Source organism: Mirounga leonina, unplaced genomic scaffold (assembly GCF_011800145.1).
Source record: "Mirounga leonina isolate KUSES-001 unplaced genomic scaffold, KU_Mleo_1.0 Mir_129, whole genome shotgun sequence".
Lineage (NCBI taxonomy): Eukaryota > Metazoa > Chordata > Mammalia > Carnivora > Phocidae > Mirounga > Mirounga leonina.
This window is the reverse complement of record NW_023270323.1, coordinates 10,039,149-10,111,237: the sequence shown is the minus strand read 5'-3', so window position 1 is coordinate 10,111,237 and position 72,089 is coordinate 10,039,149. Positions and strand designations below refer to the sequence as shown.

The 72,089-nt window shown below is 39.0% G+C and overlaps 2 protein-coding genes across 6 annotated transcripts in view; both read left to right on the top strand.

The window, feature by feature from the left end:
- Positions 1-27,886: 27,886 nt before the first annotated feature.
- SPP1 (secreted phosphoprotein 1) lies at positions 27,887-35,798 on the top strand. 3 transcript variants are annotated; one of them, XM_035004548.1, is made up of 7 exons: positions 27,888-28,020; positions 29,147-29,211; positions 29,324-29,362; positions 32,330-32,410; positions 32,702-32,743; positions 33,807-34,085; positions 34,971-35,798. In XM_035004548.1, exons 2-7 carry the CDS (start codon positions 29,158-29,160, stop codon positions 35,373-35,375), a joined length of 900 nt encoding a protein of 299 aa, XP_034860439.1. In that variant the 5' UTR covers positions 27,888-28,020; positions 29,147-29,157; the 3' UTR covers positions 35,376-35,798. The 3 variants fall into 3 exon arrangements, with proteins under 3 accessions (XP_034860440.1, XP_034860439.1, XP_034860441.1); XM_035004549.1 differs by lacking the exon at positions 32,702-32,743 and having other exon boundaries at positions 27,887-28,020; XM_035004550.1 differs by lacking the exon at positions 32,330-32,410.
- Positions 35,799-56,630: 20,832 nt separating this feature from the next.
- The window catches only part of PKD2 (polycystin 2, transient receptor potential cation channel), a 53,535-nt gene continuing 38,076 nt past the window's right edge, over positions 56,631-72,089 (top strand). For 2 of the 3 annotated variants that reach the window (XM_035004546.1, XM_035004545.1), the window contains exons 1-2: positions 56,631-57,318; positions 64,710-64,823. In XM_035004546.1, coding sequence (XP_034860437.1) covers positions 56,718-57,318; positions 64,710-64,823 — 715 coding nt within the window. In that variant the 5' untranslated portion in view covers positions 56,631-56,717. The remainder of the gene's footprint in view (positions 57,319-64,709; positions 64,824-72,089) is intronic. The other variant, XM_035004547.1, reaches the window with a different exon arrangement.

The window sequence follows — 72,089 nt, the reverse complement described above, 5'->3', positions numbered from 1 at the left end:
AAAAACATTCCATGCTCATGGATTGGAAGAACAAATATTGTTAAAATGTCTATACTACCCAAAGCAACCTATACACTTAATGCAATCTCTATTAAAATACCACCAGTGTTTTTCACAGAACAGAACAAACAATCCTAAAATTTGTATGGAACCACAAAAGACCCCAAATAGCCAAACTGATCCTGAAAGAAAAAAAAAAAAAAAAAAGCAAAGCTGGAGGCATCACAATTCCGGACTTACAAGTTATACTACAAAGTTGTAATCATCAAGTCAGTATGGTACTGGCACAAAAACAGACACCCAGATCAATGGAACATTGAAAACCCAGAAATGGACCCACAACTATATAGTCAACTAATCTTCAACAAAGCAGAAAAGACTATCCAATGGAAAAAAGACAGTCTCTTCAACAAATGGTGTTGGGAAAACTGGACAGCTACATGCAAAACAATGAAACTGGACCACTTTCTTACACCAGACACAAAAATAAATTCAAAATGGATGAAAGACCTAAATGTCAGGCTCAAAACCATCAAAATCCTACAGGAGAACACAGGTGGTAATCTCTTTGACCTTGGCCATAGAAACTTCTTACTAGATACATCCCTGGAGACAAGAGAAAACAAAAGCAGAAACGAACTATTGGTACTTCATCAAGATAAAAATCTTCACAGTGAAGGAAACAATCAACAAAACTAAGTTAAAAATAGGACTACCCTACAACCCAGCAATTGTGCTACTAAGTATTTACCCAAACGATACAAAAATACTTATTCAAAGGGGCACATGCACCCCAATGTTTATAGCAGCATTATCAACAATAGCCAAATTATGGAAAGAGCCCAAATGTCAATGGACAAGAAGTTGTGGTTTATATATACAATGGAATATTATTCAGCTATCAAAAAGAATGAAATCTTGCCATTTGCAACAATGTGGATGGAGCTAGATTACGTTATACTAAGCGAAATAAGTCAGTCAGAGAAAGAAAAATACCATATGATTTCACTCATATGTGGAATTTAAGAAACAAAATAGATGAACATAGGGGAAGGGAGGAAAAAAAAGAGAGGGAGGCAAACCATGAGAGACTTTTTAAAAACAGATTTTTATTTATTTATTTATTTATTTGACAGAGAGAGAGAGAGAGTGAGAGAGGGAACACAAGCAAGAGGAGTGGAAGAGGGAGAAGCAGGCTTCCCACTGAGCAGGGAGCCCAATGTGGGGTTCGAACCCAGGACCCTGGGATCATGACCTGAGCCAAAGGCAGATGCTTAATGACTGAGCCACCCAGGCACCCCAAGAGACTCTTAACTATAGAGAACAAACTGAGGGTTGCTGGAGAGGAGATGGGTGAGGAATGGGCTAAATGGGTGTTGGGCATTAAGGAAATCACTTGTTGTGATGAGCACGGTGCGTTATATGTAAGTGATGAATCACTAACTTCTACTCCTACAACAAGTATTACACTATATGTTAACTAACTAGAATTTAAATACAGACTTAAAAAAATTAACTTGAATGGAACACCCCAGCCCTGTGGAGTGAGAATGTCTTTAAAACTTGGGGGGTTTTGGTAAAAGAAAAATCAGGATAAATCCTTTTTCATGTATTACTTTTAGTGTCTGGGTAATGAGAACAGTATCAAGGGTAATGTTAATGTGAGAGCACAGAGGTAATGTTTACACAAGCACCAAGTTGTGGGATGATTCATAGAAGATACGGCATCCCATTAGCAGAACTCTCCCTGATCTTCATCCAAGAAGAAATCATTGGATCCTCATTTGTTTATACTATATTGTTATTTTATCGCTTAACACACTGCATAGTAATCAATTCAAATCCTTGCTATGCCACTTACTCATTGTGTAAACATGAGAAAGTTACTCAGCCTTCCTTTGCCTCCATCGTCTCATCTGTGCAATGAAAATAATACGTTTCTGTCATAGAGGTGTTAGGATGATTTAAGCATGCAATAAAAATTTATTACTGATTATGTTTGTGTCTCTCTTCCCCATCATGACTTTAGAAAAAAAGAAATTCAGAAGAACCACAGACTACTCACCAAGCAGTTACCTTAAATATCTGTAACACAATAACTTTTTATTACAGAGAGGTAGATCTAAAATTCCAGTCCCAGTCCCATTTTAACTGGCCTTAATGATATAGCTAAGAAATGCATACAGGATAATATCAACACAATCAAAGGTTTTGTTCCTGAACCACCCTACAACCTATGTTTATTTCCTTTGGCCCTTGGCCATCTTGTTTTAGTTTCTTGCCTCTCCTGGGTTTTTCTTCTTGATTCACCTTTTGAACTATTTCTTGGTTCACGAAGTTGCATTTATTTCCCAAAACTTTCACCAGCTTTCCGCTTCCTGGAACTATGTCTCAATAATTTACTCTCTTTTGGCCTTGACCCAGGACTCCTTCCCTTCAGTGCCTCCCACCAACTGATATGTACCTCCTCCTGCTGTGTATGACCTTGAGTGGCATGACTCAATTCTCTCCTTGCCTTGTATCATATGACCTCACTGATATGAGGAATTCTTAATCTCAGGAAACAAACCAAGGGTTGCTGGAGTGGTGGGGGGTGGGAGGGATGGGGTGGCTGGGTGATAAACATTGGGGAGGGTATGTGCTATGGTGAGTGCTGTGAATTGTGTAAGACTGTTGAATCACAGACCTGTACTTCTGAAACAAATAATACATTTTATGTTTAAATAAATAAATAAATAAATAAATAAATAAATAAATAAATAAATAAATAAATAAAAGAAGATAGCAGGAAGGGAAGAATGAAGGGCAGGAAATTGGAGGGGGAGATGAACCATGAGAGACTATGGACTCTGAGAAACAAACTGAGGGTTCTAGAGGGGAAGAGGGTAGGGGGATGGGTTAGCCTGGTGATGGGTATTAAAGAGGGCACATACCGCATGGGTGTTATACGCAAACAATGAATCATGGAACACTACATCAAAAACTAATGATGTAATGTATGGTGATTAACATAACATAATAAAAAAATAAATAAATAAAACAATTCTCTCCTTGCCTAAACCAGGAAGGGCTGGCTAAGGAGACTTGCCAATATGTTAATTGATGTCAATCAGGATAGGAAGGTAAAATGTAAAATTAATGAGAGTAATCTTAGGGGATTATGAAATTAGGGAAAATCTCCCCCCAAAATTTCTTTATTTTTTAAAAGGGAGGGAGAGGGCTATAAACAGGGATAGACCTTACGGTATCCAAATATTCAAAGACAGGACTATGAATGTTGAGAATTCCAAAATCTTACGACAGTTTCAGAAACAGAAGTTTCTTATATCTCCTCTTCTTGTGCAGTAAAAAGAGCAGGGACATTAGGACTTGGCAGACATAGGTCAAATTCATATTCTGTCAATAAATAGCATGAAACTAAGATGCTGCATGAGGCCTTGACCTATAACCTCTCATCTATTTAATATGTTTAAAATGGCTACCTTACAAAAATATCTAAAAGATTAAAGACAATATAGACCAATTGCTTATAAAGATTTCTTAGAATGAATGAGTGCTGAGTGTGTGCTTGAATTGAAAAAGTAGTCCCCAAAATGATGGAATTGAAGGAGGGGCTGTCAGGACAGGAGAGACTGGGGAAGGAGAGGTATGGAGAGTCAGGTCCATTCCTTTGACTTATTAATGTAAGGTTAACAGTTATGCACTGGATACCTTTTGTTTGAAAAAAGTCTTGAGGCTGATATATTAGCAGCTGACAAGATATTTCCTCTGAATTAATATATCTACAAGTTCTTACTGTAAGTCAAGTGAGTAAACTCAAGAGAAAATACATGAGTTCAAAAAGGAAAACCAGGCATCTCAGCCAACTCCCCCCATCCAGTGGCCCTGATGGAACTTCACGACAAGGAGAATGAATCATGGTATTTGTCCCTCGTAAGCATAAATATTGATGGAATCAGACCATGGAACTTGTCTATAATATAGGAGAAACTGAAATCTTAAAACTTTCACCTGAGCTATATTGCTTAAAAAAAATGAAGTCCAAAAGTAGATAGCATTTTGTTTGGAACATACAGAGTATTTAATAGAAAACAAGGTTGCTGTGCTTTAGAAATGGAACTGAGGGGCACCTGGGCGGCTCAGTCAGTTAAGCATCTGACTCTTGATTTTGGCTCAGGTCATGATCTCAGGGTCACGAGATCAAGACCCATGTTGGGCTCTGCACTGGGCATGGAGTCTGCTTAATATTCTCCCCCTCTCCCTCTGCCCCTCCCCCTCTGTTCTCTCTCTCTCTCTTAAAAAAAAAATGGAACTGAAATTTAAGGATTGGAGGCTGGCAATGAAATAGAAGAAGAAAAAATACTTGGGAGATGTTATGCACTGAATTGTGTCCTCCCTGAAATTCCTGTGTTGAAACCTTAAACCCTAGTATCTCAGAATATGACTGCATTCAAGATACAACTTTGAAGAGGTAATTAAGTTAAAATGAAGCTGCTAGGGTGGGCCTTAATCTATTCAGACTGGTGTCAATATAAGAGGAAATTCAGACACAGGAGAGGTACCAGGGCTGCCATGCATGCATAGAGGAAAGGCCATGTGAGGACACAGGGAGAACACAGCCATCTGCAAGCCAAGGAGAGAGGCCTCAGGAGAAATCAAACCGGCCAGCACTGTAGTCTTGGACTTCCAGCCTCCAGAACTGGGAGACAATAAATTTCTATTATTTAAGCTCCCTGGTCTGTGGTATTTTGTTATGGCAGCCCAAGCAAACTAATCCAACAGATTTCAGGGAAAGGGCAGGAGAGAGGGTGAGACTCTAACCAGAAGTGAAGACAACAAGCCTAAGGAGAAACAACCAGTAACAAAAAGGAAAACTAGGATGAATGGCCAATGGAGGCCATGGTAGAAGCATGATAACTACTATTAAAATTTAACGTTTGGCTTGTCATCAATAATATTGCATGTAACGCCACTGTACAACTCCAAACTTCAGCCCAGTTTGCTAAATACAAATGCCTTGTGTTTTTGGTCAATGAAGACAAGTCAGGGCAGTGTTCACAGTAGAGCAGAGTGATTTAGAAAAAGGATAGCAGTTGCAAGAATCAAGAGGAAGGTTAAAAACTAAAAATTCAATAGATACAGATACCAGAGCAAGAGGAGACTTTGGAGACTTGAAGATATCCAAAGAGTTGCACCTAATGTAAGCAGACAGCCTTAAACCAATGCCTTGTGTGGTGTGGTGTCTGCCCTTAAGGGCCCAGAGAGATTTTGAGGTTCCTGGAAAGTGAATCTTAAGTAGATAGAAGAAAAGGAATATTTTTAATAGATAGTTATCACTTGACGTATTAGTTTACACTGAATCTCACCTTAAGGCAAGACAGTTACATAGACCCACCAAGACTGAGCACAGATTCCTTCTGAAAAGGTCCAATGAAGGAAATAGTCAATATTGTGCTGATTTAACATCAGCAGAAAACAGGAGCTTGGGTGGTATGTGTTGCACCTGTGCTCCTAAATTTAATGGCAAGTAATCCTGATTAGACTAGTGTCTCAATACTCATCTTTGTCTTGGGGCGCCTGGGTGGCTCAGTCGTTAAGCGTCTGCCTTCCGCTCAGGTCATGATCCCAGGGTCCTGGGATCGAGCCCCCCCATTGGGCTCTCTGCTCAGCAGCAAGCCTGCTTCTCCCTCTCCCACTCCCCCTGCTTGTGTTCCCTCTCTCACTGTGTCTCTGTCAAATAAATAAATAAAATCTTAAAAAAAAAATGCTCATCTTTGTCTTGATAGATTGCCAAATAACCAAGAATAAATACCCTGGGAAATTAATGTGAAAGATACTAGAAAGAATGAAAGTAGACAGAAAAGTTTTTTCTTGGATATTCTAAATACCTCAGTACCTCTAAAGTCCTTACCTAACATGAAAAACAAACTACTATGGAACAGGACTACTTATTTTAGTACTTTACTTTTCCAGCTAGCCAAAGAAGGATTTCTATGTAACAGCAATATAATTTTCCATCTGGTGACCAGTTTTTGAAGAACAAATTCTAAAAATATTATTGAATTTTGTTTCTAGTAATTACTATTCTAAACAATTGACTTTTGGGGTCTCAAATACTAATCTTTTTTATAATTAGTCTTTTGTCAGTTTCAGTTAGGTTTTCCAGTGTAATTCCCAACTTTTAGACTGGGATTTGGATTGTGCAACTTTTGGTCAATTCAGCAAAACATACACATGTGCTGTGGTGAGGGTTTCATCTTCCTAAGGCTATGCTTATGGCAGGAGAAAAACAAAGTTCTCCAATGAATAAACTGTCATTATCGTTTGGTCATAGTCGACTTTTCTAGACTTCTGTTTTACTACTTAAACAGGAAGTTAAAGAGACAAGAGCTTTCTTCACAAACCCAACTTTGCATATTGGAAAGAAACTGCAGAAACTAAAACCAAAAATAACTGCTTGATACCTTCTTTTTTAGCTCCAAGTTACCTTCCAAATTATTCCTTATAATAGGAAGCAAACTCTGTTGATTGTATTTACAAAGGAGCATGTTCCATGATTTTCTGAAGAGGCAAAAACAAAAGATTTCATAATAGACATATTTGAATGTAAGTATTTTGGTAATCAATGCTATGAACATAATCTATTATTTTAATACATTTATCATTATATGGTGTTATATTATATATTTATTTGTTAATTTATGTATAGTTAGCCTTGCCATTGGAATTCAAACCCCTTGAAGGCAGGAGCTTTGTTTGGTTCACTGCAGTTTTGTTAATTGAATAAATTCCTGATAGTTACCAGCACATGCTTTTGTATCATATTTGTTTTGTTCTAGAAAAATAATTAAATTAATTGCACCATGATATTAAGATACAAAATAAAATATTTCTGCCACTTCATAATTGAAAACCTTAGCAGAGTTAATAAAAAAATATTTTGTGACTACTTTGGGTAGTACATTACTTACTACTTTTCTCTCTAGCTTTGGTTTTCCATGATTTTCAGATACAAGAGTGAAATATGGAAGGCACAGTATTAAAGATACTTGGCAAGATCACATTTCCCTCAAGGTGATGGGATAACAAAAAGATGCATGTTTCAAAAACAGTGATTGTCTTATATTGGGTTTTAAGTATGTTTTAAACGTAAATGCACTCATAAATTTTCATACATATTATGAACAAAACCAAAGTTTAAGTAGAAATATCTTTAGTTGACAATTACCTTTTATGATTCAAGCTTTCCAGTAATTAAGTAAAAAATAATTACTACATTTTGTGCATTGGACAGAGTATGCCAAATTATATGGGTAAATCTACTGTGTCTGATCAAGCAATATATTCCACAAAAAAATGATTTTTAAAAACCACTTTGACCAATGAAATTAGATGTACTAGTCAGGCTCTCTTTTTTTCTTTTCTTTTTCTGGGGGAGGGGGTGTGGTGGCCAATGGTTTTGTTGGATAGTCAGGGACTTAGAAGAAACATGATTGGAAAGTTGGAGACAAAGATATTTGGGGAATAGGTTTGTGGACAGACCTATCTGAATGGGCAAAAACTGAGAAGATATTTATGTCCCATGTGAATGCTTACCAAAGGGCAATGCCAGAAGAAGAGAATCCTAATAATTAAGTGGACAGTCTCATTCCCCAACCATGCCTGTCATTGCCCAATGGGCTCACGAACAGAATGACCATGGTGGTGGGGATGGAGGTCATGCATGGGCTCAGCAAGGCCAATGTGACTATGGCCACTGCCGAGTGCCTGATGTGCCAGCAGCAGAGACCAATACTGAGCTCCCACATGGCACCATTCCCCAGGTGATCAGCTAGTTATGTGGTGGCCAGTTTATTACATTTGATACCACTTCCATCATGGAAAGGGCAGCGTTTTTTCCTTACTGGAATAGACATTCTGCATATGGATTTGCCTTCTCTAAGGCTGTCTTCTGCTATAGAATGTTCACTGAGTTCCAGTCAAACGGGCCTACATTCAGCTCCCTCGGTACACACCCCAGGTCCTTTCTTTTCTTGGGGCCTTTGCACATGTTGTTCTGTCTCTCTGGAATATTCTTTTGCCTGCTATTATAGCCAGTTCCTGCTCATTCTTTAGGTCTCAGCTTATCTATCACCTCCTCAAAGAGCCTTTCCTTGACCTCACTATCAAAATAATTTGTTATTATCAAATCTGCTTATCTAGATTCATTTTTGTATTATTTTTTTCCTTTTCTTCCAGTCTCATCCAACTGAGAGGGAGATGAGATGTTAATTACCATGCAAAGGAACACATTTAAAGTTCTAAGGTAATTTGGAAAAGAGAGGTCATACTTCTTTTGGGATGACCTGGGGAAATTTTGCAGAAGAGATGCTGTTCCTCCCATTATAGTAGAAGAGATGGCATTCCTTCTTGTATAGGCAGCTCATGCGACTGGAACATTCAGGAAAAAAGGAATAGTTGTCCCATTTGAGTCCAACTTCCCATCCTCTATAAGCTTTGTGCTATTTGCTGCCCATTTGTCAAACTTCACTGCTTTTACTATGTTTTGCCTCTCTGCTCATAACTAGCAATTTTTTTTTTTTAAAGATTTTACTTTTAAGTAATCTCTACACCCAATGTGGGGCTCAAACGCACAACCCTGAGATCAAAAGTTGTATGCTCCACCAACTGAAACAGCCAGGTGCCCCCATAAACTAGTGATTAAGAAGTTGTGGTTAATCGTATTTGCCTCAGCTGCTCTGGGCCCTTCATCCTTCTGAGTGTTTCCAAAATGGTAGAGTCTCATGGTAGGAGGGAGTCCTGCGGCAGTGATGTGGTAGCAATTCCACAGAATATACAAATAAAACTAGGACAGAGACAGCAAGCTGGGCTTTGGAGCCTCTCATTCATCTTCCTTCAGGACGCGGCACACAGTAACCATTCTCTTACTCACAGCCATGTGCTCTTATTACTAGTTCTGTAAATGGTGCTGTAAGGTCATCTTTAATAAATGTTCTGAGCTACCATTGCATGCTTGAGTAGGTGAGGACATTACACTATTCAAAACCCATAGATGTTTCCAAATTCTAAAGTGGAGGGATTGGTGTCAAAACACAGCATATGTTTAGCACAAACTGCCACAGGTAGGTCAATGGATTCACTATGAAGAAGAATTGCTCAATGCTGATGAACTCAAAATCACACCAATATGCTCCTATCATTTCCTAAAAGTATCATGTGGCCATCCTCACACTGGCATGTAAACTTGTTCCAGCCAGATGAGTTGGGTGAGGCGGAACACCAACTTATCTGAGTCAACAAGTGTTAACTTTGTTCTGGAGGGGAAGAGGATGATCATAAGTTCCCTGAAACTATATGCATGATCATTTACACTTTCCTAAACCTGACTGCACTTATAAGTAGTGCTACTTAAGTATTTTGTTTCCAGAGTTCTCATACGGAAAATCCTACATGGCCCCTATCAACCATTAAAGTCATTATAACAGGACTTGATCAGAGCCTGCTATAAAACTGGTGTCCCAACAGTGATAGTGACAAAACGATGTCCATTCAAAAATGCAGCTGGTAGTCTTTATTGCTGGGTTGATATTTGTTAATATGAAGACTGGGACCATTATCCATCAGAAGGAAGGAAGAGAGAAAGAGAGAGGAAGGGAGAAAGGGAGCAGGACAGAGTGGGAGAGAAAAAGTTGTTTTCTCTCAGTTGTTTTCTATCTAAACTATTTTTTGAAGTTTCGTTTACATTTATGGAAAAGGTGATGTTGCCCATTAAGACATGTGCTTTTTTCCCTAAACAGCTCATAAATTTCCATCTGTCAAAAAATGTCATTTGACTTCAGTAAGCTAAAAACCGTCAGGAAACAAAGGGTACATAAGCTGAATGGTAACAATGTCAGACCTGTTTGGTAATATGTTGTCCATCTAAATGCAGTGACTTTATTCTGCTGCAGATTTCCCAACCCCAACTATTCTGCTGTTTTTCCTACTATAACATACAGTCACGTATCTCTTCAACATGTATGTGCAGAATATGCCTGAAGAAAGAAATTCCAATGTTAAATGTTTTACTATTGCTTCCTGTTTGTCAAATCTCCCTGCTGTCACCACGGGTTTTGTTTTTGTTTTCTGTTTTTTAGTCTTCTTGTAAGATGGAACAAGTTATAAACCAACAGGATTTCTTACATTTAATATGGTATATGACTTCATGCATTTCTCTAAAATGTAGTTCCCATACTTTGAATTTAACACAAGCTCTAAAATCACAGGTACCACCTCTGGCAATAATAATATTTCAGCTTTATCCAGGGCTTCCTAAGTTCCAGGTACTGGTCTAAGTTTTACGAGTGAGTCGAATCCTCACAACAACATTATGTAGGAGGTGCTCTTTCTGTCCGTATTTTACAGAAGAGGCCCAGAGAGGTTAACGAGCCCAAGATGCCTCAGTTAGGAAATGAGCACGGCAGCATTTGAACTGAGGCAGCCTGACTGCAAAGCCCTCGCTCTGAAGGGTGGTGTTATCCTGCACCGCAGCAATGCCTTGGAACATTTAAGAAAGGCCTTGTCTTCCTCAGAGTTGATGCCAGAGAACAGGGAGACCTATGATATACACAAATCCTACTTCCTGGTTTGGTCTTTTTTAACAAGTCAGCTAACAAGGCCCTTCGCTCACCAGATTAGAAGTAAATAGTCTGGAGCAAGGCATTTTACACCTACATAATAAAGCAAGGACATGTGATTGCCTCCTCCCCCGCATCGGGTTTCTGCTACTGCCGCCCATTTGTCAAGCGCACTGCTTTCACTATGAAATATTTTCCTTTCCTTTGCTGGCCCACAAAGTTCACTGAGAGGCTGAGATTACTGCTATTTACAATGTAGATAGTCAACATCATTTCCTATATTTACTATGGTTTATGGGTTCACACAAACATCTGCAATGTGTTAATGAGTTTCAGGGTTCAGAGTAACATTTTTGAGAAAATAGATTTCTTAATCCCCTTTTAATCAAGGTATTGACCTTCTCCAAGAAAAGAGTTGTATTACCTGATTCCATATCATCTTCCTATTTGCTCTCCCTTATCTCAGAACTCCTTTTTTTGTTCCATTTCATTCTTCCTTCCTTTAACCTCCTTTTCCCTTACATATTCATTTTAAGAATTCTTTTTTTTTTTTTTAGATTTTATTTATTTATTTATTTGAGACAGAGAGAATGAGAGAGAGAGAGCATGAGAGGGGGGAGGGTCAGAGGCAGAAGCAGGCTCCCTGCCGAGCAGGGAGCCTGATGCAGGACTCGATCCCGGGACTCCAGGATCATGACCTGAGCCGAAGGCAGTTGCTTAACCAGCTGAGCCACCCAGGCGCCCCATTTTAAGAATTCTTGATCTAGAAATGATACCAACTCCCTTCTATTAAAAAAAAAAAAAGGAAACTGTGTGTGTTCACAAAATAAAGAAGACGTGGTTGGAGGCAAAGCACAGATTCATGCTCTACTAGCTAAAAGTTCTCCAGAGTCCTCAGCCCCAGAAGACCCTGAGCAATCTCTGATCCTTGAAACACAGAAAGCAGTAGTGGTAAAGGAACAGCTGTTCATTGTTTGTTTGAAACTCCCTGAAGATGATGTCAAGGAGTGAGAAATATGGGTCCTTGATTTCCGGATATTCTCCTAAAAACGCCCATGTTCCCAAAATCTACCTGGAAAACTAGAAACCATTTCAAGTACGTAACAGAAAGAGTTTAACTCAGGGAATTGGTACATTGGAAGATGGAGGACTTGAGAAACCGAATAGGCTCCATGAGACAACATCAGCTAGCCACCGCCCTCCCTAGACCAGGGGAGGGAAAGGGAATGGCAGAGCACAGGGCCTGGGGGCACCAGGTGAAAGCTGGGGTCCTGGGGAAGGCACAGGCATTGTCAGAGAGGCTGCTGGATGCAGACAGAGAATGGGAGAAAACCAACCAACCAACCAACCCTGGCTTTTCCCTTCTTCCTGCCTGTCTCTATCCTGTCACTGCCATCCATTGACTAAAACTAGCCAAAGGTGAGCTGACATGAGGGCTTGGTAATGCAGCCTACAGGGCCATTCCCTCTGATCTACAGCCAGGAAGGAGGACATGAGGACTGGATCTGACAGCAGTCAGGCCTTGGACGGCACGCTCCAATTCTCTCTTCCACTTTTCTGTGGCTACACAGTCATCCTTCCCCGACCAGAGGGCTGTTACTCAATCTAAAAATACGGAACTTTAGAACTCATGCAGTAACTAACTAGTCAGCCATCCAACTATGTTACATCACTGGGATAAACTTCAGGGAATAATGTACTTAAAACAGCAAAAAAAAAAAAAATCTACCAAATCAACGTACAAAGGACTTGACACAAAGCTCTATCTCTGGGATGTTTATTAAAATTTAGTTGCAGATTATTTCCTTATTGAGTTTTGCTTTTCTGTTTTCCTGGAATATAGTCATAAAGTCAAATTTAGCAAACTTATATTGGTAAATCACATTCTGCAAAATTATATTACTTCTTTATACTTCCACAGAGATATTTCAGTGACTATTTCAGAAGAATAAAAATGATGATGAAGACTCAAAGAAAACAAAACCCTTTAAAACTATTTTTTTAATTTCTCAATTTTCAAAAATATTCTTGTCATAAGCACCCATTATAGTGTATAATTTTAAAAGCCTTAAGGTGTGTTAAAACCATCCAAAAAATACTAAATTTTGAGAGTTAAGAGACACAACATATTGATCTGCCTTTATCAGATTTGGTGTATTCTTACCTTTAGTAATCTCCCCCCACCCTGACCCCCCCCCCTCCCCGGGAAATATCCTGTAACAAGTATCAGTCAAAAAAGGCTCTGAGTTTCTTGAGGGCAAGAATGGAAGCTTGTTTGATTTTGTGTCCCCACTAGCAGGTGCAGCGTCTCATACCTAGCAGGGGTTCATAAATGTTTGTTTAAAGGATTAGTCCTTGGCTCAGAAAGAGAAGAATAAGGAGCTTGGGGTATCAGAGACACTAATGAAGTAGGGAGTGATCCTTTTAAAATTCTATTTTACTATGTAATCCTTCTGCTCAAGAACCTACACTGCTTTTCTCATTGCCCATAGGATAGAGTTCCAGATAGAATACAGGACATCCAGTTAAATGTGAATTTCAGATAAACAATGAGCAATTTTGTAGTGTATGTCCAAATATTGTACATATAAAAATATGTGCATATTTGAGACTTATACTAAAACACTCTTCATTATGTATCTGAAATTCAAATTTAATTGGGCATCCTATATTTTCATTTGCTAGATCTGGCAACCCTACCATAGGATTAAATACAAATTTCTATTTTATCATGGTTTAAAAATGGCTTAATCACCAGAAATATTTAGTAGAGATGGCTACCCAATGCAGTTAGCCAGGCATCACCAAAGGAACAAATACTCATAATTCTTATAAGTAGTTTTTTAAATTTTTAAAGTAATTTTTCTGAGCAAAAAAGATTAGTTTTGAAGTAAATAAATAATCCAATAAATAAATAGGAAAAAAAACTTTGATGTTCAGAACTATTTTGAATCCTGATCCTGCAATTAAGTTACCATATACCGTTGGAAAGCCGGTTATCCACTTCAACTTTATGAAATGATTCTACTTACTTTCCTGTCATGTTGAGAAGAAAACAAAGAACTAGATTAAACTATAAAAGTTCCTTTATATCCATTTCTTCTCATTTCTCCACAGAAGTAATCATTGTTAACTGCTATAGTTTGAACGTTTGTGTCCCTTCAAAATTCATGTGTTGAAACAAAATCCCCAAAGTTATGGCATTAGGAGTTAGGGCCTTTGGGGAGGTGCTTAGGTCATAAGGGTGGAGCCCTCATGAATGGGATTAGTGCCTTTGTAAGAGATCCCAGAGAGCTCCCTCACCCCTGTCACCATGTGAGGACATAGCAAGAAAATGGCTGTGTGTGAAATAGAAAGTGGGTGCTCACCGGACATCAGATTTGCCAATGCCTTGATCTTGGACTTCCCAGCAACCAGAACTGTGAGAAATAAATATTTGTTATTCATGGAGTGTGCTTGTTGTGACAAGCACAAAGTATTGTATGTAAATGTTGAATCACTAAACTGTATACCCAAAACTAATATTACAGTGTATGTTAACAAACTGGAATTTAAATTAAAACTTTAAAAAAATATTTATCACTCATAAACCGTCCATCCACTCTATGGTATTCTATTACAGCAGCCTGAACGGATAAAGACACTAACCACTTGATTTGTATCATTCCTATCATTTTGTATGCATTTATACACACATATATATGCACATGCTATTTCTTATTTACAAAATGAATCATATTTCACCTATTACACTGAGACTTTCATTTTCATTTAGTCTTGGATGTCTACACACACTTTTATTTGTTTAATTTCACTAAATAGGTAATACACACGCATATTGTAGCAGGCAGACTCTAAAATGTACCCGCTATGATCTCCAACTCCTGATACTCATGCCCTTGTGTAATATCCTCCCTTGAACTGTGGGATGGCCTAAAGACTTGTTCTAACAAACAGAATAGGACAAAAGTGATATGATGTCACTTTCATGATGAGGTTACATAAAATTTGACTTCCATTTTGCTAGCAGACTTTTATTGCCTTTTCGGCTTTCTGGCTTTGATGAAGCTAGCTGTCATGTTGGAGAGGAACTGGGGAGCCCTCCAGCCAACAAACAACTAGGAACTGAGGTTCTCAGCCCAACGGTCCTCAAGGAACTGAATCCTGACAATAACCATGTAGCTTGGAAGCAGATTCTTCCCCAATCAAGCCTTTAGGGGAGACTCCAGCCTTGGCCAACACCTCACTTACAGCTGTATGAAGATTCTGATGCAGAGGACCCAGCCAACCATGCCTGGATCCCTGACCCACAGAAACTCTGAGTCAACAAATGTGTGTTGTTTTAGGCTGCTAAAGTTTTTGGTAACCCTGCTCTACAGTAATAGATAACAAATGCATACATGATGCAAAATTTAAAAGCCAATAAATTTAAGTCTCCTTCCCATCCTTATCTCTAGCCAATCAGATCCCTTTCCCAGAGGAAAACAGTGTTACAAGTATCAATTAAGATCATCAATCTCAAAGCACTTTAAATGCTTAAAAGATATAAATAAAAGGTATTAGTATCACTATTCATACTAAAATTCCCAGATTTACAAATGACTCCTCAAAAGATCTTTGAGGAAGGTGAGAACAATAGGAATAATTAGAGAATTCTCTCACAGGGGACTAAATGGAATACTGTTCATCACACCGCAAAAATGACTTGATATAGCCAGAAATGACAGAGTGGGAACTAGGGTGAGAGCCTGACTCATATGCTTGAGTTAAAGAATAGACCAAAATAAGAAAGATCTTTCATCTGGAACAGGTGTGGGCCCTTTTCTGTAAATGGGCCAAATAATAAATATTCTAGGCTCTTCAGGCTATATGGTCTCTGACCCAGCAACTCAACTCTAGTGTTGTAGCACTATATAAATAAATGGGCAAGGCCATGTTCTTTTTTTTTTTTTTAAGATTTTATTTATTTATTTGACAGAGAGAGAGAGAGCAAAAGCAAGGAGAGGAGCAGGCAGAGGAAGAGGGGGGTAGGGAGAAGCAGGCTCCCTACGGAGCAGGGAGCCCGATGTGGAGCTCGATGTGGAGCTCCATCCCAGGACCCTGGGATCATGACCTGAGCTGAAGGCAGACGCTAAACTGACTGAGCCACCCAGGCGCCCCAAGGCCATGTTCTAATAAGACTTTATTTACAAAAATAAACTTTGGATGGGTTTGGTCCAAGAGCTTACTGACCCCTTGTCTAGAAAATTAAAACAAAGGATATCCAAGACAGCAGTTTGGCACTCGATTAAAAGACCCAAGAAGAAATCCCCTAGCTCATAATGCCAATTCCGGTGCTGCTTTCTGAATACACTGATTTGACTACTATTGAAGACATTGATTTTTTTTATGTTATGTTAATCACCATACATTACATCATTAGTTTTTGATGTAGTGTTCCATGATTCATTGTTTGCATATAACACCCAGTGCTCCATGCAGAACGTGCCCTCTTTCATATCCATCACCAGGCTAACATCCTGAAGACATTGATTTTTATTTGAACCAAAACTTCTGCTCTGATCTCCAGTCTTACTGATTTTCTGCCCTGAGTTGCCTTAGAGCTAAAATAAAACCCAGTTCAAGAACACCCCTCCTTTTCTCCATGCCTGTCTTCTTACTATCTCTCCTCCAGGTTCTTGGGACATTCTAGAACTAAAACAATAGTACCAAATTGGGAAATGTCATCCTTAATAGCCAACCAGATACATACAATTTATATTTTTAATTATATTGACTGAAATTAATGTTTTTAAGCATTTGATACTAAATTATGTTGTTTCAAAGCAACTAAATTAACATTTATAAGCCAATGTATAGAAGTAGGCATTTTATAGTTTATTCTAAATTTATCCCAACACTTAATAAATTTTATTGATTTCTTAGCATTCTTCCCCAAGTGTCTCAACTATTTATTATATACCTTTGTGTTTCATGGATTTTTGTTAAAAAAACAAACAAAACAAAGAAAAACCTCAAATCTTTGTGTGAGAAAAAGATCTACATACAGCTAGCCATGTGTTCACACATACCTGGCATGATGGGGTAAAAGTTTAACAGATTTTATGTCCCAGTTCTTATCCGGCCCCCATGGATAAAACTTGGGATAGAAGATAGAACCCCAAGAAAGAAATCAATTGTCCAATTTTATACAAATACTATGAAAATAAAATGTTTTAGGAAAATTAACTTCCTGTGTATGGGATTCTTATCCTTCTTCTTAAAAAGAAAAATAAAACATTTTTCAGTAATTTACACTCCCAAACAGTCAGATTGGGAGATTTAAATGAAAGTTTGTCAGTTTTATCCTTCTAAATTCAGACTACCATCACCTCTGAGATACAAATTTCATTCTTAAAAGACCAACCTTGATGAAGCAAGATGTGTTTGAAACCTTACTAGAGGTTAAGACACTGCAATTTTACTTGTGTCTGAACCAACTCCACATGAACAAAAATAAAATGAAACCCCAGTCTGAGATGCTTTGCCACGGTCTAAAAGCAGAAAAAGGTCCCTTGCCTGACCCCAGCCTCCACTTCCTCCCCAACCCAGACGAGTGGGTGGACCAGCTCTGCTGATATGTCATACGTGACCTCTTTACTTCACTAAGAACTCTGCTCACCCCCTGGCCAAGCTACGACCCACAGACCAAAAGACCACCACAGGTTGGGGAAAGTGAAATATACAGGATTTCACTGATAGTGAAATATGCAAGACAGGGTCAAAACTCCAGCTCCCCACCATAAACAGTTTGTAATGTAATCTACCTTTCCTCTGATTATGGTCATCTCCATATTAGGAACCAAGGTAGAAAGCTTAAAAATTCTTCAAGTGCCTCAGAATTTACCATCCTCAACATCTGAGCTGGTAAAAGTCACCTGAGAGTAAAATTAATCTATAAACACATTCCTTCCACGAAACAAAAGTCATCCAAAACCTGCAGAGAACATGACTTTAAGTATTCAGATGTAACAAGATAGGTTGATTTTAACTTTATCTCTACCTTCCCCTGTCTGGCCCCTGGTGAAAGGCAAAAGGTGCCCCAAAAACCAAGTGGCCTAATTAAGAGATAAAGTAAATGATGCTGTGTGAATAATGAGAAGTTGCAAGATGTGTTTATTATTTATTGGGAGATGGCTTAGCCTCTCTCTTCTCAGAGGCAAGCTAATTTGACAATATTTAGTGGAGTTTGTAGTAGAGTCAAGATAAAGTCAGGCTCCCTGATTTCCAGCATTAGACACTGTCCACAAAAACCTGTACCAAGGTTAATTCTCTTCCGGTAAAAGTGAGAAAAACAAAAACAGAGGACCAAGAGTAACCTGCTATCCTAAGTATTTAAAATACCTACTGCTACTCCTTTTGGAATTAAATGAGATGATACACCATCTCCTTTTGGAGTTAAATGAGTCACATACTTATTGTATAAAACAATCAACTACAATTTTAACATATTAGTAATTTCACATGGACTAATTCAGGGTTTTAGGAATGAGGAAGCAAAAATGAATAGAAAATTCTCTATCTAGGTAGAAACTATAATACAGAAATTTTAAGTTATGGGACCATAATGTAAATCCAGTCTCATGAGTTTAGAATCTGGAGCCTACTTGCTAACATTCAAAAATTATGGATTGAACATGTAATGTAATGTCAGGGGTTGCCTTCATTAAGGTAACAGCAGCTATTTTTTTTTTTAAAGATTTTATTTATTTATTTGAGACAGAGAGAATGAGAGAGAAAGCACATGAGAGGGGGGAGGGTCAGAGGGAGAAGCAGACTCCCCGCCGAGCAGGGAGACCGATGCGGGACTCGATCCCGGGACTCCAGGATCATGACCTGAGCCAAAGGCAGTCGCTTAACCGACTGAGCCACCCAGGCGCCCTAACAGCAGCTATTGTAAGAGCTATCATGGACTTGAAGCCACAGAGCACAGCTCTGGTTCATATAATATTCAATACCAGGGCTCCTAGTCAGCAGACAGCTCAAGCTCTCCTCCTTGGGACTTTGCCCTCCAAAAATGCTTCATAGTCCTCTTCATTCAGCCAACGGATGAGAAATAAGACTATGGAGGAGGGGGCGCCTGGGTGGCTCAGTCGGTTAAGCGACTGCCTAAGGCTCAGGTCATGATCCTGGAGTCCCGGGATCGAGTCCCTGGATCGAGTCCCTGGATCGAGTCCCGCATCAGGCTCCCTGCTCGGCAGGGAGTCTGCTTCTCCCTCTGACCCTCCCCCCTCTCATGTGCTCTCTCTCATTCTCTCTCTCTCAAATAAATAAATAAAATCTTAAAAAAAAAAATGGGGGCGCCTGGGTGGCTCAGTTGGTTAAGCGACTGCCTAAGGCTCAGGTCATGATCCTGGAGTCCCTGGATCGAGTCCCGCATCGGGCTCCCTGCTCGGCGGGGAGTCTGCTTCTCCCTCTCCTGCTCCTCCCTCTTGTGCTCTCTCTCTCTCTGACTCTCTCTCTCAAATAAATAAATAAAATCTTTAAAAAATAAAAAAAAAAGACTATGGAGGAGGCACAATTAATGTTTTAGGCACTATCGCCTGGAAGTAAAAACACATCACTTTGTTTATATTCTGTTGGCAAGAATTAGTCACATGGCCATGCCCAGATGTAAAAAAAAAAAAAAAGCTGGAAAATGTAGTTTCAGCTAGTAACGCCTGTCACAATTATTATGGTAGGTGTTATAATAAATCCAAATGTAGCAAGACATAAGGCTAACTATGAATTTGTGCCTTTGAATTGTTCTTTTCTCTAGGTATACAATGACTGTTAAAATATGACAAGCAATTCACTCAAAGCTCAGCTAATCAAGACAACTAATATTTTAGGTCATTGTATGTATTAAGCATGAAGCTAATGATATTAACCCACAATCACTAATCTGTGTATATTGAATCGGTGATTCATTGCAGCATAAGATTAGCAAAAATGTATTAACACTCTCTGACACTGTGTGGCTCATAATCATAGCATGACATTACCTGCGTGGCATGTGGATAAATAAAGCTCTGCATTTTGATTAGATTTGAGCCTATGAGAAACAAAACTATTCACTCTCAACAAAATTTCTCACCAATTTCATTGTCACTTACAGCTTTTTTTGTATGCTTGTTTGTTTTCAACCAAGTTTGGTCAAAGTTGGATGCTTATTCTTTCAATTCACATCTTAGAGGTTAGTCTCTAAAAACCAGTTCCTCCTCTGTATTGCATTTAGAAAGTTTTTCTAGACAGGTGGAACCAGTCACTCCCTTCTCTGGGCCTCTACTGACCCTGTAAATATATACTCAAAGGTTTTTGCAAGGAGTGAATAAAATCATGTGTACAGACATGACTGCACAGGAAATGGCTTCCATTTAATTACCTGAAAAATTGAGATCCTAATACTGAATTAATGTAGTTGTTAGGAATATAAGATATAATGTATATTTTTAAATCTAGAATATTATAGGTTTTCCATGAAAATGTATAACTACTATTGTTATTAGTAGTATCATTATCATTATTATTTTGAATATCTCTCCTTTTAACAGTAAAGGCAGAAGTTCTGGGTTCACTCTTTGTTACCATAGAAAAGGTAAAGGCAGAGGTCATAATAGTTATGAGGAAGTGTTTGGGTTTTTTTTAAGATTTTATTTATTTATTTGAGAGAGAGAGAGAGAGAGCATGAGAGCTGGGTGAGGGGCAGAAGGAGATGCAGGCTCCCCGCTCAGTGGGGAGTCCGATGTAGGGCTCGATCCCAGGACTCTAGGATCATGATCTGAGCCAAAGGCAGATGCTTAAGTGACTGAGCCACCCAGGCGCCCCTTGAGGAAGTGTTTCTTGGGGAAAAAACAAGCAGTAGAAATTTGTTACACATGAATGGGTAAAAAGAGAACAGAATTTTATCACAAACTTTGATTTTAGATAACTCTTGAATGATTTCATCTCATACAAAGTGAAATTAATAGGTTGCCTAGACCAGTCACATCTGCAGATGCTTGGAAATAAAGAGGATGTGAATACGGGAAAGAAAAATCTAAAAACATCTCCAGATTATGGAGAAGCCTGATATTCTTGATCTCTTTGGCAACGAAATTGCCTCCTAAAAACCACAGGCAGCATTTTCCAGGAAAGAAACAAGCCAACCTCTTCAGTCACTTTCTCTTCAATCTCCCACTCTTGGTATAACAGAATCCAAAAGAAATTCATGTGACCCAGGGTGAGAAACACCTCTAGAAAACCCATGTTTGGGGAGGTAAGGATAAAAAATTCTCAGAACCTTTAAGATTGACTCATTAGAGTTTTATGTTGGAAGTGATTCGTCTCTTAAAAAAAAAAGTTTTATTTTTACTAATATTATTATAATAATATTCATTTTTTATCTATGATTTAAAATATAGAAAAAAAAAACACATGATAGTTTACTTTGAAACATCTTAAAGACTCTTCAACTCTTACCTGACTGCCAGCCTATTAGAGAATTTTTGCGTCAAAATCTTCCCTTTCTGGTTTTTAATCTGAACTTCTCTTTTCTCTTACAATCTCAATGCCATCTCTATTTCTATAACTTGCTTGCTCTTCCTATTGCAATGTCAATATTTTACTCCTCGTGAATTTTAAAAAGAAACATAAAATCACAGAATTTTAGAGCCAAAAGTGACCTTAAAAATAATCCAGATTAACTCTATTAAGAAACATGAGACCCAGACAAGCTAAAGGGCTTCCCAGAACCCCACAGACAAGGGGGAAATATGCTGGCTCTTCAGATTCTGCAACGGCATTTTTAAAATGTGTATACAGTCCCTCCCTTATCTGAAGAATACACTCCAAGACCCCCAGGGGATGCCTAAAACTACGGATAGTACTGAACCCTATAGACATACTATTTTTTTCCTATACTTACATACCTATGACAAAGTTTAACTTATAAATTAGGCATTGTAGGAAAGTTATAATAATAAAATGGAGGGGCGCCTGGGTGGCTCAGTCGGTTAAGCGACTGCCTTCAGCTCAGGTCATGATCCTGGAGTCCCTGGATCGAGTCCCGCGTCGGGCTCCCTGCTCGGCGGGGAGCCTGCTTCTCCCTCTGACCCTCCCCCCCTCATGCTCTCTCTCTCTCAAATAAATAAATAAAATCTTAAAAAAAAAAAAAAGAATTAGAAATAGGGGCGCCTGGGTGGCTCAGTCGGTTAAGCGACTGCCTTCGGCTCGGGTCATGATCCTGGAGTCCTGGGATCGAGTCCCGCATCGGGCTCCCTGCTCGGCGGGGGGTCTGCTTCTCCCTCTGACCCTCCCCCCCTCATGCTCTCTCTCATTCTCTCTCTCTCAAATAAATAAATAAATAAATAAAAATAAATAAATAAAATGGAACCATTATAACAAATAAAAGCTACATGAATTGGTCTCTCTCAAAGCATCTTGAACTGTACTCACCCTTCTTATGATGGGAAATGACAAAACGCCTATGTGAGGAGATGACGTGAGGAGAATGACGCAGCATTAGGACGTAGAGTTAGGCTGCTATTGACCGTCTGACGATTCAGCAAAAGGATTATCTGCGTGCGGACGCAACTGTTGGCCGGTAAACGAAACTGCGGAAAGGGAAACTGCAGATAAGCGGGGGATTACTGTTCCAGTTATTCTGAGAACCCAGCAGTTAGTTGTTCTCACTCCCTGGAGCGGATGCTAAATGCTGGTGTTATATGTAGCATCCACAGGATTAAGCATTCATAAAGGTGTGCCCTTCACTCACTTGTCCCTCAAACATTTACTGATTTGCTACCAGGAAGTGGTTAAGACCGAGTCCCTGCCTGGAGGGAGTTTACTTGTCAGTGTAAGGAGACAAGTATGTAATGGCAATAAAGTATCAGAGGTGGGCTAAATCATGGGCAGGGTGCACTAGGCCTACAAAAAGTGGAAATGGCTCTTTCTATTTAGGTCAAAAAAGGCTTTATAAGCGATGCCTTGACGCTTAATGTGAATTAAGTCTGGAAAGAAAATATTTCACAGGCAGGTGTGGATGGGACTGGAGGGATAGTCTAGGCACGAGTGTCACGCGGTGTGAGCAAAGGCGTGGAGACTTCAACTAGCATGGCACTTTGGGGAGCTTCAATTGGCTCCGTGTACCTGTTGCATGGACTACAAGAAAGGAAATCAGTGAAAGATAAGGCTGTAGAGACAGGAGAATGTCAGACCTCAGAGGACCTCATGTTCTGCAAAAAATAGCATTCACCTGGCCAGCCCTCTCTGGACGCAGGAATCTTGCCTAAAGTTCTCAGGTGTAATCCATTCTGCCTGATAGTGACTTCTAATAGGAACCAGGAGATGGTCAATTGGAGACTTTAAGAAAGCATCAGAAAATAATCAGAAATGACTCAATTTACATAAGAATTATATACATTTTGCAATAGAGTTAATTTTTTTCATTCACTGCATAAATATTTGTTGACACATAAACTATGGGATGAGCATATCATGGGCTTTCTTTTTATTAAAAAATTCAAACAAGGGGCACCTGGGTGGCTCAGTTGTTAAGCGTCTGCCTTTGGCTCAGGTCATGATCCCAGGGTCCTGGGATCGAGCCCCGCATCGGGCTCTCTGCTCGGCAGGAAGCCTGCTTCTCCCTCTTCCATTCCCCCCTGCTTGTGTTCCCTCTCTCGCTGTCTCTCTCTCTCTGTCAAAATAAATAAATAAAATCTTTAAAAAAAAAAAATTCAAACATTAAAGGACTCAAATTTTAATTACTAATTATTTAATTATATTTTTTAAAACATAAATGTTATTCCGTGGAATAGAAACATTAATGTGAGTTCTTCCTTAATAGGAACTGGCAAAACAAACAAAACAAAAAAACCTTAGCCAAATGTGGCTAGAAAAATAATGGATTTAGCTGCTGCTTTTGTTGTCCAGTTTTTGTCCCCTTTCTTCAGATTTTCTTCTGTTCTGTATTGAAGTGGTCACTTTTTCATATTAACCTTATAACGGATTTTCTACCAAAAATTATTCAAACATCAGATTTTTTTTAAAGATTTTATTTATTTATTTGAGAGAGAGAGAGAGAGCACAGAGGGAGAGTAAGAGAGAGAAGCAGACTCCCTGCTGAGCAGGGAGCCCAATGCAGGGGCTCAATCCCAGGACCCTGGGATCATGACCCAAGCCGAAGGCAGAAGCTCAACCAACTGAGCCCCGCAGGCGTCCCTCAAACATGAGATTTTAAATAAGAATTCTCATAATCCAGTTTCGAAGAATGCTTTTCTCCCCTCAAATACATTCTGCAGAATGCTGATCACTGATTGCTTATTGTGGCAAAATGCCTTTTCTGTATTGACAGGGGCCTGAGCTGCTAGACTTTCTATTTGTACATTTCTGCAGCTTTGCCCCCCCCCCCCAATCCCCTTCGGGTCCTCTGATGACAAGCTTCTGTATTGTTCCCCATACTGCTGCAGGTATAGGATTCTATGCTGCTGTGATTGATGTTGGGTGGAAAAAGAGACTTCCTGTCTGAGCCCAATCCCAAAATACCCACCCTACTCCAGTGTAGACACAGGGTCTCCACCATATGCCTCTCCCTATCCATAGTCCCACTGAGTTTACTATTTAACTGCACCCCCTTAACCTCATTGGCTATACAAGTTCCAAATTTCTTATGGTTGATTTTCATGAATAAAAGTCTCCATGAGATTCCATGAGGGTCAGAATGGTGTCCTTTTAAGAAAAAAAATTAATAAGTCCACTTTAAAGAATCTATCACTTAAAGAGTGTTAGAATGCCCTCAGAGTTGGTAATAATACTTTAATAGAAAAACACTATCTGATTCTTGAGTACCAGCAAATATTAGATATCCACATATGATACACTATGAATTCAAGCCTAATGTATTGAATTGATAAGCACAAACTATGTGCTCAAAATTTATTAAGGATGGAGAGTTGAGTGGTTAATCACTAACAACTTATTGAATATTTATTTACTCTATAACAATTCTATGTGTCTAAAATGAAACTTTTCTCTTTTGTTTTAAGTGGAAGTAATGTTTACCAATAGTAAGGCCACTTTTTTCAGGAGCTGAATTTCATTATTTAAGTTATTGAGCAATAGGATAAAAGTTTTACGGTGTTTGTTTTTTCTATTTCTGAAATGTTCTAATTTCATGTCTGAACTTAAAAATAGCACCCTCTTACCTTCCACCCTTGTTTCCTTTCCTCTAATAAATAATGCCCCTCTTCCAGACTACAAATGATGAATACTGTGGTAGGTTTCTGCTTAGTTACAGTTCCAACTCCTCTATGACAGATTAGTACCAAGATATCAGATTTTTATCTGAACATTGTTTCAGGTGAAAAAAATAATTATTTGCAGAGCTGAAAAAGTTTAAGTAGTTGATTGTACCTTACTAAGAGTATAACTAGAAATATCCAAATAAACTGGAAGTTGGTATTAAAAAACTCCACAAAACAGGGACATTTGGACACTTCAATTTTTCCATTATATGAGAATTTTTATGTCATTCAAGAAAAAAATACAGTGCTTTCTATATATCCCCATATGTCCTCTTATAGTGTCTCTATTTTACAATCACAAATCCCTCTTTGCTTTCCAGCTTAACAACTAAACTTCCTTTCCACATACAAGATTTACAAGGAATTGGATCGATGTGACATTTTGACTCTTAACAACCAAGTGTTAGCCTAAACAAGAATGGAAACAGATCAAGCCTCTCTGACCTCAATCATTTAACACGTTAATTCTGACAACTGAAAAATCTTATTCAGAAAAAGAAAAGCGTCAGCAGCATGCTTAATTACAAAGAGCAAGAAGAACGAGCCTCTTCAAAAGTCAGAATGAACACATTATCCATTTCATTCTTTGCACAGCTGCCTCCATTACAAATCACTTTATCTTCTCATCTCTGAAACATCCCAGACACATTCTTTAACTGTGAATTCACAAGTCTTTCCCCTGAGCGAGATCTCGGAATCAGTAACCTTTTGAGTCAATGTGGGAAGTGGGGAAGGAGACAATAGTGTCTACCTGGGACTGCGGAAAGCTATGACAGAGCAGAACAGGAATGCTTTAGTTCTCTTGGCCTCTGTGTTCCTTGTTACTGTGTAGCGGAGCATTGTTGGGAAATATTTTCTCACCTGGCATTCCAAGAAATGGAAGGCCCCACAGCTGTTTTACAGTTCTGTCATTAAATATGTGAAATGTCCTATCCTTCCCCGAGTGAGAAAACAAGAGAAACCAGACTTGTGGTCTGAAATCCTTTTCAGAAATGCTGCCATCGTGTGGCACTTTGGAGCTATGACCGGAAGAGTCCTGTGGTGGGGCATACGGTTCATCTCAACATGGCTCCACTCCAGCGAAACCTATTCCTATAACTATCTAAGTTTGCATTAAATCATTCCCGTGGGCACAGAGTAAACCATAGTGAGTCCTGTGGAAATCTTGTTTTTAGAATTTGTGAACTTCCCCCCCCCCGCTAAATGGACAACATGACAAATTTATGTGGGTAATACGTTTAAAGGGAAAAAACAATTTTTAAAAGCAGAACTAAGAAATCTATTTTGAAAGTTTATAACCTGTGTGCTTTATGTTTTATAGAGATAGCTGCCATCTGTATTATTAAAATGTGTGATTAGATCCCACAAATCAATAATATCAACTCATTTGGAATGCATCCAAAATAGACATACCCTCCCCCCCTCCAAATGTCCACAAAACCTATGGATTATAGTTATAGAATAACACTGCAAGAAATTATTTAATCCATATTTCTATTAAAAGCAGCATTTAGTAAATAGGAGCCAACACCTTAGATAGAATTAATAATAAATAAGATCATTTACCTTTAATCTCACACATAATTCTTATAATGGAGATGTGAGGTAAATGAATAGTGCAATCCCCATTTCACAACTGAGAAAAGTAGATGAAGAAGTTTAGTAATCTCAAAACAATATTAAATATTTAAAATGGACTCAGAGCTTTGTTACCCCTAATTTCTGTTCCAATATTCAAAATTCATCTGTAATTTTCTTTCATTTAAATACCTTTTAAATACCCAGTAAAGTTTTTTTAATATAGAAAAAATGTTTTCAATTTTATTTAAGTAACAAATTTTATATATCCTGTGAGAAAAACTAGAAAAAAGATGATTCATAAATCAATCCATTCCTGTAGAGATGTGCAAATTACCCTCTTGATGTATGCAGTTTAAAGATCTTACATCTAGCCTCATTCTAATAACCTATTCCACTTAAAGACACTACGAATGATGACTACATGCTCTTCCTAAAAATTTCAGGAATAGTTAAGACACACAGTGCTTAAAATATACACATAATATGTGCCAAGCATTGTTAGTTTTACACATACTAATTCATTTAAAACTTCTCACAACCCCCATGAGCTAGGTAATAGCATGTGCATTTGACAGATGAAGAAACAAATACAGGCAGGCTAAGTGATCTGCCCAAGGTCACACAGCTAATGGATGTCAGTGTGGGACTCAGAGCCACACTCTGGCCCCAGAAGCAGCCTTCTCAAGCAGTTACCTCTCCCAGTGAGAAGCTGCTTTACTTCTGCAGCATATAGAGTAAATTACCATTCTTCCGTCTTATATAGCAGATTATCTGATTCACCACCTCCAAACAATTTAAACGGTGCGACAAAAATTCGTGTCCTTGAACGGTCATTGTAAATCCAACTTAAGGGGCATAAACATGGAACTTAGTGTTAGTAATGTCATTTGTCTAAATGACAAGCTGCTACATACTTGAAATCACAGCACTGAGCCTGAGTAGCAAAGGATGGAGGGGGCCTCTTCCCACACCTGAACAATAGCCTTGCAGCTGTTAAACGAGTATAATTGTGAGGCAAATTTGGTTGCATATATTACCTTAATCTGTTATTTAACCCTAAAGAAACAAAAATCTATTCCATTTCCTTTTATTTAAGATGGATTTATATTAGCATTTTTTCTTCTAATTCAGACATTATCAATTCTCTAAAAGAACCAGTCATTCCTCCCCACTTTTTACAGGACCCCTAGATGCCCTTCCATGATGCCGAATGCCAGTCCCATAAATGAAAAAGCTAGTTAATGATATTGTACATCAGTAACGTTTTAACTGTAGAGTAGTTTTTGTGTGTTTGTTTCTTTGTTTTTTAACCACAAAAACCAGAGGGGGAAGTGTGGGAGCAAGTGGGTTGGGCAGTGGCAAAAAACCTCATGACACATTTCTCCGCCTCCCTGTGTTGGTGGAGACTGTCTGGAGCATCATTTAAATTCTGGGAGGTCCTGATTGTCAACAGCAGGAAGAGAAGGCGAGCAGTGCAGCCTCATCCGGGACTGGGCTCTCTTCTCAGACAGCCACAGAGCAAGGTAAGCCCGCACTTCGCTGTCCTATGCGTTCAACTTCATTGCTGTCCTAGGCATTCAGCTTCATTTCAGGGGGGAGGGCAAGTTGTAAGGAAAAGAGTTGAACTGTAAAGCTGTTAAGCAGACTTACACTGTTCTAGTCTTTTAATTGAGCATGCCAGATACATTGCAGATTTCCTGGAAGAAAGGTAACTGGTTATTTCGAAAGCCAGTCATTTATAGAACTCAAAAATTCTTGGAGTCCTCAAAAGAACTGAATCTATTTCTTCCAATCAGAAAAAAAAAAGAAAAATTCTATGCCCCTTTCAAATGACTATATATACATTATTTTTAATGGGTAGATGGCTGTGGAAGCATTTAAGCAGAAAAGGATCTTTAGTGGTAATGTAAGCTAATAATTATGCTATGTTTTAATGTTTAATGTATCCATCCTATTTTCAAGGGGAAAAAAAACTCTTTCTGAATATTTCACTTCTGTATTTAGCTGTTAAATTCTTCACCAAGATACCTGTATGACACTATGCAGACTTATTATCATGAATAGAAAAGCCATTGACTATTTTCAATGTTTTGGTTTTTGTTTCAAATTTCTAGAATGCCTTTCTTAAATAACTTGAGTTTTGAGACAGCCTCATTTTGCCTAAGTAGTACCTTTTTAATAATTTAGTTAAAAATCACACTTAAAATGCATGCTGGAAAAATGAAGAAAGCAAGCTTCTTTCTATGGTTTTATTTTCTCTCTGTGTTTTTCTTCCCTGAGAAATAAATATTCCAACAGTAGCTTATTATTTTAATTAAATTACTAATGATCTGTTTTTAGGTTGAGATAACTGGAGATATCAGGTAGTAATGATATAATCCCTGGAACTCTAAATTTTGAAGTCGAATATAGTCTTAAGAAATTCCTCTCTCCCTTGCCTAATAGTGAGAGATGGAGTAAAGAGGAGGCATTACAAATAGTAACTCAAAAGACCATAGTGATTGAAACAAAAGTTTTCTCCAAAAGGTAGAAAATATTCTACAGAAAATATATTTATTTGTAAATATTTTGTAATGTGGTAGCATAAAGAGGTATCACTGTTTTACAGTGATCAAAGAAATCAAATATTCCTTACAAAATATCTTGCAGGAAAAATCACCATGAGACTTGCAGTGATTTGCTTTTGCCTTTTAGGCATTGCCTACGCCATTCCGGTGAGTACAGCTGAATCTTAAAGGAAATTTCTCAAAATAAATGAATTGTGTGCTCCCCTGTGCTAGGAACACATTCACATTGTAATCTTGCTTCATCTTTTCTGTTTTGAAGATTAAGCAGGCCGATTCTGGGAGCTCTGAGGAAAAGCAGGTAAGCATCTTTTAGGTTTATCATGTAGTTAAATTATTTATGCAGCTGCACGAGAGTCACCACAAACATATTTGTTGCCATTTTACTTATCATCATAGTCAAGCCGTTAATTGATAAGTATTTATTGACTGTCCGCTTTCAGCCTAGGCCAGTACTAAGTACAGTTACAGATGGTCTCTGACTTACGATGGTTCCATTTACAATTTTTCAACTTTACGGTGGTGGGAAAGCCATACGCATTTAGTAGAAACCATACTTCAGATTTTGAATTTTGACCTTTTCCTGGGCTAGCGATGCACGGTACAATACTCTTGTGAGGCTGAGCAGCGGTAGTGAGTCACAGACCCAGTCAGCCACGCCATCCCGACCGTCAACACCGATATGCTTTCAACCATTCTCTACCCATACAACCGTTCTGTTTTTCACTTTCAGTATAGTATTCAATACTTTAAATGAGATATTCATCACTTTATTATAAAATGGGCTTTGTGTTAGATGCTTTTGCCCAATTGCAGGCTAATGTAAGCATTCTGAGCATGTTTAAGGTAGGCTAAGCTGTGCTATGATGCTCAGTAGGTTAGGTGTATTAAATGCATCTTTGACCTACCGTATTTTTAACGTTCGATGGGTTTATTGGGACATAACCCATCGCAAGTTGAAGAAGAGTTGTATAGTCTTTAGTAAATATATGCTCCTAACACCAAACTAGTTCTTTTGTATAATAAAATAATGCTCTGGGCCATAGAATTAAAACCTCCCTAATAGTCATAACACTCACAGATAACCAATGTTCATCTGCAGTCTATGAAGTCATGTGAAGTCACGTGACTTTTTCTTTCCATGAGTCAACATACTGTACTAGACGTGGAAAATCCCATCCTTTGCTTTGCTGAGTTTAAAATTTGTCTCACACACTGGACAGTTTACATGACCATAATATTCATAATATCTCCTAAGATACTTGCTAAGAAACCCATTATAAAAAGAAAGGTTCTTAAGCTGTTTGGATCTATTATGCTTGTCAGCTGACTTTAGATAACAACTTTCTAACCAAACATAAGACCAAATCAAACCCCTTATTATAACTCTTTGACCAGCACCGTAGATGTACATGCCCCTCCAAAATACATGGAACTGTGCCAGCCAAACAACAAACGGGCATTGTCCTGAGAGCTCAGACTAGAAGGCACACAGAGTTCAATCCCAGATGAACAGAATAAAGGCCTGTATAGAGCTGCCTGGGGTCACTGAAAATAGATTGCTTAATGAAGACATTCGGAGAAGTATTTGCTGCATGTGTTTGGGTGCGCAAGTAGGTGGGTATAGATATGACTGGTTTCCAACTGATTTGAGAAAACAAGTATTGAAGCACAATAATAGGCCCGAAAAATTAACATTTCCAGAAAAGATAGAGGTCACACTATTTGGGCAAGAACTGGTGACTTTTTCATGAATAAATATGGCACATAAAGTTATGACAGTATAAATTATTCAGTTATATTTAGGAGATAAGTGAAGAGCTCAACCTTCCAGAATCCTAGAAATTTAGAGCTAGTCAGAAATATGTGAAAGTTATAAGGCTTTCTCTCTGCAGATGAACATTGGTTATCTGTGAGTGTTATGACTATTAGGGAGGTTTTAATCTGTTTATTTTGTTCATCTATATTGTCTTCATGTTACGTTGTTTTAAATCATAAATTTAACTTATAAATGCCTTCTCTCTGAGCCCATATTACATGTAGCAGCAGGAAACATATATATTAAATATATATAAATTATAACATATTTACATATCATCTTTATATATTTTTAAATAAAAAAAAAAGTAGGGAAACTTGGAACTCCTCTAGAACAGTAGTTTCACATCTTTTTCAGGCAAGGAACCCTTTCCTTCAGCAAAAGCTTTCAGAGTAGCCCAATATGAAGCTGCTCTGGTTGCAGTCAGCTCTGGGAGGAAACCCCACATGCTACTGACTTGATTGCCTCCCTGCCCTTCCCCCACCCGGTGGCTGGCTGTGAAAGGGACCCATGGAACGGCCAGCGTTCTCATTCTCAATGACAGGGAAGGGAAGGGATTGGCTCTGGGTGATACAGCCCATCAGATGACACTTATTCAGAGCAATTTCCACTCCTCTGCACTAGGATAATCATTTTCCAGATAAATAACTGGGCTAAAGGAAAGACCGTTCCATTCACATCTCTGGCACCTTGGAGCAATAGAACATTTGTGTGATGATGTTAATATTATAATAATATTATATTTCTGCATGGTCCACCCAGAAAGCAACTAGATACATGTGGCTACTGAACTCACAATGTAGCTAGTGCGATTGAAGAACTGAATTTTTTATTATATTTCATTTTAATTAAATTAAGTAACCACATGTTATATGGCCGGAGGATATTGTATCAGACAACGCAGTCTTAGAGAGTTCCTCCTCTTTTCATAGAGGAAACAATGAAGATCACCACTAATTAAGGGCACCTCTGCTTTAGATGTGCTTTATCTGAGGGGAAATTTCAGCTCGTAAGCATAGGACAGGAATGCACAGTATTCAGCATGCACAGCATGCATCACTGCGAAGACCCAGTCTGCCTGGATTTGAACCCCGGCTCTGCCACCTACTACCACTTAACTTCTCTGTGGCTGAGCTTCTCTTGGTCTGTAAAATGGGAATAATAATGATACCTATCTCACAGGGGGTTGAGAGGATTAAATGAATAAATATTTGTAAATCACTTTGAAAGGATGCCTGACCTAAGTAAGTGCTATGTAAGAGTATATTAAATGAATCTGCAACAAAAAGGAAATGATAAAAGAGGTATGTAAGGCTCTGGCTGACCATACAGAGGCATATTATGCTTATCCATCAAGATCAGTGAAGTATACTTGTTTTTTCAGTTGATCACTTAGAGATCCTTATGTTTCTTTTTTTAATAATGATAAATATGCAACATTTTTTGTAGCTTTACAACAAATACCCAGGTGCTGTAGCTACATGGCTAAAGCCTGACCCATCTCAGAAGCAGACTTTCCTAGCACTACAGGTATTTTTAATTTTAACTAATTTTAAGAATTAAATTTCTCTCATTTAGAGAACAACAAAAAAAAGTAGCCATCATGGAGGCCATTCAGGCCAATTAAATGGATCTTTCCTACCTGTTGGTAAACTTGAGCTTAGGATAGCAATTGATCTGGTTATGTTGGCTTTTCCCCACTTTAAGCCACCCACTTATGAGGCTGAAAAATAAGACCTGCTTTGGATAGAAAAGGCTAACTTTTGAATTAAAATATGAGACATATTTGATGTAAACTGATATGTGTCCCTCCTTCTTCAGAATACTGTGCTCTCTCAAGAAAATGATAACTTCCAACAGAAGGTGAGTTCTCACCGTGAATCAGAAGCTGCCCATGCCTTGGAGAGATGAAAGAAGTCACTCTTTCTCCTAATGACATGGCCTGGCTTCGATTCTGACAATATTCTATTAGCAAATTTTATAGTAAATTGCCAATTTAAAACTTGCTCAGGAAGAAAACATGTATTTACTCAACGTCAGAAATACCAGGTTTCTTCAGATAAGTTTAGTGTGGCAGGAAATGTTTACTAATGTCTGTTATTTGAAATACTAAGCCTTTTAAAATTTTATTTAAGGTATTTTGTAGATGTCTTATCTAATATCTGATAAGCATCTAATAATGCCTACGAAAGCCAAGACTTTGTCTCAGGGTAACAGTTCTGTTCCTAACATAATGGTTTATGTGACAGCTATTCTTTTTATTAGGAGTATTGATATATTTGCTAAACAAAGAGATAAATTTGTTTTCCTTAAGATCTGTTTGAATGTGTTAAGAAACTCTAACTGGGAAAGTTAGATAAATATTCAAGTATATTTGCTAATCAGAAGTTTAATCAGACATTCAGTGGTTAATTTGGTTGACAGATTTGAGTTGCAGTTTATACACAAGCATAATGGAGTTATTTTTGCTTATGTATGCCAATGGGGGGGCAGGTTTTGGTGCATGCATTAGTATATGGATGTTCCAATCTCCTGAGAATTCTCATTTCAAATAAAAAGTAATCTCACAATTATGTATCTGTATTTATTTCATCATTGAATTTGGTAAATGAAATAATGTCTAATATGAACAAGGAAAAGCACTGTTATCCATAGAAATGTTATACTCACATATATGGCTTGAAAATGTCTATGAAAGTAATTACTTATGGAAAAGCAAGAAAAATATCTCAGATTATGATTCCATTTATCCTGGTGTTAAAAAAGAGATTGGAAAATACTCACTTTTACTCCTAGAAGCCACTGAATACATTGTTGTGAATGCAAAGATTCTGAAACCAAATTAGTCTGAAAGACTAATGCACTGTAAAGACTAAGGGAAAGTAAAAACCCTTACCCAAATTTTTCTGGCCATCTTGTTTTTTAGACCCTCTCAAGCAAGTCCAATGAAAGCCATGAGGATGTGGATGAAGATGACGGAGACGATGTGGACAGCCAGGATTCCATTGATTCCAATGACGCAGATGACGACTCTAACCAGTCTGATGAATCTGATGAACTGGTCACTGATTTTCCCACTGACATTCCAGCAACCCAATTTTTCACTCCAGCTGTTCCCACAAGAGACTCAAATAATGGCCGAGGTGATAGTGTGGCTCATGGACTGAGGTCCAGATCTAAGAAGTCCCACAGATACGAAGTCCAGGTAAATCCTTAAACAGACACATCAGATATTTATGATTAGAGCCCAATTCTAGGAAACCAGAGTGTGTCTATTCACAGTCACTTATTCATTCATTCATTCATTCAGTAAGCATTATTAATTTATGACTTTTTAAGATTTTTAAAATTTATTTATTTTAGAGAGAGAAAGAACAGGAGGAGTGGTAGAGGGGGAGGGACAAGGAGACTCCATGCTGAGCTCACGACCCTGAGCTCATGGGCTGAGCCAAAATCAAGAGTCTGGCACTCAACCGACTGAGCCACCCAGGTGCCCCTAATTTATGACTATTGAACACAAAACCTTTTCTCACTTGGTGATTTTATGTTTAAGTCCATGCAATTTCTCCCTACTTTTGTCTCTCAATTACAATGATCTTTTTCCAAATCCTGGCTATAAAGCATTTATTCTATTCAGTTTTTTAGATTAAAGAAAAAAACTTTGGAAAACAGCAATTATTTTCACAATATAATGGTCATGTTTTGAAGTTAAATACCTAAGACGAATTGCAGAGTTGCAAATTATGCTTAATCTGCAGTCGAAGGATCTGAATTTCACACATAGCCTTGCCACTTATGAATCATTTTACTTTTTAACTTTCAATTCACTTTCCCTTTATGTAAAACAGAGATCATCAGATCTACGTCATAGTCTTTATCATATGCATAATTGATGTATCTATTAAACTAAAGGAGATGAATATGTGAAAAGGTTCGGTAAAAAACAAAGTAACATGCTAGTCCTGTTTTTTGCTTCAGCCAAATTTAGACAATTTTCATATAAATTGGCCTAAAATTTAGAAAGCAGAATTACAATGTTCCCATCCGTGGCTCTTCATTTAATTCTTCTTCCGTTTGTTCTGTGATTCAGTATCCTGATTCTACAGAGGAGGACTTGACATCACTTGTGAAAAGTGAGAGTATGGAAGATGACTTCAATGCCGTCCTTCTTTCCCAGACTGTGCGGGGGACTTCTGATGGGGACAGCCATGCGAAAGACAGTCAGGAAACAAGTCAGCCGGATGACCACAGTATGGAAACAAAGAGCCACAAGCATGCCAGAGAGTATAAGCTGAGAGCAAGTGATGAGAGCAATAAGCATTCCCATGAGATTGGTAGTCAGGAAAATTCTGAGGTCAGCAGTGAACTCGTCAGCCAAACAGTTCAAAGCCATGAAAAGGAACGAGTCCTAGACTCCAAGAGTGTGGAAGAAGATAAACACCTGAAATTTCGCATTTCTCATGAATTAGATAGTGCATCTTCTGAGGTCAATTAAAAGGAGAAAAGGCAATTTCTTACTCTGCTTTTAGTAAAAAGAAAAAATACATTGTAGCAGGATGAGAGAGAATATGAAATGCTTATTTCTCAGCTTAGTTGGTGAATGTATATGTATATGGATCTGGAAATAGATACTGGTTTTGATCATTAGTTTAGTGTGTGGCTTCATGGTAACACCCTTGTAAACTAAAAGCTTCAGGGTTTGGTCTATGTTCTTTTCATATAAGAAATGCAAGCTATCACTGCATTGTAATGTTTGCTATTCTTTTATGAATAGAAATTATGTAGAAGCAAACAAATACTTTTACACACTTACAAAAGAGAATATAAAATTTCGTCACTGTAATCTTTTGTTTTTTAAATTAGTGTATATTTGGTTGTGATTATTTTGTGTGTGTGTGAATAAATCTTATGTCTCAAATATAATGAGTTTGGTGGTAGCTTTTTCTTTTTTTTCTTTTCTCTTTTTTTTCCCGCAGCTTTATTGAATTATATATGACATGTAATATTGTGTAAGTTGAGTTGTACCACATGATTTGATCTGCTCTTGTACTGCAAAACGATCACCACCATAGCATTAGTTAACACCTCTAGCTTGTCACCTTCTCTAGCCTATCACACAATCATCATTTCTTTTTTGTGGTGAGAGCATTCAAGATGTACTGTCTTAGCAATCAGTTGCTATTTTAACGAAACTGCTACACTTAGTAGAGAGCAATCCAGGGTCTTCTGGATCAACCGTACAGCTTCTGGTTGAGCTAAGGTTCCTAGTTAAAGAAACAGAATTCAAGCTCGGGTCGCTATTCAGCCAGAAATCCTCCAACCATGCAGGACTCTTACACCCCGTGGGACACCTTTTTCTAATTTTCACAAAGCTGATATAAAAGCTAACGAAAGCCTAACTGCAATCACAAATCAATTTTATTATTTCTCATCACTCACCATTAATTTGTTCAGTAAATTTATTGCTTTGCTGCCCTCAGATGAAAACCTGATAGGTTCCATAGCAGTTTTTTTCCCTAGCTATTTTGATCACCTGTAGATAATAAACAGTCCCCTTGTATTGGAAAATTTTTAAATGCAGTTTCGGGTAATAACTGAGATTTTCAATTTCATTCAAAACTAAAAGTTCTGGAAGCCTGAAGTGGAGCAAGCATCTTTACTTCCATGTCTTGCTCGTCTGCTCTTTCTAAAACTAGAAATTCCATTTGGAAATTTTAAAATTATCTATTAAGTAACTTTTAGGACAAAAGGGGCAGTTTTTCTAAAAAAGAATTATATTGAAAACACAAAATCAATAGAATATAGTTAAATCAGTGATCACAGAAAAGCCATAGCCTTAAATTCTTGCAGCAAAAAAACACATCAAAAAATGAAAATAAATAAATTGAGCTCCCATCTTAAAAATAAGAAAAGAACAACAAAGTAAGACAAAAGAAAGCAGACGGAAGGAAATAATAAATTTAAAAGCAAAAGTAATGAGGTAGAGAACAGAACAATAGTAGAAACTAATAAATCAAAATGCTGGCTTCTTGTAAAAACAACAACAACAACAACAACAAAATAGATAAACCATTAACTCACCCAATAAAGAAAGAAAGGCAGAAAAAAACAAATAAGAAATACAAGCAAGGAGATAACCAATGACACTGGTAAATTTTTAAATATTGAAAGAGACTACTTTACACAATCCAATACAAATAAAATGGAAAACCTAGATAAATGGAATTATTTTCTAAGAAAATACAACTTATCAAAACTGGCCTTGCTATACATGGAAAGCATAAATAGACAGATTTCCATAGAGGAAAGAGAAAAAGTTATCAAGGAACGAACTATAAAAACTAGATCCAAATGATTTTACAGGGGAATTCTATCAAACCTTCAAAGACCAGATAAACCTAATCCCATTTAAGTTGTAGCACAGAAGGAAAACTCTCAAATGATCTCTGTGAAACAACTATAATTCTGACACTCAAACCTGGTAAGATTACACACACACACACACACACACACCACACACACACACACAAAACTATAAAGCAGTCTCACTCATGACTAGCAATGGAACAATCCTAAATAAAATGTCAGCAAACAGAATCTAAAAACATGTTTAAAGAGTGCATCATAATCAAGAGGGGTTTATTCCTGGACAATGAAGCTTCAATATTAGTAAATTCATTCCTATGGTTCATCATGTAGTTAGATCTAAGGAGAAAGATGTTATAAGATTAGATGTATAGATGACACAAAGGACTTTGTGTTAGTGAGCTATTACTAGGGTGAAAATAGTGAGTAACAAACACCCCCGCTATCTCACTGGCTCACAACGTCAAATATTTTCCTTGTTCTCACTCACCAGTCTGTGGGTTGGCAGGGCTGCTTATGCTTCAGGCTGCAGGATGGATTCAGGTCTACTCCATATGCTTCTCCATTTGGGATCAGCAACTACCCAGGGTATGTCTTTCTGATGGTAGAGGCAGAAACACAAGTGGGGTGAGCAGAAACATATGATGCTTCGGACTCTGAACTTGTCACGTTACTACTGTTGATCAAATTCCATTGTTTAAAGCAAGTCACAAGCTCAAACCCAAAATCAGTGTACAGGTAAAGTATTCTCTCCCAACAATAAATCATGATAGAAGGGAAAAAAGAAGTAATTGTGAACACATAGTAAAATGTAGCATAGCCTTTGACAAATTTCAACACTCATTCTTAATTTCAGGAAAATAAAATAAAAATTAAGATATATTTTCTTAACATGATGAAATATTTTATACCTCAACTCAAAAACCAGCATCCTACTTAATGGAGAAACAACTCTCATTAGGATAAAGCAGTTATGTCCTCTGCCGTGCTACTATATAGCAAAGTATTGGAGATAAAAGCTAATAATCATAAGCATTTGGGTGCATAAGACTTGAGAAAGAATTAAATTATATCTCTATGTAGATCATGTAATACTACACCTACAAAACAAAGAATCAGTACTAAAGATAATAATTTCTGTAAAGCACCATAATATAAAATTCACCTGAAACATATATACAAAACTGCAAGCAGTAACCATTTAAAAGATACAATGTCATTTAATATAGAAACCAAAAAAGGATAAAATACTTAAGGAAATGTGCCAAAACTATATTAGAAAAACTTCAGTAAGTGGAAAACACTTCTGTAAGCTAAAAAAGGCTTGAAGAAATCAAAAGACATCATTTGTTCTCATACAGGACAACTCAACACCATAAAGACGACACTCCTCCCCCAAGTTATGTATAAATGTGATTCCAATTAAAATAAAGGTAAACTTTTTCCTAGAGTTATGCAAGCTAATTCTAAAGTTCATATGGAAAAATAAACATACAATAATGGAAGGAAAATCCTGAAAAATAAAAATAAGAGAGGGCTAGCCCTAACAAGTGTTAAATAAGATTATAAAGCCTCTCTAATAAAAACACTGTGGTACTGGCAAACAGATAGAGTGGGAAGGGAATAGGAAATCCAAAAATAGACCCAAGTACAGATGGAAATTACTAGAGGGCATCTAAGATCACCTGGGGAAAGATGGACTTTTAAATAAATGGTGTTGAGTGACTGGCTATTCATTTGGAAAAAGGTAAAACTGGATCCATATCTCACACTATACATCAGAATAATCTTCAAATAGACCAGAGATGTCAATTTTAAAGGAAACTCTAAAAACATGAGACAAATACGTGAGGGAGTTACTTTTTAACTTGGGTGTGGGGAAACCTTTTCTAACTATGAGAAGACTCAATCTCATACCACCTGCTATACACTAAATGTTCGTGTCCCTCCAAAATCCGAACGTTGAAACCTAATCCTCAACACAAGGGTATTAGAGTCGGGGCCTGTGGGAGGCGACTAGGTCATGAGAGTGGGGTGCTCATGAATGGGATCAGGGTCCTTAGAAAAGAGACCCCGAGAGCTCCCTGGCCCCTTCCACCAGGGGAGGACCCAATAAGAAAATGGCTGTCTACGAACCGGGAAGCAGGCCCTCACCAACTCTACGGATGCCTTGATCTTGGATTTCCCAGCCTCCAGAACTGTGAGAAGTAAATGTCTGCTGTTTATAAGGCCCGGGTCTTTTTGGTATTTTTGTACTTGCTGCATTTGCCACTTCATCACCATCAACTGCAGGCCATAGCTTTATTAATGGTGTTGTCCCTGCCCGCCATAGCATCCCATTTCCTCCTGGCAAGCAGCTCCCCACTGGGCTCAAAGCCAAGAACACACCAAGTTAATGCAGTTAATCCCCAAAACTAAGGTTCAGGATTCATGAGAGAGAATGGAGTTGCAGCCCAGGGGATGGCGGAGAAGTTTGCTGCGTTTTCGTGGGCCACAGCCGATCCGGAGCTGGGAGCTGGCGGGGGCTGAAGCCGGCACACTTCCCGCCGGAGCACCCGGAGGCCGAGGCTGGCAAGCAGGAAACCATGGACCACGACTGCAGAGCAAAACCCTGCAGGCCAAGGCGCCGGGAGAGCTCACCGGAGAGTGCGGGACCCCGGGTGTCCTTGCACGGTGCTCGCCCCGGCTCCGTCCGAGAAGCAGAAAGACAGGACACAAGCCAGCAAGAGAGCCCGTTTCCTGCAGCGTCCCTCCAGTGCCCCCTGCTGGCAAAGCTTGCCATCGTGCCAGTCGGCCGTGGGTACGGGGTCCAATTCCAGTCCTGCAAAGCCGGACGGCAGTAAACGGAGAGCTGCCCCAGGCTCTTGGGGGGGAAAAAAGCTGATTCCCGCTCCTGGGGCAAAACGAGTAAAAAATGAGCCTGGGAAATCTCTTTAAAGATAGAATGCAAGGAAGCCCTCAAGCACAAAATGGGGTCATAACCAAGGGACTGAAGACCAAAATTGAAGGGGATTGCCATTCGCCAAAACTGGAGTGATTTGAGAATAAAAAGAATAATGGCAATAATGAATTATAACAAATATATATATATTTATATAATATATGTGATGAATTATAACGAATTGAAATTTTTTTTGTTTCATTGGTACATAGCGATACTGTAAGAGAAAGCATAAAAGAAGGAAAGGTCTTCTTTACAGATGAACGCCTGCTAATAGTAAATGTAGAAGGAATGATAAAATGAGAAAATCAGTTTGCAACCACAGTGTAGTATTGACTCAGGAAATGATCACTGATTAGTGTTAAAATAATTGTACAAAAGGTTATTGGCAACAGGATATTCACCTCGTCCTAGAAGATCACCCCATAAATTACTAATTCCAAAAGAAGAAGATACCTCTAACTAGAGAGTTTTGGTGGTCAACATCTTCATCCAGGAATCAAACTTAGCTTCGCAAATGGGACAACTAGACGTTTGCTTCCTAATGTCACACAATAAGAAGCACGCAACATCCCCTATGAAACATTTTTGTGAAAAGATGTTTAACAGAATCAAAAAATAGGAAAACAAGCAAACCCAGACGTTGAGTTACTCAATGACACGACTGACTTGAACTTTCCAAAAAGTAAAGTTTCCAGATGAAATACAGGACACTGTTATATTTGAACGTCAAATGAACAACAAAATCATCTTTTAGTGTAAGCACAGTATATATTATACCAAAGGATGAACCATTGTTTATCTGACACTCCAATTAACTGAGCATCCTGTATTTTTATTTTCTATATCTTTAAACCCTAGGAAAAAAGGGTGTTATACTATTCTAGATTAAAAGCCTAAAGAGGCGTAACCAAGGGCAAAACATGAACTTTGACTGGCACCTGGATTGAAAAAGAAGACTATAGGGCGCTTGGGTGGCTCAGTTGGTTAAGCAACTGCCTTCGGCTCAGGTCATGATCCTGGAGTCCCGGGATCGAGTCCCGCATCGGGCTCCCTGCTCGGCAGGGACTCTGCTTCTCCCTCTGACCCTCCCCTCTCTCATGCCCTCTCTCTCATTCTCTCTCTCAAATAAATAAATAAAATCTTTAAAAAAAAAAAGAAAAAGAAAAAGAAGACTATAAAACACATTTTAGGGACAATTATGGTAATTGGAACATACACAGTGTGTTAGATGATATTGCAGAATTACTGTTAATTTTCTTAGGTGTGACCACGGCATCATACTTATGAAATGAATGCCCTTATTCTTCCGAAATGTATATTGAAATATTTAGAAGTGATGTGCCATGGTTTTTATAATTTGCTTTCTGATGATTCAGAAAACACACACGGGTCCACGAGGAGAAAGAAACCAATGTGGCAACATGTATTATTCTTTCAACTTTTCTCAAGGTGTGGAAATGTTCCCAAAATTGGGGGTAGGAGGAAAGAGCCTGCAGAATACAAAAATGTATGATGAATTACGTCCTTAAAATAATGTCTCATCCATTGATATAAAAGTCTCAGAGCAATTCCTTCATGGTTTACTTCTTATATAAAATCAAGGAAAAGGAATTAATACATTTTTACAACTTAAAAAAAGCTGTGTTTAAACTATGTTCCATCACCTATGTATCCCTAATGACCTTAGACGCTCACTTCAGATGCAATCTGACAATCTTTTCGTCCTTTTTCCATGTCACTAGTATAACCTAACCATGATTTGGAGTCCTTTTTTACTGGTCCTCGGCACCGTCTCTTCCTCTCTCCCGCAGGCAATATTTCGGGCTTCTTATAACAGTAGCTCCAAGATTGTTTGACTGCAATTATAACGGTAACAACAAAACTTCCCAGCGAGTCAGTGTTGCCTGTGCAGCAGGGCAGAGGCAAACAACTAAAACAAGCAGTTCTGTTCTTGATTTGCACTGAGCATTCAGAAAAGGACTTAAAAACCCTATTTGTGGAGAGCGAAGAAAAAACTATCTTCTACTGCACAATTTCATGAGGCGGGTTTTTATGCTTCCTCAATTTAGTGAATTCCCATATTGAAGCATTATGAATTATGTTCTCCAACTTACAACACGCAGACCCAAAGCACACACTAGCATGTTACATGCTCAACTGCAGTATTGTTCCTATGCAGTCTCTTTGACTTAACCTCTTTTATTCCAAATACCATAAAGACTCATGTCTGACTAATCTAATGTGGCTATTTTAATCCAAAGTGCAGCTACATATTGCATATAGGTCCCAATCTCCAATAATAGATGCCCCCACCCCCAAGACGCAAACAAATAAATCTGCGAGACCTATGTGGCTGAACATACTCATCTAGTCAAATTGAAAGCATAGATTGGCAACCGAAAAAACAAAAGATCAGTTCCCTCTGAGGAACCACCAAAAGAATGAGGGGCAGACCTAAGGGAAAAATCCAAAAGAAGGGTCCTAAGTGTGCCCTAAGTATTACCAACATTGTTTACAATATATCAAGGTGATACTTTGAAGTTATTATTTAGAAATTATTCAGTAAAAGTAAGTTTTGCATGAAAGTTTTGCATGAAAATAATATATCCAATTTCTTGAAGGTGCGAAAGGGTGAGAGGAGACCTACCCCTAGTAAAGCTCAAATACCTGACTTTCCCCCCCACATCACCTTCTTCCTCATTCCAGACACTAACAGTGGAGAGGAAGGGGATTAAGTGCTGACCTGACACGTTCTTCTAAAGAAGGCCCCCATTGTCTTAGTCTGTTCGGGCTGCTATAACAAAAATACCACAAATGGGATGGTTTATAAACAACAGAAATTTATTTCTCACAGTTTTGAAGTCTGGGAAATCCAAGATCATGGCTCCAGAAGATTTGGTGTCTGGTAAGAGCTCACTTTCTGGTTCATGGGCAGCCATCTTTTTGCTGTATCCTCATGTGGTGAAAGGGACTGGTGATCCCTCTGGAGCCTCTTTTATAAAGTCATTCTGGGCTGTGCCCTATTGATCTAACCATGTTCCAAAAGCCCTACTTCTTAATACCATCACACTGGGGTTAGGATTTCAACATATGAATTTGGGCAGGATGGGGGGCACACAAACTGTTGGTCTATAGCACCTACCCTCCAGCCTCAAAGCATTTGGAGATGGGCCAAAACACAGGCTGACTCTACTTGGCAGTGCCTCCAGAGCCCCTTTGGAGGTGTCAAATCAATGATCTAATCTACCTCAAGAAACTAGACAAACAAGAGCAAAACAAACCCCATGTCCCTTCTCATCACTTTTATCCAACATAGCACTGGAAGTTCTAGTCATTACAATAAGGAAAAAATAAACTAAATTAAATTTAATTTAAAAAGAGCACACAAATTTGAAAAGAAAAAATAAAACTATTTTCAGACATCATGATATTCTATGTAGAGAATTTCAAGAAACCTACAAAACATTCCTAGAACTAAACAATGAGTCCAATAACATTGTAGGATTCAAGATCAACATACAAAAATCGATTGAATTCTTATATACTGACAATGAACAAGTTAAAACCAGAATTAAAATGATGTCATTTATACTTGCTTAAAAAATGAAATGTTTAGGTATAAATCTAAGAAAATATGTATAAGATCTGTATGATAAAAGTTACAAAATGCTGATTAAAAAAACACACAAAAAAAGACCTAAATACTTGGGGATTCACGCCATGCAATAGCAAGAACCCCCAAACCATACAATTAAAAAATGGACAGGAGAATAAACAGACATTCTTCCAAAGAAGACATACACATGGTCAACTGGTACATGAAAAGGTGCTCAACATCACTAATTATCAAGGGGATTCTAATCAAAACTACAAGGAGATATTACCTCATACCTGTTAGAATGGCTATTATCAAAAAGACAAGAGATACCGAGTATTGGCAAGAATATGGAGAAAAGGGAACTCTTGTGCAGTACTGGTAAAAATGTAAATTGGTGCAGTGACTAGGGAAACCAGTATGGAGGCTCCTCAAAAAATTAAAAACAGAGCTACTATATGACCCAGCAATTCCACTTCTAGGTATTTATCCAAAGGAAGTTTGGATAAGGAAGTGATTTATCCAAAATCTTTATCAATTCATCAGAAAGATATAACAATTGTAAATATTCACTCATCATTAGAGCACCTAAACATATAAGATAAATATGAATGGAAATGAAAGGACAAATAAACAGCATAAAACAATAGTAGAGGACTTCACACTCCACGTTCAACAATGGATACATCATCAGACAGAAAATCAATAAGGAAAACGGTGGGCTTATATAACATCATAGAGCAAATGAACCTAACAGACATTTATAGAACATTACTTTCAACAGCAGCAGAATATGCCTTCTTTTCAAGCACATTCGATAGAGGGATGTGTGTTGGGCCACAATACAAGTCTTAACAAATTTAGGAAGACTGAAATCATATCAAATGTTTCTAATCATAATGGTATAAAACTAGAAATCAGTAGCAGAAGGAAAGTTGGAATATTTACAAATATATGGAAATTAAACAACACACTCCTCACAACTTAGGAGTCAAAGAGGAAATTAAATGAGAAATCAGAAAGAATCTTGAAAAGGAATAACAACATGCCAAACTTATAGGATCCAATGAAAGCAATTCTAAGTAGGAAGTTGATAACAATAAATGCTTGGATTAAGAAAAAAGAAAGCTCTCAGATAAACAACCTAACTTTACACCTCAAAGAACTAGAAAAAAACTAAGCCAAAGTTAGCAGAATAAAAGCAATAACAAAGATTAAAGCAGAAATAAATGAAATAATGAGTAGGTGGACACTAGAAAAGGTAACAAAACTGTATTGGTTCTTTGAAAAGATAAAATCAACAAACCTTTCATTAGACTGACACAGAGAGAGAAGAGAGAAGACTCAAAATTATAAATGAAGGGGGACATCACAACTACATAAATGTAAAAGATCATAAGAGACTATTATCAACAATTATATGCCAATGAATTGGATAAACTAGAAGAAATGGATAAATTCTTAGAAACATGCAACCTACCAAGGCTGACTTGTGAAGAAATAGAAAATGTGAACAGTTCAATGACAAGTAAGGACATTGAATCAGTAATCAAAAATCCCCCCCCCCAAAAAAACAAAAACAAACAAACAAACAAACAAGCCAGGCACAGATGACTCTATGGCAAGTTCTACCAAACACTTAAAGAAAAATTAATGCCAATCTTTCTCAAACTCTTCCAAAATATTGAAGAGAAAGGAACACTTCCAAACTCATTTTACAAGGCCAGTGTTACTATAATAACGGGTATATGTCAGTCCACATTTGTCCAAACCCACATAGGGGCAACACCAAGAGTGAACTCTAATGTAAACTGTAGACTTTGAGTGATTACGTTGTGTCCATGTGGGTTCATCAAATATAACAAATGTACCCCCACCCCCACGCTGGTGGGAAATGTTGATAATGGGAAAAGCTATGCATGCAAGGGGGCAGAAGGCACATGGAAAACCTCTGTACCTTTCCCTCAATTTTGTGTGAACCTAAAACTGCTCTTAAAAAATAAAGTCTTTAAATATGGGGGAAAAAAACACAACAGTGGTGAAAAATGGTAGCATACCACTTAGGGTCACTTGTATTCAATTAGGAAATAGATGGCATATTCAACTGGCTAATCTGCCTAGGAGTTATACAGAACGGACCAGCTTTTATTCTAGGCTAATTTGGCCCCACAACTGAAGCATTATCTTCCTGAGTCTTCTACTCAACACCCCATATATTACAAAGTTTCCCCACTTTGAATGTTGAGAACTAGAACGTTTTCCTGCTCTGTGAGAGCATCAGAAATTTCCCCACTTGCTCCTTTCGGGTAGTTCTTTCCCCGCAGATTTTCCAGCAGGCAGTTCTGTCCTCAGGCAGATTCCTCACAGGCACACTCTGAAGACTCAAGGGCAACTCTGGAGATCTCTGGAGCTCTTTCTGCAGTTCTCTCCTCTCTGGTACTCTGTCTGCACATTGGCCTCCCTTGCACCTTGGTCTCCTTGACCACCCTGGCCTCCCCAAATTCTCAACTTAGTCTTCTCAACCCTGAGGGACTGCACTACAGCCTGGGAGCCCTCTCTAGGGAATTATTGGGAAACCATAGAACTGTCATCCTTTGTTTATCTCCTCGTTTGTTTATCTTCTTTCAAGGATTACTGTTCATCACTGCTGATTGTCTGATGTTTCAAAACCATTCTTTATAAAATTTGACTGTATTTTTTTTTTTAATTGAGGGTAAGTGGGTATATCTGTCCCTGTTGTTCCATCAGGGCTGGGAACAGAAATCCTTTAAAAATAATGTTATCTTAAAAAAAAAAAAAAAGAAAAAGACCAAATAAAATATATGACCACAGAGAAATAAAAAGTGAGCTGACAAAATTCACAGGAGGAATTAAGGGTTTAAAATAAATAATTAGAGAAATAAAAGCCACATTCGAAACTATAAAAATAAAAGATACAGGGGTGCCTGGGTGGCTCAGTTGTTTAAGCCGCTGCCTTCAGTGGCTCAGGTCATGATCTTGGGGTCCTGGGATGAGCCCTGCATTGGGCTACCTGCTTCTCCCTCCCTTTGCCCCTCCCCCTCCCCACCCTCTGCTTGTGCTCTACCTTCCCTCCTCTCAAATAAAGCAATAAGATCTTTTTTTTTTTCAAGGGTGGGAGAAATAACTTTTATTCCAAAAGAATTCCATACCTATATTCCAAATCAATAACAACATTTAGGTAAGTGTATACCCTTGCTTCATAGATAACATTCATTTGAGTGCCTAAGTTAAGGAATTTAAAAATTATATATATTTAATTTCTATCACCCTTCCAATCTCATTTCCTTATATAGGCAGCATCCTGTAGAATAAAAAGTCTGATTCTAAAGGCCATATTTGCATGTATAATTTAAAAAATTAATATGTGCATGGATTTTTTACACCGATCCTGTGAAACACTATGTTCCGTTTCCAGGGATAATTAACATCAACTTAGTCTGTTGCTAATTTCCGTTATTTCTCACCAAACCCATTAAGAAAAAAAATGAAAGATACAGTAACATGGAGGGCAGGATTTGTAAAAATTCTTTTAAAAAATAGAAAATGATAAAAAGAGAAATAATTAGAAAGAAGATAATACAGAAATCAAACACAGTAGCTCCAACATATGCATAATTGGTATTCCTGAATTAAGAAAGCAAAATTTAAAGTATTCCAAAATTACAAAAGAAGAAAACTTTCCTAAAATAAATGAAAAATTGAATTTGCTGATTAAACCCGTGTAATTTCTCCCAGAAAAATAATTATGCATAATAATCAACACAATGGTGTATTCTAGAGCAGGATAATAAAAAATTCACTAAGCAGGTAAATTTTGGGCAGAAAAATCAAGTCATCTGCCACAGCTGAGAGAAAAGAGTGGGTTTAATCTGAACTCTCCTTCTCCATGGCAACATTTAATGACAGAGGAAGGTGGAAGAATGTGTCCAGAATCTTAAAAAGAAGGAAGACAAGATTGAGCCAAGAATATTATGCCCAGCCCATTTGTTTTATGTTTATGGCAACAGAAAGGCACTCTCAATTTGGTACACTCTGGGAGTAATGAGGCATTAATGAGTCCTTCTTTTAAAAAAAAGAAAAAAAGAACACTTAATAAAAAATCTATCCCAAAAGTATTGAATCAAGAGAACTCAGGGGAGGGGAACCTATGTTTTAAAAGTATTGGTAATAAGGGGCGCCTGGGTGGCTCAGTCGTTAAGCATCTGCCTTCAGCTCAGGTCATGGTCCCAGGGTCCTGGGATCAAGCCCCATGTCAGGCTCCCTGTTCAGCAGGAAGCCTGCTTCTCCCTCTCCCACTCCCCCTGCTTGTGTTCCCTCTCTCGCTGTCTCTCTCTCTGTCAAATAAATAAATAAAAATATTTTTTAAAAAAGTATTGGTAATAAGTACTGAATATATCTAAATATAAGATGAAATATTTATTATTTTAGAAGAAAATAAAAGTTTATAGACTTTGACAATGTCAAAGTTATTAATTTTTAAAAGTGTTGGTAGAGAATACGTATTTGTTAATACCTTATTTTTCAGAAGAGTCAAAGCCTACTGAAAAAATTGACAGATCAAAAAAACAATTGCTTGCTTAATTTAAAAAATTGATGTTGATATTAAAAATTACATTTGTAAATAATTTCTAAATAACATTCAGACAGAAACCCAACATAGCTCACTAATCCTCTCTAGTAAATTGATGAGAAGCCCTTTAGAGGTCAGGCCAAAGTAAGGACTATAGCCAGACAGAGTCATTAAATAAAATTAAACCATTAAAATTTACGAATTTAAAATATGTAGTCAGTGAGCAAGAGTATGAGGGAAGCTACTGTAACCAAAGTAGGATGGTATTAGTAAAAGGTTAAAAAATAAAAGAAAAAAAGAATACAACATGCAGAAATAAACTCACACATATATGGTCAATTGATTTTCAAAAATAGTGCAAAGATGGTTCAAGAGAGAAAGGATTGTCTTTTCAACTAATGATACTAGAACACTTGGATACTCATATGTAAGAAAAAAAAACTTGATTCATACCTCCCACCATATGTTAAAATTATCTCAAAATGGATTATATGCCTAAACATAAAACCTGAAATTATAAAACTTCTAGAAGAAAATATAGGAGAAAATGTTCATGGCCTTGGATGAAGCAAAGATTTTTATAAATATAACACCAAATGTACAATTCATAAAAGAAAAAATTCATAAATTGAACTTTATCAAAATTAAGAACTGCTATTAAAAATTACTAAGAGAGTCCATTTTCAAAAGGATTTCTGGATGATTACAGCAAAGATTTCAAAGCTGTAATTTAATTATGTAAAAAAAAGAAAAGTAAGATTCAGGGATGCCTGGGTGGCTCAGTCGGTTAAGCGTCTACCTTTGGTTCAGGTCATGATCCCAGGGTCCTGGGATGGAGTCCCGCATCGGGCTCCCTGCTCAGCGGGAAGCCTGCTTCTCCCTCTCCCACTCCCCCTGCTTGTGCTCTCTCTCTCTCCGACAAATAAATAAATAAAATCTTAAAAAAAGAGAAAAGGAGAGTAAGGTTCAGCATCCTCTAAAATCTCTAATCTCCTAACTCTTGCAGAGTGGGAGGCCAAACCAGCCACTCTATATGCCCAGACAACGGGACCTGATCTTGTGATCATATTGCATATAACTAGCACAACTTTTACCAGTCTGTAGATTCACTTCTATTCAAATTTGTTAGTACTATTTTAATTGCAAGGGACAGAAACCCTAACCTAAAATAAATTAACCAGAAAGGAAATGTTAGGGTTAATGAAGTACAGGGGTAGATCTGCCTTCAATTAGTGCTGGCTCGGGAGCTCAAATGATATCATCAGAAGCTGGTCTTTCTTCATCTCCTAAGACCCACCTAAGGTATAGTAAGTCAGAATCCTCAGGAGTTAGACTCCGGAATCTTAAAACCAACAACAGAAAACCCTTTCCAGATGAGTGCCCTAAAGCACTTATCAGTTAATTGCTTTATCTGTGTATAGCTTGTCTTTGCAAGCTAATTACAAGCTTCTTGCATGCAAGGACAATTTCTTCTGCACCCTAATCATATCTAAAATTGTGCTCGATGGATATTAAACAGGTATTCTGTAAAGTCTGGTAGATGTAGGGATGCTGCAAGTTTAATGCTATAAGCATCAGAAGGCATTTGAAAAAAAATCTAATATTCTTTTGGAAAATCTGAGCTAGTGAAAATATAGTTGGAATCAAAGTTTTTGAACAACTACATCCAAATGGAATTAGTGAATAAATTTGAGTTAGTAAAGAGCAGTATTCCAAAGCCCTCTGTTCTTGGCCCTGCATTGTTCAAAATTCTTTTGAACTTGAATACAGATATAGATGATAAATATCATATCTGCAATTGACCAAACCAGGAGACGTCAAATGATAAAAATGTATTTCGCAATGTTCTTGAATAGCATGGCCACCCAAACATTACCACCAGATCAATTTTGGTATTCTTCCAGTCCTCACATTATATATATATTGTTGGCTCTCTTTACCCCCTGAGCATCAACATTTTGGCTGCCAGCTTGTCTAGACTTACGTCCTTTGACTCCAAATCTAGCAGGAAGAAAAGCTTTTCTTTTCCACAACTTGAAAAAAGTTCTGTCCTGATTTCCATTGAACAGAACCAGATCCCATGCCTGTTCATAAATACCACTCACAGGAGCCAAGGGTTCATGATGCTCTGGTCGGCCACGCCTGCGTTCCTCACTCATCACTTGGGAACTAGTGGTGGTGGTGGCCACAGCTGAGGCACATAGGGACTCAGAAGGGGGGAGGTTCCCCAAGAAAATCTGATTATTGTTTTGGTAAGAAAGGGGAATGGTTACAGAACTGCTAAACAACAAACCAAATAAGCCAGGGTCTCTGCCTTACATTCTACTCAGGAGGACAACTCTGTTAACAGATATTTTTAATATGAAAATATAAATGTTGGGGCACCTGGGTGGCTCCGTTGGTTAAGCGTCCAACTCTTGCTTTTGGCTCAGGTCATGATCTCATGGATCATGAGATCGAGCTCCTCATAGGGCTCTACACTCAGTGGGGAGTCTGCTTGAAGATTCTCTCCCTCTGCCCCTCCTCCCACTCACTCACAAACACTCTCTCTCTCAAATAAATACATAAGTCTTTTTGAACAAAAAGATAAATGTGATAAAATTTGACAGGGTAGAGGGGCAAGTAAATTCAAGCTAGGGGCCAAGATCTTGGCTAAGGAAGTTTCCAGAAGGAGATGATGCCTGAGTCTAGAAAGATTCTAAGTCTTTAGGAGGTGTAGAAGAGGGCTTGGGGATGACTTAGAAGATCTGATCCCCTTGCAGGTAGGAATTATGTCTTATTCTTGCCCCGCTGGAATCCAACATGGAGCCTGATGTCTAGTGGACACTCTGTAAGTGTTTGATGAATTTGTTAATATTCCCTCATTATGTATTCAGCAAAAATTCTGTGGGAATTTGTAAGGTAGATATTTAGCCACATTATTCACAGAAGGAAACTGAGATACAGAGGTTAGGTCATCAGAATCACATGCCAGCCAACAACGGTGCCAAGGTAACTCCCACAGAGGCAGGGACACATCCAAACCAAATTCTAGACATAAGGTAGAATATCACAAATCCTAGCCTTGCATTATTAGTGCAGTAAATTGAGAAATAAAAACAAGTAAAAATTTTAGTATGGTTAGCAGTTCTTATAAAGCCCAAAACACCAAATCTTTTTCTAATGATTTCAGATGTCAAGTGGTAAAAATTTATTTTACAATGTTCTTGAATAAATAAGGACTGGGAAAAAATCGAGAGGGAAACATGTTTGTTTGGGTGGGTTGCTAAGCAACACCACACAAGCCAGAGAGCCCTTTTGGATTTCCTTTGGAAGGTGGAATCTGCAGGACCAATGGGTCCTTCTGCTTGTGTCTGCTTCATCTGTTCACATGGGAAAATAAAAGCAAAACAGGAAACAAACAGGCAAGTCTAATAATACAGAAGCCAGAAGTGTGGCGAATACTAAGTATTAAATCAGACTGGACTGTTTTTAAGCTGCCTTTTGAAGGGCTTGTCTGAGTATCCACCATGGCACTGAGACAAAGAGGTGGGGTTTATGTAGCATGTTCCAGAAGAACTTACCACACAGATGAAATAAAACCAAATAGCATCCAGCTATGTTATCCATCCCACACAGGATTTCAGGCCTGTAGATTATCGAAACTTGCAATATGGCCATAGGATTATGGCAACCAGGTGAAGAAGAATATGAATTTTGCATCTCATTTATTTAATAAGAGAACACTTCTTATGAGAAATGGGTTTGTAAGATGAATATTAAAGGAAGGAATTCTGTGGGAAGGGAGAGAAATTTACAGCTTCAAGGCCTACTTGAGGAAAAGTGAGGCACTCCCAAGGCAGAAAACATGCCAAGGTAAAAGCACAAGAGAGAACATTAGGAAGCCAGAAAGAATGACTAGGTATTTGAACAGGAAATATATTGCGTGGCTGGTGATGGGTTTATGAAAACTAAGATTGAAACTGGTAGTGAAATTCTTGGAATGTAAGATTTAGGATGTGGTGCATTAAATACTATCCACATAATGTTACAAAAATATTTCTCTGAATTTTTTAAAAATCACATTACTTGTGAAGATTTGTAATTAAAATTTTGGGTAAGCACACATTTAATTCTGAATTATGTATGTGTGGACACATTTTTGGTCAGTCCAAATTCTTTTGGAGACAATGATATAGTCTTAAAAAGAATGTTTCAGATTTTGTTTTAAATCATTGACAAAGAAGGTATATTATTATTATTATTATTATTAAATAAAGGCAATACTCTTTAACATGCATCTCAGGCCTTCCATGATCTAGCCCTACATTCTCCTCCCATGCCAGCCTGAGTAGTTTCTCTCCTCAACCCCTTCTTGTGTTGAAAGACTTCATACTGACTTGATGCCATAGGGGCCAAGGGCAAGCCACCTCAAAAGGTGCACTTCAGCATACTGATTATTTTAAATAAAAGTTACTTAAGAAACAGTTGGTATAAGGATACTCAGAACCACCTCCATTCCCCTCCAGCAAGAAATCAATTTCCCATATGAAAGGTACCCTTCCTGTACTAAGAAGTACAAAGATATCCTTATCACCAGAGATAGGAACTTTAAAGCTGAGAAAGCTATAGAACAAAACCCTGAGATCATAACCTGAGCTTAAGAGTCGGATGCTTAACTGACTGAGCCACCCAGGTGCCCCATGCTCTTCTATCTTAATTATGTTAAATATTTCCATCTGGGGCGCCTGGATGGCTCAGTCGTTAAGCATCTGCCTTCGGCTCAGGTCATGATCCCAGGGTCCTGGGATCGAGCCCCGCATCGGGTTCCGTGCTCCGTGGGAAGCCTGCTTCTCCCTCTCCCACTCCCCCTGCTTGTGTTCCCTCTCTCACTCTCTCTCTGTCAAATAAATAAATAAAATCTTTAAATAAATAAATAAATAAATAAATATTTCCATCTATTACAATGACTTATATGGTTTTTGTTTAGTGTCACAACTGGATTATGAGCTTCTGCTTTTTTTTTTTTTTAATTTTTGGATTATGAGCTTCTTAAGGTCAGACACTCCCACCTAGCACAGAGGATTCTACAACAAATACTTCTTGAGCACCTGCTATGTGCTGGGCACAACACTATGAAAGAACACAGTCAGTGCAACAGGCAAAAAGCCCAGCCCTTAAGGAGTCTTCATTCCCTGTGGAATTGTTGAGGGACTGCATGAGCCTAGTCAGGCGTCATAATCATACCGTTAGAGCTTTGGTTAAGACTGGGGTTTCCTAATTCTTCATGTAGAGCCCTTTTTAACCTCCACGTGCTACCATTTCTCCTCTGAGGTGCAAGGGCCTTGGAATAGCTTATGCACACAGGAAACTATTTTTTTTTTTAAGATTTTATTTATTTATCTGAGAGAGAGAGAGAACACGAGCAGGAGGGTGGGGCAGAGGGAGAGGGAGAAGCAGACTCCCCGCCCAGTAACTCGGGGCTCGATCTTAGGACCCGGAGATCATGACCTGAGCTGAAGGCAGATGTTTGACTGACTGAGCCCCCCAAGCTTCCCCCACATTAAACCATTATTAAGTCACTGTTCAAAATGCTATTTTCAGTTTTGTAATATTTGTTTCCCAAGGATGTTTTGATTTTCCACAGCTCAAGGTTTAGAACACAGCAGATTACTCCTTAGTTTATCCATTTCTTTTTTCTTACTTTTTTTTTTTGCTAGCAAGTCTATAGTCCAGAGATATAAGGAAGAGAATACTGAATGGAAAAACAATAATACCAAGGAATAATAGAATTAATTCAATTACTATTTATTTATCGGGTTCAAGTTCTGTGCTTTCACTATGCATAGTAAGTAACATTATTATTTTAGTAAAACATACAAGATAAAACAAAATACTCTTGGGACATAACTGCAGGGAGTTATCTCATTGGTGAGATAATATACCTTAAGTCTAAATAACAACAGATGGGAGAATATAATTTAGTATTGTAGGGAAGTGAAATTGTTCCTCTACCCTTCAAGGTCTTCCAGCTGAACTTAGAATTAAATTTACACGAGACAGATTAAAAAGGGGGAAAAAACCCCAAAGTTTTCTTATGTGCACACAGAGGCCTAATAATGAAATTGAGGCCTAAACAAATGACCAAGGCAGGCAGTTTTCATATTTTTTTAGACAATAAATTTGTGAGAAATTGACTGGCATAAAGAAAACAGATGTTTGAGAACTTTAATTAATAAGAATTCTAAGTGGAATTTGGGCTGAGGTAGTAGATAAGAAAAACACACCCTGTCTTTAAGAAGCTCAAAGTTAAGGGGTGCCTGGGTGGCTCAGTTGGTTAAGCGACTGCCTTCGGCGCAGATCATGATCCTGGAGTCCTGGGATCGAGTCCCACATCGGGCTCCCTGCTCGGCAGGGAGTCTGCTTCTCCCTCTGACCCTCCCCCTTCTCATGTGCTTGCTCTCTCTCATTCTCTCTCTCTCAAATAAATAAAAAAATCTTAAAAAAAAAAAAAAGAAGCTCAAAGTTAGGAAAAGGATACAGGTAAGTAACAAGGTAAACTGTAGAATTGATGATAGGTGGCCATGATTACCTGAATAAAATCAGGATATTATGGGCACATTGTGTCCCCCTCAAAAATCCATATGTTGAAGTCCTAATCTCCAACAACACAGAATGTGACTGTATTTGGAGACAGGGTTGTTGTTTTGTTTTGTTTTTTAAGGTAATTAAATTAAAGTGAGGTCACTAGAATAGGCCCTAATCCAATGTGACAGGTGTCCTGATGAGAAGAGTTTAGGACACAGACACCTACAAAGAGACCACCACGTGAAGACACTAGCGGAAAACCACCATCTACAAGCCAAGGAAGGAGACCTCGGGAGAAGCCAATCCTGCCAACATCTTGATCTGACTTTCAACCTCTAGAATTGTGAAAAAATAAACTTCTGTTGTTTAAGCCACGCAGTCTGTGGTACTTCATTATGGCAGCCCTAGCAAACAAATAAATACAAGGGCAGATGAAGAAAATGTACTAACCTAACCTAAGGAAATTAAATTTTATGTTTTAAGTTGTAGGAAGCCCCCAGAGGTATCTAAGCATCAATGTGACAGGAGCAGTTTGGGTTCTGAATACAATTTGGGAACGCGGGGACCCTGGAGTGGCGGATGGAGATGGAATTGACAGGTTAGTTGTTCCAGTGAGGAATAAAACAAAACATAGACCAAGGGCCCTGGGCGAAATCACTGACAACAGGGATGAGAAACGGAGGTCCTATCAGAGAGATTTGTGGGGCAGAAGTAACAAGATTTGGGGAGATGAGGTGTAGGAGGAGAAGAGCAGACAGATGAGGGTATCACGGAGAAGCATATCTTGACAAGTAAGGAGGACAGCCATGCCTCAAATTTCAACTGGGGGAACAGGAGGTGACGCAGGCTTAAAAGAGGAGGGGAATGGATATTTAATTTGGGATACGTTAAGTCTGAGACAATTGCAGATCCTCCAGTTGGATGAGCTCACCGTAGAGTGGGAATAAAGTTCTGGCCCCGGGGCTGACGTGGGATTGTGACTCGGAAGCCAGACCCTGAGCCGGCAGCGGGGGGCGGGAGGGGATGAGCTCGAGCTCAGAGCACCAGCGATCTGAATGTTCCAGGACGGAATCTTTGGGGTCCCCACAATGTGTGGAGAGAGGAGCCGACCAGAGGTTGAAGAAACCATCCAAAAAGCAGCAGAAGGGGGAACAAGGGGGCCGCCAAAGGCCAAGGAAGTCAGCATTAGTAGTTTGTTGGTAGTTTTCAAACGAAGTTAAGATTTCTTCGCCCCTGCTGCAGAGCAGCGCAGGCTGGATTTCGCTAGTACACACCATCCCACAAAATGGTTTTCTCTCTCTTTCTCTCTCTGCACTTTGGGAGAGGCAGAAGGGGCAGGCGGTGAACAGCGACCCAAGCATTATGTCGGGGTCACGCAGGGAGTGACAGCTCACAAGCCCCTTCCCCGCAGGCGAGCGGGCGGGGCAGCGAACCCCTCCCTGCCGGAGCCCCTCCACCCGAATGGAACGTGGGCGCCCGCTCCCGGGCTCCCGCTCCACTTGGAACACGAGCCTAGGCGCCGCTCGCAGACGGCGCGGTCCGCGGGGGCGGCTTCCTCGCACCTCCCCCTGCAGCGCGCCGCGGCGGCTGGGCGAGGCGAGGCTAGGCGAGGGGGAGGCGGGCCGAGGGGGCGGGCGAGGGACGCGGGACCGCGGGGAGGTCGGGGGCGGGGAGCAGGAGGCGGCGGGCCCCGGGAAGAAAAGAACATGGCTCCTGCAGCGCGCTGCGCCGAGCGCGGCGAGGGGCGAAGGCGCGCGGGGCGCCAGTGACCGCGATGGTGAACTCGAGCCGCGTGCAGCCGCAGCAGCCCGGGGCCCCGAAGCGGTCGCCCGCGTCCCGAGCGGCCGGCCCCGGCCGGCTGATGGCGGGCGGCGCGGCCGTGGGCGCCGGCCTCGGGGCTCCAGGCGGCCTCCGCGAGCAGAGGGGCCTGGAGATCGAGATGGAGCGTATCCGGCAGGCGGCCGCGCGGGACCCCCCGGCCGGAGCCTCAGCCTCCCCCTCTCCTCCGCTCTCCTCGTGCTCGCGGCAGGCTTGGAGCCGTGACAACCCAGGCTTCGAGGCCGAGGAGGAGGAGGAGGAAGAGGAGGTGGAAGGAGAGGAAGGAGGAATGGTGGTGGAGATGGACGTGGAGTGGCGCCCGGGCAGCCGGAGGTCGGCCGCCTCCTCCGCCGTGAGCTCCGTGGGCTCCCGGGGCCGGGGGCTGGGGGGTTACCACGGCCCTGGCCACCCGAGCGGGAGGCGGCGCCGGCGAGAGGACCAGGGCCCGCCGAGTCCCAGCCCGGCCGGCGGCGGGGACCCGCTGCATCGCCACCTCCCCCTGGACGGGCAGCCGCCCCGAGTGGCCTGGGCCGAGAGGCTGGTTCGTGGGCTGCGAGGTAAGAGCGCGCGGCCCGCAGCGGCTGATGCACAAACCAGAGCTGCGGGCGCCGGCCGGAGCCATCGCCCGCTGTGGGCAGCTTTCCGGGGCTCCCCCTCGCATCCTTCCTGTGTCCCCGCCTCCCTTGGAAGCGCGTACCCCATTCTGCTAATTGTGCTCTACTTCCGGTACCCATGCGGAATTCCACTGCGCCCTTGTTTGTGCAAATTTATGGGATACCTCCTTCTTACAACGGAAGGAGATGGGTCAGCATATTTTTACCTCTATATATAGGTGAAAGCCGTATTAGAATGAAAGGGTACCTCTGAAGATTTTTTTTCTTGTAGGGGAAAAAAAGAAAAAATATTCTAATACAGCTGAAGGTGGTTGCACCTGTATATCGGGTCTTCCGTTGGTCTGGACGCCCTCTTACCCCTCGTTCCATTCTGGAAAGGGTAGCTAGTGTTATCCAAGTTGTGGGGCAAGTGTCATTGAGTTGTCACAGATGTTGTTTTGGTGATGTGTGTGGTGGTTTGGGGGAGAGCGAGCTGTTGAGAGCACCACAAATAGAATAAAATAATGTCTAGGAAGACAGTTATTTAGCCATTTCTAATCTAGGCGTTTTTCTAAAACAATTGCAAAGAAAAAGTTACATTGTTTAAAAAACTTGGTAGTATGGTTTTAAATAGCTAACTTAATGTTCTCTGAAATTCCAACAAAACAGTGAAGTCACCAGATACCAGCTTTGTGTACATGTATCAGAGTTCAGTGCACCCAACTTTCCAGAGGCAGGAAAGGAATTTTCAAATTTGCCAGTGCCTATTTAGAGGACCCAGATTTTCCAGGAGCAGAGAGGATCCTGTTTTGCGAGGTTTTGTCAGAGGCATCCTTGGAAAAGAGTTGCATTTGCTCTCACATTCAAATTATTTTAATCTCCACTTTTTAAAGAGTTTCCATTCTCCATTCTTTTGAAAGTTTCCCTTCCCTACTCTTCCCTGTCAGTTTTGCAAATCTTGTTCAAAAAATCCAGCTGTTTTTATAGCAATGTGATTAAGACCAAGTCAGCCCTACACCCAAATTCCAGTTCTACCACACAGTGGCAAATTGCTTTATCTCTCTGATCCCCAGTTTTTGCTTTTCTTAAAAAGAGATAATCATAATACTTTGTTCTTGAATGGGGAGAATTAAATGAGATGAAACATGTGAAATGCTTAGCATGTCTCTGACATGTTGTGAGTGCTTCATAAATATAAATTGATTCATAAATTTTCAATAGTGTGCACTTTTGTACTTCTTTTATGTAAGTGCTTATGCTGTTACTTTGATTCATGTCATGGTGGGGAACAAAAGACCCTTTTTGAACAACCTATGTGAGTAAGTTAGTAAAGCTTTTTAAGGTTCAAAACTGTATCCAAACAAATTATTTTACATTGTTTTAAGTGTGCTTTAAAAAATATTCACTGAAGTAAGAGAAGTTTTTTGCAAGTTAGTGAATAATAAATCATGATCCTTTAACCTTCTTTGAATAAACTCAATAATGGAATATAATGAAATGAAATATATATCCTTATATGAGTTTATATACAAGTGTAGTTCTTCAAAAAATTTTCCTCAAAAAAATTTACAATGTATAGGCTCATAGGGAACTTCTAGTCAAACCTTATCAATGGTCTAATTAGTAGGGCAAGAGACACAGGAAAATGTTAATCTTAGGAAATTTTAGAATAAATTTTATTTTATTAAATATATTAAAAATTAAACATACATATCACTTATTAAATAAGTGACGTTTGTTGAATAATTAGCACCTCCTATGAAATTAGTACTGAACTAGGTGCTCCCCCACCACTGCCACCCAAAAAAAAAAGAGGTAAAATAGCACCATCACCATTTTCCTATGGATAGAAACCAAGAAAAGTAAAATAATCATGAATGAGTTGTGATTTTTTTCCCTCATGGTATACCAATGACAAAAATCTTAGATGCATTATGTAAGTAGTACCCTAGGATCAGAACAGAAAGTAACTTGCAATTTCTAAAGGTAGGAAAGATTACTCAAGCTTGGAGTGGTTAGGAGCTTCCCTGGAGGTCTCCTGCCTTCGTGATTTTGTACAACTCACTAAGATTCCCCGAGCCTCTGTTCCTCATTTATAAAACGGAGGAGTTGAACCTAATCTCCGGAGTCTTTTCTAGCTTCCACATACTCTGTGATGTTCTTTAATGACATGAATCCAAGATGGACAACAAATGGTCTTTTTTGCTTTTTGTACAGTAGATAGATCTATCTCCTTAGCAGGAGTAAGATAGTAAAGAAGAAATGTTTGAGGTTTGGTTGTGGGAAACATGTGTCCAACCAAGGAACTGAGAATTTATCCCTAAATATTAGGAAGCAGTTGCAAGTTGTTAACAGGACCAGAAACATGCCGAAAGGGAGTATCGGTAGGCAGTGTGCTATGCAGAAAAGCTTGCGCAGGGAGGCAGAGAGGCGGAAGGACCATGTAGCCGGCAGCCAGTGAAGAAGTGGTGAAGGTCTGGACCAAAGTGAAGGATGGCCGAAAGATGTAAAGACTGCCCTCAAACTTAAAGATATCCCCAATAATCTTGTTTGCTTTTTTCTTAGCAAACTCTTTTTAGTGCAAAAATAAAATTTGACACTTTACATGAGTTATCAAATTTTCTGAATTTCCAGAATTGAATGTGTTCTATGGATGTATCAACGTGGTAAAGTCATCTCCTGTTATTTTAAACATCTGTGCTTGGGGTTTCGGGGTTTTGTTTTCCTGGAGAAATCCTAAAGTACTGGCTGTGTTGGTCAGGGTGGGCTGGGCTGCTCTAACAAATAGCTACCTTCTCTCCCATTCACTTGTATCATCACTGCCCATTTCCAGAAACTTTTCATCATTTCAAACAGAAACTCTACCCATTACCACGTTACCCTTCTCCTGGTATCTTCTATTCTACTTTCTGTCTCTGTGACTTTTTCTACTCTAGGTACATCATATTAGTGGAATCACAGTGTTTTGTCCTTTAGTGTCTGGCTTATTTCACTTAGCATAATTTTTCAAGGTTTATCCATGTTGTAGCATGTATCCAAATTTCATTCCCTTTGATAAATGGATAATATTCCATTGTATGTCTACAACACATTTTGGGTTTATCCATTCATCAGTTGATGAACACATGGGTTGTTTCCACCTTTTGGCTATTGTGACTTTCCCTTTGTTTTTAATCCAAACCTCACTCCATCACTTCTTCCTTTTCTTTTTTTATTTGCACTATAATTTTGAACAAACAAGATTTTGTATTTCCGTAGCTGTGGGGATTTTTTTGAGGGAGCATTGCTACTGTGAGGTATGTGGTTAAGGTTATGCTAGTAACAGAATTTGTGCAGTCAGCAAACATTTGTGAGGGTCTCCTTTGTGGTGGATCCTAGAGATACAGAGATGAATAATACAAGGTCCCAACTCTCAAGGAGTTCAGCTTAGTAGGGGAAACAGGTGTAAGGAAATAATTGCAATGTGAGGTCTCAGGGATTGGAGGGACCCAAAGAAGAGAGGACCAGCTGTATGGGAGGAGGTCAGAGGAAGTGAAACTTGAGTTAACATTTTGAAGGATGAGGGGGGAATTTAAGGAGGGAAAAGTAGCAGAAGTAAGAACACGCAAGCCTATAGCTTATTGGTACTTTTTCCTCTAAAAAGTTAGAGCTCGTGGAGGCTTCAGGAAGGGGGCTGATATGGTCACATATCAATCAGAAGATGATTCTAGCAAGAATGTAGAGAATGGAGTGAGGCAGATAGTGCTGGTTGGTGGGAGAATAGGTCAGGAGAGGGCTAACCGAGAGACAGGGGTAACAATGGACTGCAACCAAGGCATGTGCGCTGGGATAGAAGGAAGCTGGACTGGAGACAGACAGAAGGCATCAGAATTGTGGACTAGCTCCATGTGAAGGTTAAGAAAAGGGCCTGTTCTAGGATGAAACCCATGTTTCTGGCTTGGTACCATTAACCCATACCGGGCAAGTAGGTTTCTAGACAAAGAAAGAAAAAATCTCAGTGTGGGGCATGCTAGTTATTAACTGTCCGTGGAATATGCATGTAGAACTGGCTGTTAGCTGTGGCACCTGCTTGTCTGTACCTCAGGAGAGGGCCGACTGAGAATTTTAAGATTCAGGGGTCAATAACATAGAAGGGAGCAACTGAATATTCTATATTAAATGGGCCAATAGTAGTAAAAAGTCACTTCCCTTTTTAAAGTTGGGCCTGCAATTCAAATAAATATTTGGAAGGATTGTGTTTGTCTTCCTAAACAAGGCCCACATGTGTCTGAGCACAAAACCCCCGAATTCTTTCGTGATAGAAATGCAATGAGAATTTGGTTAGGCTATTCACAGTAAAATCGTAGTTCGTATGGATTTGGGTGTTTACACTGTTCTGAAATTTAGACCAACTAGAGGTCAGAAGTAGGACATTTTTCAGAGTTGCACCTGTTTCTGGAGCTATAGACAAGTCTCTTTCAAGTACTTTATGTGCTTTACATATAATATTTCTAATTCCCAGAGCAACCCCACCAAGAGGTACTTTTATCCCATTTTCAGCTGAGGAAATGGAGGCTCATGATGTTCGATAAGGTCCCACTGTTCATATGTGACTGAGCCCTCAATTGATCACAGCTGACTCCGAAATTCCACATTGCACCTTGTCATGATCAATGAGTCATGGGGATTTAGTGTACATCAGATGGGACAGGGTTGGTATGAGGCAAATAATCCACACACAGTCTTTTGACCATGGAACTGAAATATTCAGGATGAAATGATACGATAGCTGGAATTAGTTTCAAAATTGAGAAGGAGTGGGTGAGGGTTTAGATGAATCAAGGTTGTTGTTGAGTTGATAATTGTTGAAGCTGGGCAAGAGATACATAGGACTTCATTATATCATTCTCTCTGTGATGTTTTTTGTGTATTGCAAAATAGTTTTGGAAGTATTTGAATAAGATAGTTGCAAAAATGGCATTTTTCACAATTATTTATGTTTGAGACATCTTTTGTGTTTCAGGTTGTCCATCTCAGAGTCCCTCTATATTCATATTCATAAGTACCACTGCCTATGGGAATATACACTGTTTAGATGAAGTACTCCAACTTTGGGCTCTGGCATTGACCAAGCACCCTCTTAAATATGAGAGAAGCTGGATATTGTCTGGTGTCCCCCTCATATCATGTTCTCCCTAACAGCTGGAGACACTTTATGTATTCAGTGTGAGTGCCTGAAATGCTGGGCATATACTCCCTCCACGGTGAGGACAGTTGTGGGAAAAGACAACAGTTGATTTTGAAGAATGCTGCCATTTTGTAACCATTCTTATTCCATCAGCTCTGCTAAACATGGGAAGTAGTTAGCCATAGGACAGCAATTTTTTCTATTTGTGGACATAGCCATTTCTCACTCATCAGAATGTAAAGAGGTCCCCGTGTCCTAAGACAGATCCTACATACACACCCAGTGGGGAAATTGGATGAAATTTTGAAGGTGATAAATATTTGAGGAAGTAGATAATTTAGAAAGTCAATGAAATGCATAAAGTATATTATATAAAAATATAAATAAGGGAACTTTGTTTCTTTTTACTTGAAATGTTTCATTCGGGGGCTAGAATTAAATTGCCATAGACCATTGCACGTTTAGCTTGAATAAAATTTGATGGGAGTTTGGTTTTTCTATATATAGGTCAAGCAATACCATTTGTAAATATTAAGAACCATGACTACTCCTTAGTGCGTAATTGCTTATAAACCATGGGAAAGAGTGAAATCACTGACTAAGTGAGGCAAGACAACAATCTTTCCTGATGATAAAGAGACCAGTCATCTCCACTTATGTGTATATTTTAAGCCTGGTCTCCAAAAGAAATATAACCAAAGAAATAGTGTGATTGCGTCCAGGGCTACTGAGCCTAATACTTGGCTGCCTCTATGTTATTCTGATTGTAATTTTCCATGTCATCTAAATTTGTAATAATTTTTAAATATGATAGAGTTTCAGCGAACAAACATTCTGCTTGCCGCATTTCTTCTGCGTGAGTAATTCCCTGACAACTACCAGATCTTGGCAGAAGCAGACCCGGTCATAAGTCATGCTCCACTTTCCGTGTGCTGAAACCTATGATATGTAACACAGTGTCTTTGAATTCAGATGCTGATTTTCCTAAAGGAAATTTGGGAGAAAAAAAAGAAAAGGAAACGAAATACCCAAATTTAGGAGTAGTATTAATGTATTATTATAAGACTTAAAAAATACATAAACACTGGTGATGGAGTCATTTCTGTGAAGTAAAAGCCTCGATGCCATTTTCCCCTGTCCTCTGTGTGGCTTGATGGTGGCTTAAGTGGCTGTGTGAGTTTCAGTGATTGATGGCGTTAAAGTCTGTGGAATAAACGTGTGAGGCAGACTGCCGGGGCCAGGTTGGCTGCCATTCACAGCCGACCTAATCTAACTGAAAGGATTGAGAAGTTTGTCCTTTTTGGCAAACATGAAGGCTCTTCCAAGTAGCCAGCAATGTGATTTTACCACACTGTTCATTAATGGGGGTTTTGGATGGCCACCATGTCTGTCTGCTGAGCGAGTCCAAAACTGTGGTCACTGCCTCCAGCAAGCTTGCAGAGGGTTATGTCATTCCTGCTCAGCCAGCCCAACGCTTTTTCCATCTGCTAAAATATGGAACATGGCTGCTGATTTTATTCTTTCTCCAAAGAGAGAAAGAAGTTGGATGATTGTTGCTTTTAACTTAAAGATGATATGTTAATTAGCGTTTTTCAAATCTGTTAAGCTAAGCATGTTTAGAGTAGTCAGTCAGCATTGAGTTTCTTAAAGGAGAGAGAGGGTACAGAGTGGCGAGATTTTGTGCCACTGGATATTTCCATAGTGAGATGATGCTCCAACCAGGCTTTCTTTTCATCAGGAGTGATCCAAAAGGTGTCATGTGCCATAGAGTTACATCATGTCCTAACTAGGTTTAGTAAGAGGATAATTGCCAGGTTGTGTCCTCCCCCACACAGGAAAAGCAGATATGTGTGTGCACAGTTATTTAATATGTTCTTCTGGGGTGCCCTCATTTCCTGTTCTCTTTATAAGTTTTTACTAAGACATTTTCTGATGGGATTGGGAGTTTAGACAATGATCAGATTGTCGCCTTGTGTTTTGTACATCTGGGGGGGACGGTAGAGGCTGATCTATTCTTAAATAAAAGGCACTCCTGCTAAAACAATTTCTTAGTTACATTCAGAGCATGCTAAAAAAAAAATACAGGAGAATCCCCCTTAAAGGTTATACTATTTATTTTATGTTTCTTCTTTGCCATTCATGAGATTTTTAAAAATAAAATGTCATACTTTTCATTATTATTTTAAAGGTCTCTGGGGAACAAGACTCATGGAAGAAAGCAACACTAACCGAGAGAAGTATCTTAAAAGTGTTTTACGGGAGCTGGCCACATACCTCCTTTTTCTCATAGTCTTGTGCATTTGTAAGTAGAACATTTCCTCCTACTAAAGGAAAAGTTTTGAAAATATTTGACCTGTCAAAACCATAATTGAAAGGAATTGTATATGCATCAGAGGGGTTCATTCAGAAGCTGTCTGTTTTCAATTTCAGTTTAGAATTTGGTAAAGCTTTCCTCTCTCCTCTGGTAAAAATTGATTAAAATTCAGCGTTATCTGATTGGCCAGTTCATTGTCAGCCATGACCATTTTCACTATGAGATGCATGTGGCAACCTGCCAGATATCAAGAAACCAAGTAAAAGGATTTTTTATTAGATTTCCTGATAAAGGGGCGCCTGGGTAGCTCAGTCGTTAAGCGTCTGCCTTCAACTAAGGTCATGATCCCGGGGTCCTAGGATTGAGCCCCACACTGGGCTCCCTGCTCGCAGGAAGCCTGCTTCTCCCTCTCCCACTCCCCCTGCTTGTGTTCCGTCTCTCGCTGTGTCTCTCTCTGTCAAATAAATAAATAAAATCTTTAAGAAAAAAAAGATTTCCTGATAAATACACTGTCACTATTTTTACATCAATTAACGTGAAGTTTAATGTAGGAATTATTTTCAGCAAAATGACATTCAAAGTTTAACGTTCAGGAAATACAAATAATGTCTCCTAATATTGCTTCTATGGATATATATATATAAAAGTCCCATTCTTTTGGATCTGGATGTGTTTCCTGTGTGGGTTCCTTCATTCTAATTCATAATGTCTTCCACATCTTCAGTAATCACCAGCCTTGTACTCAGGAAACTTATGGCAGACTCATCTCTTTCTTCTTCCTCTCTTCTTTCAGTATGTATATGCATCCCCTGGGAGGGGAGGGGACTCAAGCCTTATCCAGGACAAGTCTTAGAAACCATTTGCTTTGAAGTCCAGAAAGTCTTAGACAATGGATTGATGTTCTGATTCAAAGGGTATTGGATGATGGGAGTTCTGTCCTGTTCTCTCTAAAGGTCTTTATGAGAACAGACAAGGAAGCAGCTTTATGACAACCAGGACCTCTTACCATACTCCTGGGAAAGGACTTCCTTCATATAGTGTACACTTAGAAAGGCTTAAAAAATTAACACCAATCTTAAAAAGAGTCCCCTTCTGGGCACCTGGGTGGCTCAGATGGTTAAGCGTCTGCCTTCGGCTCAGGTCATGATCCCGGGGTCCTGGGATCGAGTCCCACATCGGGCTCCCTGCTCCTTGGGAGCCGGCTTTTCTCTTTCTCTCTCTCTCTCTCTCTCTCTCTCTGTCTCTCATGAATAAATAAATTAAAAAAAAAAAAAAAGAGTCCCCTTCTTTGTTTATGGAGAGAATCAAAATTTATCAATGATTTAATAAGGCCATTCTTATTACATTAAAATTGACCACCTTGAATTTAATTGACTAGGCAAAAAGCTTCCTTAAAAACATTTTTAAAATTTATTAGATTTATTAAAAAAATTTTTTTAAACTTGTAAGTTGAACATAAAGGATTGAGGAAACACTTAAGTTTCAATACTTATAATTTTAAGAAATTGAATATTGATTTGTTTACTATCCCCACACACAGTTTTTTATTAATACTAGTAAGTTCTTAATGAGCTTTTTTTTTTTAAAGATTTATTTATTTATTTGAGAGAGCAAGAATGAAAGAGAGTACATGAGAGGGGGGAGGGTCAGAAGGAGAAGCAGGCTCCTTGCTGAGCAGGAAGCCCAATGCGGGACTCGATCCCGGGACTCCAGGATCATGACCTGAGCCGAAGACAGTTGCTTAACCAACTGAGCCACCCAGGTGCCCCTTAATGAGCTTTAACAGGGAATGACGACTTTTTGCATTTTCTGAGACTGCCAATCCACGTGGGAACTTGAGAAAAAAAGAAGGTGTTTAAGCTAGAATGTATGTATGTGTGAATAATATCCGTTTTCTTGATTTTTTTTCTGTTATTTGTTTAGGAGGGAATGTCATTACTTTTTACAACATTCTTTTTTTTTTTTTTTTTTTTTAAAGATTTTATTTATTTATTTGACAGAGAGAGGCACAGTGAGAGAGGGAACACAAGCAGGGGGAGTGAGAGAGGGAGAAGCAGGCTCCCCTCAGAGCAGGGAGCCCGATGCGGGACTCAATCCCAGGACCCTGGGATCATGACCTGAGCTGAAGGCAGTCGCTTAACCAACTGAGCCACCCAGGCGCCCTACTTTTTACAACATTCTATCTAAGATAGAAATGCTGAAAAAGTAGAAAAGATCTATTCATTATATTAAAAGTTGTAAAGCCAGAGATGTGATATTTTTAATTTTTATGTTCTAAGCTGTTAGAGCTTACAATACTGAAATAGAGTTTGCTCCCTGCATAGGCGCTTAAATATTAAACTATACTGGCCTTAAATATTAACAGATTGATTAGAATCATTATTAAGATTTTTTCAAGCATGACACAGACACATACATACGTATATATTTTTATGCAAAATATAAGTACCCCTATAAGCACGTTTAGGTTTTCAGTGGCCCCCCAAATTGCTTGAGCATCAGAATCACCAAGAGAATTTTTTAAAAATTACAGTTTGCTCAGATCTGCTAAATCTGAGCCTTCCAGAGGTGGCCCAGGGAAGTGAGTGTTCCGATGCACTGACAAGTTTGGGAACTAGGCCAGATAAATAAACTGAATAGCTAGAGTTCTAGGAAACATGCCTTACTTAAGTCATGTAATTAGTGTTTTCTTGTTTATTTTGGAGTTTAATGCTTTTTGTTCTTTTTCACACTAATCACTTTTTTCTTGTATCAGTAGCTGCATATTTTACATAGGCCAAGTTTTATTTTCAGAGTACTGTGGAATCTCTGGCTAGGAAGGGATCTTAGCAACCATATGATCAAACCTCCACTGAATGCTAAAATTCCCCCTGCAGCATCCCTGTCAAATGGTCAGTCCTCTTGTGTCTGATTGAGCAAGAGTTCCAGGTTAAAGGACTTACTTCTTCGAAATAGTTCATTTTGTTTCTCTATGGCTATGTTAGAAAGTTCTCCCTTATATGAAGCCAAGTCTAACCTGTCAAATTTTCTCTCCTAGCTCTCCCCTCCAAGCCCACCTGCACCAAGTACCTTTTCCATGTTCTTCTCCAGTTTAGCCCATCAGAAGTTTGGAGACAGACATTCAGTCTCCCTTAAGTCTTCTCTAGGTTAAACCTTTCTGGTTCCTTTAACTGTTGATCATCTAATTGGAGACATGCGTTTGAGTACCCATGTGATAGAAACTCCCTCCAGCACACGTTCTGTTTATCAGGTCCCTTTGAAGGCACAATAGGAGCCTCATAATGAAAGAGGGGGAAAGGGGGGCCATAGGTGTCCTCAGTCAGATACACAGCTGTGGTTCATGCCTCCTCCCATCACCTGATTCTTCACATGAATGATTCCTCAGTCTCTTCACCAGAAACTATAAAGCACTGTGTCCCCCAACTAGTATATGAACACTTTTTCCTGGAACATAGTAGCGGACTTCCCTTTCAGCTGTGTTAAATTTCATCTCATTCAGTCCATCTGTTGAAATTTTTTTGGATCTGGATTCATTCATCTTATGTATCAGTTGTTCCTCTTGGCTTCACTGGATCAACAGAGTTGATATCATCCATGTCCTTATCCTGATTAATTAATAAATCAAAAAAGATTGGTCTAACAACATCATCCATTAGTCAAAGTTCTGAGTTCACTGAATTATATTATCACCTAGCTCAAAATGTTCAAGAAATAGGATAATAAGGATAATAGAATAATAAGGATAATAAATAGGAAATAACAACTGGGTGGCTCCGTCATTAAGCGTCTGCCTTCGGCTCAGGTCATGATCCCGGGGTCCTGGGATGGAGCCCCGCGTCGGGCTCCCTGCTCAGCGGGAAGCCTGCTTCTCCCTCTCCCACTCCCCCTGCTTGTGTTCCCTCTCTCGCTGTGTCTCTCTCTGTCAAATGAATAAATAAAATCTTAAAAAAAAAAAAGAAAGAAATAGGATAATAAGAAAGACTTTTTCAAATGCCTGTCAGAATAACTCCACCATTCCTCTGCTATTAGCTGTTGACCAAATTAAAAATGAACATTATGAGGATAAGTGGACATGATTTACTCCTAACAAAGCCTTACTGGCTCCTAGTGACTGAGCCCTTTCCCATTGCTCAAAAACCATCTTTTTAACTATTTTAAAATCTTGCCAGCAATATCAATATCAAATGACCAATAATATCAAGCGTATTACTCTGTGGGTAAATGAGATAATGTACTTAACCGTATGCCTTGCATATTGGAAGCTCTTGATATGAAGTAGATAGGGTTCTGGAAGGCAGTTGGCATAGTAGGAAAAGTATAGATTTTTTTGCATCAACAGAGATCTGGGTTCAAATCCCAGCTCCACTACTTATATACTAGGTAAGTTTGAACAAGTTATTTAACCTTTCTGAACCCTTGTTTTCTCATCTGTGAAATACTTATTTTGAAAGATTTTGTGGAATGCCTGGGTGGCTCAGTCAGTTACGGGTCTGCCTTCAGCTCAGGTCATGATCTCAGGGTCCTGGGATCGAGCCCTGAGTTGTCCGGCTCCCTGCTCAGCGTGGAGTCTGCATCTCCCTCTCCCTTTGCCTCTGCTCCTCCCCCTGCCCATGCTCTCACTCATTCTCTCTCTCTCAAATAAATAAATAAAATCTTAAAAAAAAAGAAAAGAAATATTTTCTGAACTTTGGGATTGATATACCAAAAAATCCTAGGATACTGTCTGTCACGTGAAGAATAGTAAGAGCAAAATTCTTCCCAGAAATAGTTGACAATGGCTGAATTGTTTCATTAGTAGGTTCTAAAAACTATAGGTTCGAATTGTTTGGACATTCATTTGAAGCAACTAAGTGCCCATCAAGACCCATTTTCTATCTTACCAGTGTTACTTCTAAGACCTGTGTCTTTAAAATTAGTCTACTTAACCCAGAGGAGAGAAATGACATGGGAACTAGGTAATCCCACTTTCTCTATAATTTAGAATTTATTCTTACTTGAAACCTAAGGTTACTATGAATCCACCATCAAAGTACGTGCTTATATATGGGTTACTGTTATAAAGAGCCACGGAATTTCTTTGTGTGACTTAGATGCTGAACTTAAAGAAGGGGATTAATGGTATTGTTAAAGATCTTTGGAAAAACCAAATGAAGTCTTTGGTGAATCTATGATAAAAGTACATTTGCCTCTTCTTTTTTTCTGCTCTCTCCGTTAAAATTTCTCAAGTTTCCTGTTCAAACATAGTAATGGAAATCATAAAGAAAAGTTTAGGTAGAGTTAGCATCATAGAAATTTGGTATTTCTGTATGTCAAAAAAAATAGACAAGATTAAAAGGCAGAAAACTCTCAAGAATACTTAGAAGAAACATTACAAAGGATTAATATTTTAACACATATATAACCCACAAAGCACTGAGAAAAATACCAAGGCCTCAGTAAATATTTTACGGAGTAGAAAATATAATGTATTTCACAGAGTAGAAAATGTAATCAATTAGATTAAGGAAGTCTAACTTTAAACTCACCAGTGTCCAAAGAAGTAATGAAACTGGAGAAATGAACAACACAATCATAATACAGCATGATATGTCCTGGGATAGGAAGAGCTCTTATATGAAGAAATCTATGTGTCTCCATCTCTTTATTTCTGGAAGAAGAAGGCTTTGCTTTGTATTCTAAAAAAAAAAAAAAAAGAATAGTATCAAATCAACATGTTGTATACCTTAAACTTACATAATATGACAAGTCAATTATATCTCAATAAAAAAGAAATGAATATTTTATTTTACTTGTAAAAATCTTGCAAAGATGATTAATCTAAAGATAGTTTTCCTAATTGCAAGAGAATTCATGCAGATGAACTGTTGATAACTAGGTCAGGGAAGTCAAAGTCCGTGGGTTAATCATCACTTTGGTGGGAAGCTAATTCAGTTTCCGGTGACATACATTCCAACAGCTGACACATTCAGTCTGAAGATCACAGCTTGCAGCCCACGGAAAGTAACTTTTAAAGACTGCCTATGGCCGGAAAGCTCTCTGTCCTTTTCAATAGAACAAAACTACAATGACAAGAAATGTATGTTCTTGCATAAATACTAATTTAAACATGGCCTGCGTTCCATGTGCATAGCGTTCTCTTCTTTATGTCTTTGTGATAACATATATAAATATTACATATCTTTCCCTCTTGTTTCAAGTGACAAAAGTAATAACCTGAAGCTCAGTATGGGCACTCGCAAAAGCACTTGTGTCAACAGACTTTATGCCTCAAAGATTTCCATCACAGTGTTACTTACGACTTCCTTCAAATTTTAACCAAAACTAGATTAAAATATCTGGAGGTTTTAATAACTTTAATTCACCTCTCTTGTTTATTCTGCTGTCTCACTTCTACCTCTTGAAACACCTCACCAGAGTTGCTTAGGGTCCTCTTAATTGCCAAATTTTATGGGCTCTTTTCAGGCTTTCTCTGGCATTTGCTCCTGTGGCATTTGGCTTTCTAGAAGCTTCTCTTTGGCTTCCAGGACTCCCTCTCTTCCTGTGTTTCTTCTTGCTCTATTCACTTTCTTAGTTTTTTTCTTTATGAAATGTGTTTAGCCAGTGTATTCTCTGTGATTGGGTCTTTGGTTTTCTCTTCAGGTGATCTTTTCCACAGCTTCAACTGGTACTTGCTGCTGGTGAGTCCAAGCGCCCCCTAGACCCAGCTCATGAACTACAAACCTTGTACCAACTTCTACCCGGCATCTCCACTCGTGTATCTCCCAGGCATCTCATCCTTACTGTTCCTAACGCCACACTCAGCATCCTTCCCATCCAAACTTGCTTCATTCATGTTTTCTCTCTGGGCTCATGTTAACATCACCCACATGATGCCTCTCTCCAAAGCTGGGCATCATTCTAGATGCTTTCCTTCATTCTTCTCGTGTGATCATTCCACCTACTTCTTCCTCTTTGGTGCCTCTCAAATCTGCCTTCCTTCATATATCGTTATTTTCCCTATTTTAACCTTTATCATCTCTATCCTGGATTATTCATTTATTCATTCATTCAGTTGTTCAGTAAGTTAATTAAAAACAGATTTAGGCCCTGCCCTGAAAGGTGGAAGTGATATGAAAGAAAACCGTTGGGGACGAGGATTCCCCTACAGAGAAGGCCTCTCTGAGGCCTAAATCAAGCGTGGGAGCCCTTCAGATGAAGAGAACTGCCTGAGTGAAGTTTCTGAGGCAGGAAAGAGCTCAGAACATTCCAGAAGCT

Coding starts and splice junctions, on each gene's coding strand:
- SPP1 (XM_035004548.1), top strand. CDS start 29,158: ATGAGACTTGCAGTGATTTGCTTTTGCCTTTTAGGCATTGCCTACGCC. Junction 29,212..29,323: donor GCATTGCCTACGCCATTCCG/GTGAGTACAGCT, acceptor TCTGTTTTGAAG/ATTAAGCAGGCCGATTCTGG. Junction 29,363..32,329: donor GGAGCTCTGAGGAAAAGCAG/GTAAGCATCTTT, acceptor CATTTTTTGTAG/CTTTACAACAAATACCCAGG.